Here is a 66,579-nt window from a genome sequence, read left to right as displayed (position 1 = left end):
AACAGGACAAGGATGTGCACTCTCGCCACTATTATTCAATATAGTTTTGGAAGTCCTAGCCACGGCAATCAGAGAAGAAAAAGAAATAAAAGGAATACAAATTGGAAAAGAAGAAGTAAAAGTGTCACTGTTTGCAGATGACATGATACTATACATAGAGAATCCTAAAGATGCCACCAGAAAACTACTAGAGCTAATCAATGAATTTGGTAAAGCTGCAGGATACAAAATTAATGCACAGAAATCTCTTGCATTCCTATACACTAATGATGAAAAATCTGAAAGAGAAATTAAGGAAACACTCCCATTTACCACTGCAACAAAAAGAATAAAATACCTAGGAATAAACCTACCTAGGGAGACAAAAGACCTGTGTGCAGAAAACTATAAGACACTGATGAAAGAAATTAAAGATGATACCAACATGGAGAGATATACCATGTTCTTGGATTGGAAGAATCGATATTGTGAAAATGACTATACTACCCAAAGCAATCTACAGATTCAATGCAATCCCTATCAAATTACCAATGGCATTTTTTACAGAACTGGAACAAAAAATCTTAAAATTTGTATGGAGACACAAAAGACCCCAAATAGCCAAAGCAGTCTTCAGCGAAAAAAACGGAGCTGGAGGAATCAGACTCCCTGACTTAAGACTATACTACAAAGCTATAGTAATCAAGACAATATGGTACTGGCACAAAAACAGAAATATAGATCAATGGAACAGGATAGAAAGCCCAGAGATAAACCCACGCACCTATGGTCAATTAATCGATGACAAAGGAGGCAAGGATATTAAATGGAGAAAAGACAGTCTCTTCAATAAGTGGTGCTGGGAAAACTGGACAGCTGCATGTAAAAGAATGAAATTAGAACACTCCCTAACACCATACCCAAAAATAAACTCAAAATGGATTAGAGACCTAAATGTAAGACCGGACACTATAAAACTCTTAGAGGATAACATAGGAAGAACACTCTTTGACATAAATCACAGCAAGATCTTTTTTGACCCAGCTCCTGAAGTAATGGAAATAAAAACAAAAATAAACAAATGGGACCTAATGAAACTTCAAAGCTTTTGCACAGCCAGGGAAACTATAAACAAAGCAAAAAGACAACCCTCAGAATGGGAGAAAATATTTGCAAACGAATCAATGGACAAAGGATTAATCTCCAAAATGTATAAACAGCTCATGCAGCTCAATATTAAAAAAGCAAACCATCCAATCAAAACATGGGCAGAAGACCTAAATAGACATGTCTCCAAAGAGACATAGAAATGGCCAAGAAGCACATGAAAAGCTGCTCAACATCACTAATTATTAGAGAAATGCAAATCAAAACTACAGTGAGGTATCACCTCACACCAGTTAGTGCGGGCTTCATCAGAAAATCTACAAACAAGAAATGCTGGAGAGGGTGTGGAGAAAAGGGAACCCTCTTACACTGTTGGTGGGAATGTAAATTGATACAGCCACTATGGAGAACAGTATGGAGGTTCCTTAAAAAACTAGAAATAGGGCTTCCCTAGTGGCGCAGTGGCTGAGAGTCCGCCTGCCGATGCAGGGGACACGGGTTCGTGCCCCGGTCCGGGAGGATCCCACATGTTGCGGAGCGGCTGGGCCCGTGGGCCATGGCCGCTGGGCCTGCGCGTCCGGAGCCCGTGCTCCGCAACGGGAGAGGCCACAAAAGTGAGAGCCCCACGTATCGCAAAAAAAAAAAAAAAAAAACTAAAAATAGAATTACCATATGACCCAGCAATCCCACTACTGGGCATATACACAGAAAAAACCATAATTCAAAAAGATGCATCCCCTGCAATGTTCATTGCAGCACTATTTACAATAGCCAGGACATGGAAGCAACCTAAATGCCCATCGACAGATGAATGGATAAAGAAGATGTGGTACATATATACAATGGAGTATTACTCAGCCATAAAAAGGAACGAATTGGGTCATTTGTAAAGATGTGGATGAAACTAGAGACTGTCATACAGAGTGAAGTAAGTCAGAAAGGGAAAAACAAATATCGCATATTAACATATATGTGGAACCTAGAAAAATGGTACAGATGAACCAGTTTGCAGGGCAGAAATTGAGACACAGATGTAGAGAACAAACGTATGGACACCAAGGCAGGAAAGCAGTGAGGGGTTGGGTGTGGGAGGGTGATGAACTGGGAGATTGGGATTGACATGTATACACTCATGTGTATAAAATTGATGACTAATAAGAACCTGCTGTATAAAAACATAAATTAAATAAAATAAAATGAAAAGAATCCTGACTGAGGCACATGTGTGTGTGCTGTGAACCTCTCTCCATAGTGCTCTCAAGAGAGCTTCAGTAAAGACCTAGCAAAGACCTAGACTGTTTTCAAAAGTGAAGCCAGGTTTGTGTTTCTTGTGTACATATCACTGTGCTATGGCAAGAACATGGAGGCCTGGTTTTGTTTTGATGACATACAGCATGTGTATCGGACATTGTAAATGTTAGCAGAGATTCTCCCCAACCTGTTCCCGGTGGCTGCCCTGAGAAATGAAAATGATGTGGGGAGAAAAAGAGAGAGAGGACTCAAATCAATACTTTTCTTCTCCTTTTATATTCTTCTGTACTGTTTGAATCTTTTTTTTAACCATATTCATGTATTATTTTTAAATGTTTTTAACGTTTAAAGTAATTACTTAAGAAAGAAATGTGATACATCTACAGATATTATCAGTGTGTCTACATAAGAGAGATGCTCAAGTAATATATGCATTCTGGCAAGAATCATAGCCTTTTAAAGAAACAGGTGGTGAGGGCTTGGTAGTCTGCTAAAGCCGTTGAGAATCTTATCTGGAGGGCTGTCAAAACTGCACACATTTTTTTTTAGTTTTTTAATTTGGCATCTCTTGATGTTACTTTATATTACTTGTGCAAGAAATGGTTATTTTTTACACAATCTTAAGCATCAGAATAGTTGCTCCGCTCTGCAGCAGACCTAAGGCAAAGAAGGGGGCAGGGATGGGAAGAAAGGGCTCAGATTAGCAGAAAGGAGTAGGAGATAAAAATCCAGTATAGGGACTTCCCTAGTGGTCCAGTGGGTAAGACTCCATACTCCCAATGCAGGGGGCCCAGGTTCGATCCCTGGTCAGGGAACTAGATCCCGCATGCATGCTGCAACTAAGAGTCCACACACCGCAACTAAAGATCCCGCATGCCGCAACTAAGACCCAGCACAGCCAAAATAAATAAATAAATAATTTTTAAAAAAAAATACACTTAAAAAAATCCAGTATATATGTAGAAGTGGCCCAGAGGTTCACCCCCATTAGGAGGGGGCACTGAATAGACCATCTGTCACAGTCAAAAATAAGAGGGAGATTAAAAATGGTGGTATACCCACACAATGAAATATTTCTCAGCAACAAAAGTGAAAATACTACTGATACCCACAGCAATGTACAAAAATCTCACAGACATTATTTTAGTGCAAAAGTCAGGCACAAAAGAATACACACTGCTTGATGAAATTTATCTGAAATTCTAAAAAAGGCAAAACTACAGTGACAGAAAACAGGAGTAGGTGTATACATTTGTCAAAACCCATCCTACTGTCTACTTAAAACGGGTGCATTTTATTGTATGCAAAGTTAGGGCTAGAGTTTGGGTTAGGGTTCGATAAAGTTGATTTTTTAAAAATAGAGGAGGGGGTTTTGAGTGAGAACCTGATATGCTGGGTTACATTTACTCTGGTGTGTGTGTTTGATGCTGTTCATGAATGAATGATCGGAGAGTGTGAGCCCGCTGTTGCAGGCCATGACTAGATGGAGGCCATGTTTTCAAGAGTCAGAGAAGAGCCACTGGGCCTCTAGCCATCCCTCCCCATCCTTGACCCAGCCACCAAGGGATCCCAGGCAAAGGTGAGCAGTTGGAACAACTCCCCTCTCCCTGCCACCCCTGCAGGAAAGGAGGGTGAGACATTCCCTGGATCATCGCTCTGAGCAGGACCAACTGCCTTTGGCCAGCCCCAAGCTCGGGACATCTTCATCAGGAAAGCACCATGTGTGTGAGCTGGCTGAAGCCTCCATTTTATTTTCAAGAATTGGCATTGGGCTTCCCTGGTGGCGCAGTGGTTGAGAGTCCGCCTGCCGATGCAGGGGACATGGGCTCGTGCCCCGGTCCGGGAAGATCCCACATGCCGCGGAGCGGCTGGGCCCGGGAGCCATGGCCGCTGAGCCTGCGCGTCCGGAGCCTGTGCTCCGCAACGGGAGGGGCCACAACAGTGAGAGGCCCGCGTACCGAAAATAAAGAAAAAAAAAAAAAGAATTGGCATTTATCCCTATGGGAAAATAGATGAGCAACATCATGGGAAAAGCAGACTCAAGAAGGTAATGACCATGACGGCCGCAGTCGCTTCACGTCCCACCAGCAGATCAACACGAGATCTGGGATCGCCAGCACCACAGCCACCCACTCCAGAGCACAGCTCTGCCCGTGAGTGGCCCAGCACTAGCCCCAGTCCCCGCTCCCAGGTCCCTGCAGCCAGCAGTCTCATGACTAGGTCCCACCAACCAGTGGCAGGCAGCCTCTGCACGAGGCAGAGACTGGGGTCCTGCCACACCTACCAGACCCCCCCACATAGTCAGCCTGCCACCACAGAAGGACCAACACAGCCCAAATAGGGGGCATCCCTAGAGCACATACCTCTGGTGACCAGAGGGGAGTGCACTGCTGGGACACATAGGATGTCTCGTACAAATGGCCACTTCTCTGAGATCAGGAAATGTAACCAGCCTACCAGATACATACAAATAAAAACAGCAAATTAGGCAAAGTAAGGCAACAGAGGAATATCGTCCAAACAAGGGAATAGGCTAAACCCCAGAAGAAGAACTAAGTGAAGTGGAGATTGACAATCTACCCTATAGAACGTTCACGGTAATGATCATAAAGGTGTTCAAAGAACACAGAAGACTGGATGACCAATGAGAAGTTAGGAGTTTTTAACAGAGTTAGAAAATACAAAGAAGAACCAAACAGAGATGAAGAATACAATAACTGGAATGAAAAATACTCTAGAAGGAATCAACAACAGCTTACATGATACAGAGGAACAGATCAAGGAACTGGAAAGCAAAGTAGTGAAAATCACTGACACTGAACAGGAAAAAAGAAAAAAGAATGAAAAGAACTGAGGACAATTTAGGAGACTTCTGGGACAACATCAAAAGTGCTAATATTCACATTATAGGGGTCCCAGAAGGAGAAGAGAGAGACAAAGGGGCTGAGAACATATTTGAAGACATAATAACTGAAAACTTCCCTAACCTGGGAAGGGAAACAGTCACCCAAGTCCAGGAAGCTCAGAGAGTCCCATACAGGATGAGCCCAAAGAGGAACATGCCAAGACACACTGTAATTAAAATGACAAAAATTAAAGCTAAAGAGAAAATATTAAAAGCAACAAGGGAAAAGCATCTAGTTACATATAAGGGAACTCCCATAAGACTGTCAGCTGACTTTTGAGCAGAAACCCTGCAGGCCAGAAGGGAGTGGCATGATATATGTAATGTGATGAAAGGGGAAAACCTACAATCAGGAATACTCTACCAAGCAAGGCTCTCAGTCAGATTTGATGGAGAGACAAAAAGTTTTACAGACAAGCAAAAGCTAAATGAGTTCAGCACCACCGAACCAGCTTGATAAGAAATGCTAAAGGGACTTCTCTAAGCTAAAAAGGAAAGACCACAACTAGAAACATGAAGATTACAAGAGGAAAACTTTCATTGGTAAAGGCAAATATACAGTAAAGGTAGTAATCAGCCATGTATAAAGCTAGTAGGAAAGTTAAAAGACAAAAGTAGTAAAATCATCTATATCCACAATTAGTGGTTAAGGGATATACAAAACTAAAAGATATCAATTATGATGTCAAAAACAGTAAGTGTAGTGGATAGGAGTAAAAATACAGGGTTGTTAAAATGCATTTGAACTTAAGTGATCAGCAACTTAAAATAATCACACATATACATATAGATTGCTATGTACAGTAAATAGCTGTGTAATATCTTTGTATGGTGACATGACTAGAATTATCCTGGTGATCATTCTGATATGTAGAGAAAAATCAAATCACTATGTTGTGTAACAGGAACTAACATAGTGTTATAGGTCAATTATACTTCAAAAACAAACAAACAAACTCACAGAAAAAGAGACCAGATTTGTTGTTATCAGAGGTTGGGGGTGGGAGGGGGAGGGGATGAAGGTATTCAAAAGGTACAAACTTCCAAGATAAATAAGTACTAGGGATGTAATATACCACAGGATAAATAGAACTAACACTGCTGATTTTATATATGAAAGATGTTAAGAGAGAAAAACAATTTTTTTCTATTTCTTTAATTTTGTATCTATATGAGATGTTGCATGTTCACTAAACTTACTGTGATCATCATTTCATGATATATATAAGTCAGATCATTATGCGGTACACCTTAAGCTCATACAGGGCTGTATGTCAATTATATCTCAATAAAACTGGAAGAAAAAACATTCTCATCCCAAGTGGAAAAAAATGTAACTATGATGATGAATGCTAACTAAACTTACTGTGGTGGTCATTTCTCAATACATATATGTATCAACTCATTATGTTATATACTTTTAATACAATGTTATATATCAATAATACCTCAATACAACTGGAAAAATTGTTTCAATAAAAATAAAGCAAAAAGAAATTGGTGAAAAAAATAATGAGAAGGTGGGCTCTGGGCTGAGGACCAATTCATATATTTATCCAGGGAATTTAAGGCTGAAAGCGCTTTTTTTTTTTTTCCTTTTTTTGTTGTTGTTTTTTTTTTTTGTGGTATGCGGTCCTCTCACTGTTGTGGCCTCTCTCGCTGCGGAGCACAGGCTCTGGACACGCAGGCCTAGCGGCCATGGCTCACGGGCCCAGCCTCTCCGCGGCATGTGGGATCCTCCCGGACCGGGGCACGAACCCTTGTCCCCTGCATCGGTAGGTGGACTCTCAACCACTGCGCCACCAGGGAAGCCCTGAAAGCGCTTTTTGATGAGAAGATTCTCAGAGGCTCCAAAGATTAATATCAGCTGCAGTTAGGTTAAAAGAAAATTAATTGTGATAATTCATCACAAAAACACGCTACATGTATGTGTAGCTGCCTGGCTTACAGGGTGCTTTCGTTTAAATTATTATACTTGGTCTTTTTTTTTTTGGCCACAGAGCGCAGCATGCAGGATCTCCAACCGGGGATGGAACCCGTGCCCCCTGCGTTGGAAGCGCAGAGTCTTAACCACTGGACTGCCAGGGAAGTCCCTGTTACACTTGATCTTCACAGCAGTTTTAAAGACAGGAAATGCATTATTATCCCGGCTCAAGTTCATTCTGTAAAATTTCATATCAATTCAGAAAAGCCCTTTGAAGATTTAATTCATTGACTGTTTGACGTGGTCAGGTAGAACTATGTTATTAAAATCACCTAAAGCATATTCGGATCTCTGCAATGTCCTTGGGACACCTTTGAAGGGCCATATGATGAGTAGCAGGGCCAGGCTGAGACGTGATCTGTTCTCAATCCCGCCCCTCCTGGGCTCGGCTGGACAGTCCCTTCCTGTGTAACCCACACCCTACTCTGTCCCTTTACATTTTTGTCTGTAAAGCCAGGAGTTCGTGTCTGATGGGTAGTTGCTTTTATTATAATTAAGTCTTCAGTAGAAAAATCACCTAAATTCATGGATCACATGAAGTAGTCTCTTGGTTGGCTACTCAGGGAAAGACAGCCCGAGACCCCAGCAGGACAGCAGGACCCTGGCATGGGGGTGGTCCCCCTGAAGGTCAGCACTGGGCCTGGGAACGGTTGGAGAAGGCGTCCAGGACGGGGAACCATGTGTATCCAACCTGCCTCCCAGGGATGCTGGGGAAATACCGCACTACCAGGGACAGAACCACTTCACCCTGGGTGGACGCACACCGCTATCACTATTAGTATTCATATTACCATTGCTGTTTTTATGGATGACGTCTCTTCTTTATTTTTTAATTAATTAATTAATTTATTTATTTATGGCTGCATTGGGTCTTCGTTGCTGTGCGCGGGCTTTCTCCAGTTGCGGCGAGCAGGGGCTACTCTTCCTTGCAGCATGGCTTCTCATTGCGGTGGCTTCCCTTTTTGCAGAGCACGGGCTCTAGGCACATGGGCTTCAGTAGTTGTGGCATGTGGGCTCAGTAGTTGTGGCTTGCGGGCTCTAGAGTGCAGGCTCAGTAGTTGTGGCGCACGGGCCTAGTTGCTCCACGGCATGAGGGATCTTCCCAGACCAGGGCTCAGACCCGTGTCCCCTGCATTGGCAGGTGGATTCTTAACCACTGCACCACAAGGGAAGCCCCTGGATGGCATCTCCTCTTTCTCCTGGGCATGTTAAGCCTCTCTGGAAGGGCCAAGCCTCACCGAAATACTGTGCACAGATGAAACCACAAGTCATGGAAGACTGGCCCATGGTCTGCAGGATGGTCTGCAAGATGGTCTGCAGGAATGTTGACCTCAAGATGGTCTGCAGGAATCTGTTGTCTGGGCAGCTTATCAGGGACACCTACCCGGCCAAGAGCCACAGCCCAGGCTGTGCTGCTGCTGAGAGATAACCTAACCTCTCCTCCTCCAGGCCTCACAGCTCCCCACCTCCTGTGAACCTCATTGCACTCTCTGGTGTGTCACTGCACTAGAAATGAATGGTTCTGTCTCCCCACTTGCCTTTGAGGTCCAAGGAGGCCGGACTGTACCTCGGGCTGTGGAGAAGGGTGGGGTGTAATGGGGGGATCGGCTGAGGGGGAGAGGGAAGGCTTGGGGCCCTGTCTCTGCTCTTCCAGGTGTACTGTAGACCCTCTAAGGCTCTCTTTTCCCATCTGTATAAGGGGAAAAATAAACCCTACCTACCTGGTATGGCTTAAAGCTGCACTGTCCACTATGGTAACCACTAGCCACATATGGCTATCGAGAATTTCAAGTGTGGCTAGTCCGAATGGAGATGCGCTCTAAGTGGAAAATACACACCAGATAGCAAAGACTTAGTACCAAAAAATAAATATAAAATCTCTCAATAATTTTTATAGTCATTACACAATATTTTCGATATATTGGGTTAAATCTATTATTAAAATTAATTTCACCTGTTTCTTTTTACTTTTCAAAATGTGGCTACTAGAAAAATTACACTTACATACAGGCTCGCATTATGCTTCTATTGGACAGTGCTAGTTGAGAAAACCAAGAAGACATGTAGACAGCTATTTGGATGGACAGAGTCGTTACAACTCTCTTTCCTATGTTGCCCTCTTCTCCCTGCACCTCGCAGAATGTAGGTTTGAAAAATCCCCATCAAACATAAAAATCTTGGAATTTTTCAACTGAAAAGTTCAGGGAATCCAAACCTCCCCACCCCACCCAATGTAGATAAAGAAATTGAGACTTGGAGCAAACTATTAGATATCCCCTGATGATCAACCAGGAAGATAATCTTTTCCCCAGGAGTTTGGGGACTTTTCTGTCCCAGAAGCCACTTTCAAATATCTTTTTAAAATTAGCTTTTACGTTAATAAAACGGCTTTCATTTGTGTCACACATAGATTCTTTCTCCCTGTCAGTCTCTGCCTGGTGTTCCTCAGCAACCTAATAATAAAGGAGCTCTGGGAACAGAATTGTGGTTGCCAAGGGTGAGAAGAGGTGGGGGAGGGATTGAGTGGGAGTTTGGGGTTAACAGATGCAAACTAGTATATATAGAATGGATACACAACAAGGTCCTACTGTAGAGCACAGGGAATTATATTTCAATATCCTGTGATAAACCATAATGAAAAAGAATGTATGTATAACTGAATCACTTTGCTGTACAGCAGAAATTAACACAACATTGTAAATCAATTTTGGTTTAATAAAAAAAAAGAAAAAAATGTTAACTTCATTGAAAAAATAATTTATTAATTAGTTAATTAATTAGCTCTGGGTTCCCTGTACATACAAAAGCTCTGGGGTTAACAGAGTCCAGTTCAAATGGCCCTGGACAGGAAAACACCAAACCACGTGATGTCCTTCTCCCTGGACTTCAGCTTGCTGGGCTCTAAAATGGACCCTGACCCCACTTTACCTTGTGTTTACCTTGGAGCAAAGGCCCAGTGAGGGCTGAGACACACATGTAAGTCTTTTGTAAGTAAATTATCTGTCAGAAACTTGTGAGTCCCACATGCTATTAATGGATAAGAAGAATGAGGGAATGTTTTGGCACAAATTCTCACAGGGCTTGTCAGCAGACAGCAGCAGCTACAAACTATAGTCTAAGCTCTTCCAACCCACATTTAGGAGGTGAGAAGACAGAGGTCACAGAGGAGGAGGGGAAGGGGCTGCCCAAAGACCAGAGGCCAAGTTTGTAGACACTTGGAAGAGCACTTACGCCGTCCCTGGTTAGTGTTCTACAACCACTTTGCTTGGAAGTTTTGAAATAACATTCTTTTCTTAACACAAAGCAGATTCTTTTAGAATTTTTTGAAAATACACAGAAAAAAATCCCATCACCCAGTTCCCACCCACCCCCTGCCCCACCAACCAGAGATAATCCCATCAACTGTTTAGCATCTTTTTAAAATATAGTGTTTTTTCTACTCGTGTGAACATATATGTACTTTGTCTTTTACAAAAATGTGATACTACTGCAACAGTTTGTATTTTTTCCCCTCTGAATAAATAGTAAACATTTTTCCAAGTGAAATATCTTTTCACATTATTATTACATTACCATTAATGATGTCATGATATTCCATTGAATGAATGTTTAACCAATTCCTGATTATTGGGCATTGAGGTTTTCTCCAGTTTTTCCCAATTATAACAATGCTACCATGAGCATTCTAGAAGAAAATATATGGAATGAGCTCCCTGACAATGGTCTTGGCAATGATTTTTTTGATGACATCAAAAGCACAGGCAATAAAAGCAAAAATAAACAAGAGATATTATATCAGACAAAAAGCTTCTGCACAGCAAGGAAAAAATTAATAAAATAAAAAGTCAACTTCTAGAATGGGAGAAAATCTTTGCAAAACACATATCAGATTAGGGGTTAATATCCAAAATGTATAAGGAAATTATACAACTCGATTGCAAACAATAATAGTCCAATTTAAAACTGGGCAAAGGAACTGAATAGATGTTTCTCTAAAGAAGATATACAAATGGGCAACATGTATATGAAAAGATGCTCAATATCCCTAATTATCAGGGAAGTGCAAATCAAAACCACAGTGAGATATCATCTCATATCTGTTAGAATGGCTATTATCAAAAAGACAAGAGATAACAAGTGCTGATGAGGTTTTGAAGAAAAGAGAACATTTCTACACTGTTGGTGGGAATATTAATTGGTAAAGCCACTATGGAAAACAGTATGCAAGTTCCTCAAAAACTTAAAAATAGAACTACCATATAATCCAGTAATCTCACTTCTTAGTATATATCCAGAGGAAATGAAATCAGAATCTTTTTTTTGTTTTGTTTTGATTTTTTGGCTGCGTTGGGTCTTCGTTGCTGCACACAGGCTTTCTCTAGTTGCGGCGAGCGGGGCTAGGCTACTCCTCATTGCGGTGCACGGGCTTCTCATGGCAGTGGCTTCTCTCGTTGCGGAGCACGGGCTCTAGGCGTGTGGGCCTCAGTAGTTGCAGCACATGGGCTCAGTAGTTGTGGCTCGCAGGCTCTAGAGCACAGGTTCAGTAGTTGTGGCACACGGGCTTAGTTGCTCCGTGGCATGTGGGATCTTCCCGGACCAGGGATCGAACCTGTGTCCCCTGCATTGGCTGGTGGATTCTTAATCACTGCACCACCAGGGAAGTGCCTGAAATCAGGATCTTAAAGCAATATCTGCACTCCCATGTTCATTGCAATATTATTCACAATAGCCAAGATATGGAAACAACCAAAGTGTCTGTTGATGGATGGATAAAGAAATTGTGAGATATTTTATCAATGCTAATAAAATGGGGAAATAGATATATATATGATGGAATGTTTTTCAGCCTTAAAAAAGAGGAAATCCTTGTCATACTGAGTTAAGTAAGTCAGGCAAAGAAAAACAAATACCATATGATATTGTTTATATGTGGAATCTAAAAAAATGGTAAAAATGAACTTATTTACAACACAGAAATAGAGTCACAGATATAGAAAACAAACTTATGGTTACCGAGGGGGAAAGCAGGGAGGGGGGTTGGGGAGGGATAAATTGGGAGATTGGGATTGACATATACACACTACTATATATAAAATAGATAACTGAGGGCTTCCATGGTGGCGCAGTGGTTGAGAGTCCGCCTGCCGATGCAGGGGACACGGGTTCGTGCCCCGGTCCGGGAGGATCCCACATGCCGCGGAGTGGCTGGGCCCGTGAGCCATGGCCGCTGAGCCTGCGCGTCCGGAGCCTGTGCTCCGCGATGGGAGAGGCCACAGCAGTGAGAGCCCCGCGTACCGCAAAAAAAAAAAAAAAAAAAAAAAAAGATAACTGATAAGAACGTACTGTATAGCACAGGGAACTCTACTCCATGCTGTGTGGTGACCTAAATGGGAAGGAAATCTAAAAAAGAGTGGATATATGTATGTGTATAACTGATTAATTTTGTGTACACCTGAAACTAACACAACATTGTAAATCAAGTATACTCCAATAAAAATTAATTTAAAAAAAAAAGAAGAAAGTCCTGTCATTTGCAATCACATGGATGAACTGGGAGGATATTATGCAAGGTGAAATAAACCAGACACAGAAAGACAAATATTGCATGATATCAGTTATATGTAGAATCTAAAAAAGTTGAACTTAGAGAAACAGAAACTTAAGAAATGGTGTTTCCTGGGACTTCCCTGGTGGTGCAGAGGTTAAGAATCCTCCTGCCAATGCAGGGGACATGGGTTCAAGCCCTGGTCCGGGAAGATCCCACATGCCACGGAGCAACTAAGCCCGTGCGCCACAACTACTGAACCTGTGCTCTAGAGCCTGCGAGCCACAACTACTGAGCCCATGTGCTGCCACTACGGAGGCCCACACACCTAGAGCCCGTGCTCCGCAACAAGAGAAGCCACCAAAATGAGAAGCCCACACACCGCCACGAAGACCCAACGCAGCCACAAATAAATAAAGAAAATAAAATAAAGAAATTGTGTTTTCCAGGGACTGGGGGTTGAAGGAAATGGGAAGATCATAAGGTACATAAGGTACATGGTCATAAGGTACAGACTTTCAGTTATAAGATGAATAAGTTGTAGAGAGCTAATATATAGCATTGTAACTATAAGTTAATAATAGATCGTATACTTGAAATTTGTTAAGAGAATAGACTTTTTTTAATTGGCTGCACTGCACAGCTTGAGGGATCTTAGTTCCCCAACCAGGGGTTGTACCCCTGGCCCTTGGCAGCGAAAGCACAGCGTCCTAACCATTGGACCACCAGGGAATTCCCGAGAGTAGATCTTAAGTGTTCTCCCCTCACCACCACCACGCCCCCCCACCCCCGCCACACACAAACACAAAATGGTAACTCTTAAAGGTGTTGGATATGTTAATTAGCTTGATTGTAGTAATCATTACACAAGGTATACTTATATCAAAACACCACACTGTATGCCTTAAATGTGTACAATTTTTAATTTGTCAATCATACCTCAATAAAGTTGAGGAAAAAGCATTGTAAAATGATGTTTAATTTCTTCCAATGCTAATAAAAGTGTGGGAATAATCAACCAGGACCTACTGTATAGCACAGGGAACTCTACTCAATATCCTGTAATAACCTATATGGGAAAAGAATCTGAAAAAGAATAAGTATATGTGTATAACTGGATCACTTTGCTGTACACCTGAAACTAACACAATATTGTAAATCAACTATACTCCAATATGAATAAAAATTAAATTACAAAAGAACTTTAATGGAAAAGAATCTGAAAAGGAAAAAAAAGTGTAAGAAAAACATATTAATCTTTTGTCTCACACATTGCAACTCTTGTTGCTATTTTCTATAGTGCCTTTATGGTGTTTTTCATGATTATGGTGTGAAGTCTGTCAGTATTTCCTTTATTGTTTCTGATTTGTTTGTGTGGTTTTAAAAAGTCTTTACACATTAAGGATAAAAATTGACCTGTGTTTTCTTCTAAACTTTACTAAAGATTTTGTTTATTAAAAATTTATATTTAAAAAAATTTATATTTTATCTAACTTGAAATTATTTTTGTTGTGATATGATTCAAAATCTAATTTCAGAATCTAATTTCATTTTTCTTTTCCCCCTGAACGGTTCTTCCAAATATATCATTTATCCCAGGGTTTCGCTCCAGTGGCGCTATTGGTATTTGGGGCCAGGTAACTCTTTGCTTTGGGGTTGTCCTGCACATTGTAGGATGTTTAGCAGCATTCCTGACATCTATCAAATTCTAGTAGCATCACCCCAGGTGTGACAACGAAAAATGCCTTTGGATATTGCCCGGTGTCCCCTGGGAAACAAAATCACTCCCAGTTGAGAACCACTGATTTATCCTTCCCTGGAAATGATTTGAAATACCATCTCGACAACGAAGTACATTCTAATATATCATATACACCCGGGTCCATTTCAGGACTTTCTATTCAGTTCCAATTATTTGCTGTCTATTCTTGGACTATACAGAAAATAGTACCAAACTATTTTCCTTATTGTAGTTTTGTATTAACCTTTAATCAGTTTACACTCTTGCTTTCCCAGTCTCTCTTTTTTTTTTTTTTTTTTTTTTTTTTTTTGCGGTACGCGGGCCTCTCACTGTTGTGGTCTCTTCCGTTGCGGAGCACAGGCTCCGGACGCACAGGCTCAGTGGCCATGGCTCACGGGCCCAGCCGCTCCGCGGCGTGTGGGATCTTCCCGGACCGGGGCACGAACCCGTGTCCCCTGCATCAGCAGGCGGACTCTCAACCACTGTGCCACCAGGGAAGCCCTCCCAGTCTCTTTTAATCCTTCACGGAGGATACTTAATCTTATTGATCAGTTGCGGGGGGTGGGGGGAAGGAACAAAAGAGACCGAAATGGAATCTGGGGCATGGGAGGCCCCACCTTCATGTCAAGGAGGCCCACACTGGGTGGAACAGGCACAAGGCTGCCTGAGGCTGATAAGAGAAAAGGCGCCTCATAGGATCTGGAAGCCACATCCCCAGGATCATCTGGTGCGACCCAAAGGGGAGGAGCTACAGAAAATAAAAACAGGAAGAGGAAGCAGTGCTTTGAACTGCTGGTATTACTAAGTGGGTCTGGGGGAAGGAAGCTGGGGAACAGGATGTTTATTTACACGGTATCTATAGACTTCTGTTGTTCCAGAGGAGCTGAATATAGCCCTATAAGGAATTAGTCTGGGCTTCCCTGGTGGCGCCGTGGTTAATAATACACCCGGACATGGGTTCGAACCCTGGTCCGGGAAGATCCCACATGCTGCGGAGCAACTAAGCCCGTGCACCACAACTACCGAAGCCTGCGCGCCTAGAGCCCATGCTCCGCAACAAGAGAAGCCACCGCAATGAGAAGCCCGTGCACCGCAACGAAGAGTAGCCTCACTCGCCGCAACTAGAGAAAAGCCCACGCGCAGCAACGAAGACCCAATGCAGCCAAAAATAAATATTTATTTTTTTAAAAAAGGGAATTAGTCCTTTAAGCCCAGTAGATGAATCATAGTCACATGGACGCTGGTAAATTCCCTCAGGACCAGGACCTTGGATTCCCCTCCCCTCTGGGAAGGAGGGCCCACCTCTGCCAGGACAACTACTGAGATAAATAGGGCAGCGCTGCCTCCTCCATGGAGCCCACAACCCAGGGATTCTAGAATTCTCTCCCCCTCTGCATCAGAGACAACAGCTCAGATCAAAGACTCTAGTGACAGGCATCCCAAGGGTCCCAGTTAGGTTGGCTTCAGCTGCAAGAACCAGGAAACCTGACTCAAACTGGTTTAAGCCATCAAAGAAATTTCTAGGCCCAGAAGACGGAAGTCCACAGGGAGCCTTCCTCCAGTAGCTCAGTGACATTACAAGGACTTGCTTCTTTCCTGAGCTTTGCACCGTCTTCCTCATTGTTAGCAGCATCCTTGGGAAAGGCTTGGGGCTCCCTTTGCATTGTGCTGATAATCACACAGCAGAAAACTCTTTGGCCCAGAATTCCCAGCAAAAGTCCTGACGTTCGCTTTGATTAGACCATACTTGTTCACATGTCCATCTGGGAGAAGGGTAGAATTGGCTTGTCTTGATCACCTTAGAGCTGGGACCACTTAAATCCCCACCAGAAATCTGGGCCTGCGGGGGAAAGGGAAGAGGGAAAACGGAATGGATGCTGAGATACCCCGACGTGTCCACTGCACCAGGCTTCCTGAAGAAGCCGGGAAGGAAGCAGCGTGGAGGCTGAAATCTGAAAAGAAATACTTGTATCACTGGAGAAACTTTGCCCCTTACATCTTAGATAGATTCATAACATCATTTTTCTTTATAACGTCTTTATCATTTCTTCCCAAGCTCAGGATTCAAAAACCCTGTCCGCCAGAAATGAAGACCCAGAAAATGCATGTGACCTAAATCAGGAACGAGACCCCCAATACCAGACAAAGCCAGATTCTCGCTGCCTGATCTGTCCAGCCCCTCCATAAAGGGCACACATAAGCTCTAAGTGACAGGTGCCATGTCACAGTGTTTTGTCTGGAAAACAATTTGCAACCATCAGAGCAAAAAGTGCCCTGGTGGGCTTCCCTGGTGGTCCAGTGGTCAAAATTCTGTGCTTCCACTGCAGGAGGCGCGGGTTCGCTCCCTGGTCGGGAAGTTCCGCCTGCCCGGCAGTGCAGCCAAAAAAGAAAAAAAAGTGCCCTGGTGATGCAGGCTGGTCTGTCACAGCCACTGTTCTTCCTGAGTTGCTCAGCTGTTCCTTGATGCCAGGAGGGCTGCTCGGGAAGAAGCAAGAAAGCAACAAGCCCCCAGCCTGCTGTTAGCGCAGCGACTTTGGGAGAGCAGTGCCTAGAACAACCCCTCTATCTTCTCGAAACATGTTTCTAATCAGCTGCTTCCAGCAGTTTTGCGTCATCAAGTAGATCCGTGGCTCCTACCCACAAACTCTGCTCTGTTTAACAGAAACTCCTGCGAGATGGCAGTGGGTGGGGAGGTGGGGGGCAAATCAAAGCTTAGCCTGTTTTGGCAACATGATGCCTCAAGGTTCCTCCTGCGGTCAGGGTCAACCATGCTGGTACAGACCATGGGGTTGCACTGGGAATGCCAGAGTTGCATGCCAGGCATTCAGAAAATGGCAGCATTGTCAATATCCTTATAGTTATGCCTGCAAATCAGACTATGTTTAGTCCAACACTGCTCCTTTGTTCATTGATAGAGGCGCTCTTCCCAAGAGTATAAGACCCCAGCAATAAAACCCCAGAAACGGGTAACAGAGGCATCTCTACTATGTACAAAGCCAACCATAACCTCCCTGTTCTTTATTTTCCTTCTCCTTCAGTTGCCAGTTATCTTGATTGGCTTTGAAGACCCCAAAAGCACAGGTCACAGATTTGATGGTAAGGACTCTTTTCTCCAAGCACATGAGGAAGTCTCAATGGTGTTGTCTCTGTGGTATCCAGATCTTCTGCTGGCTGCAGATTTTTCTGAAGGAGCTATTGCCAAAGCACACAGCAAATGTTGCTTCAATGCTCCTTAAATAATTTTCCCAGCACTCACTTACTTTAAGAGGAGCAGTCCAATTGGCATCCAGCAATCTCATTTATCTCAGATTTGGAAATGCTCCTGCCTTACCTGTTGAATGTTTGCTCTCTGTATGGGCACCAGATACACTGTCCTCCGTTGCTTTTAACCTTCTCCATTGCAGTAATGACACATTCCTAGTGTGCTGGCTGTGTGACCTTGGATTATTCCCTAACCTCAAGAATCCCTTAGTCTTCTCATCTATAAGATATAACTTCCTGATTGAATTATTATGAATATTAGATGAATTAAAGCAAAGTGAGTGCTAAATTAACGTGAACTATGACTAATTTTGCACCAACCTAATTGCTGATTTCCCTGTGACCAAATCCATCTAAAAATTATGACACAGGGGGCTTCCCTGGTGGCGCAGTGGTTGAGAGTCCGCCTGCCGATGCAGGGGACATGGGCTCGTGCCCCGGTCCGGGAGGATCCCACATGCCGCGGAGCGGCTGGGCCCGTGAGCCATGGCCGCTGAGCCTGCACGTCCGGAGCCTGTGCTCCACTAGGGGAGAGGCCACAGCAGTGAGAGGCCCGTGTACCGCAAAAAAAAAAAAAAAAAAATGACACAGAAGACCTAAACTGTACCTATTTCATAATTACATATTTAACTAGAAATTAAATATGCAGTTAAAGCAAAGACTAGAATAGAACATGGACAAATGAAAATAGTAGATTGGGAGTCATGGTAGGTGATTTTATTTTTTATTAATTTTTATTAGAGTATGGTTGCTTTACAATGTTGTGTTAGCCTCCACTACACAACAAAATGAATCAGCCATACACATACATATTCCCCTCCGTTTTGGACTTCCTTCCCATTCAGGTCACCACAGTGCATTAGGTAGAGTTCCCTGGGCTATACAGTATGTTCCCATCAGTTGTCTATTTTATACATAGTATCAACAATGTATATGTGTCAATCCCAGTCTTCCAATTCCTCCCAGCCCACCACCTTCCCCCTTGGTATCCATACATTTGTTCTCTACGTCTGTGTCTCTATTTCTACTTTGCAGATAAGATCATCTATGCCATTTTTCTAGATTCCGCATATATGTGTCATTATAAGATATTTGCTTTTCTCTTTCTGACTTACTTCACTCTGTATGACACTCTCTAAGTCTAAGTACGTGATTTTATTTTATTTTATTTTTATTATTTTATTTATTTTTGGCTGCGTTGGGTCTTCACTGCGCGCGGGCTTTCTCTAGTTGCCGCGAGCAGGGGCTACTCTTCGTTGCAGTGCACGGGCTTCTCATTGCGGTGGCTCCTCTTGTTGCAGAGCACGGGCTCTAGGCGCACAGCCTTCAGTAGTTGTGGCACGCAGGCTCAGTAGTTGTGACTCACGGGCCCTAGAGCGCAGGCTCAGTAGTTGTGGTGCACAGGCTGAGTTGCTCCGTGGCATGTGGGATCTTCCCGGACCAGGGCTCAAACCCGTGTCCCCTGCATTGGCAGGCGGATTCTTAACCACTGCGCCACCAGGGAAGCCCCAGGTAGGTGATTTTATAATGTACTGTTTGTATAACATGGGAAAAGTCAACCCAAAATAGTCGTATTGGGTGGATTTAAAATTTTGAAATGCATGTAATACATATATTTTGTGACAGCTTCCCTTCAGTTTCTGCCTTCACTATAGCTCTGGTTACTATTGTCACATAACAAGCTATCCCAAAAGTTAGCGGCTCAAAAGAAGCATTTTATTTTGCTCATGATTTGGGGGATCAGGAATTCGGGGAGGGCTCCAAACGGAGCTCTTCTCTGCTCCACACGGCAGCAGGTGAGGCTGGAGAATCAACTTCCAACATGGCTCACTCACATGGCTGGCAAGTTGGGACTGGCTGTCGACCAGGAACCTTGGTTCCTCTCCATGAATCTGCCTGGGCTACATCACAACACTGCTGCCAAGTCTCTTCCCCTGACCAAGTGTTCCAAGAGACAGGAAGTGGAAGCCGCCAGCCTCTCAGGGGCCGGGTCTGGAAATTGGCAGAGTCACTTCTGCCAAAGTCTATGACTCAAAGCAGAGACAGCCCACCCTGAGGTTTCAGGAGAGGGGACACAGACTCCACCTCTATGGGGAGAGGGTCAAAGAATTTGTGGCCATTCTTAAACTGCCACAGTTACCCTTTTCTCATGCCAGCTTGCATGCCAAAGTGACAGACAAGGCACTACCGTTTCATACCTCATACGCTTCCTCTCTCACCTCAGCCTCTCTTATTCCTTCCTAGATCCTGGTCCTTTGCCCATCTGTCATCTCTCACACCTGCAGACGCTCATCTCTAGTTACAGATTCAGAAGCTACACTACATTGCAATGACGTACTGTTAATCAAGAGCTTTGGAATCTGGTAGACCTGGGTTAGAATCAACTCTATCAATGACTTGCTGTGACCCTGAACAAATTACTTAATATCTGACACTCAATTTCCTCACCTGAAATAAGAAGGCTACTCATAAGATTGCTGGGAGGATTAATAAATAACGTATTTGGCAAAAACTAATGTCTGACAATGCCAAGTGTTGACAAAGGCATAGAACTGGAACTTTATACACTGCTCGTGAGAGCATATACTGCTTCAAGTTTTGGAGACCAACTTGGCAATATATGATAAGATTAAAGATGAACATATACTACAATGCAGTGATTCTACACCTAGATTTAGACCCTGAGAAACTCCTGCACAGATGCCCAAGGAAATCCATATAAGAATACTAATGGATGGACTTCCCTGGTGGTCCAGTGGTTAAGACTCTGCACTTCCACTTCCACCTGTTCGATCCCTGGTCAGGGAAGATCCTGCATGCCTGGCAGCGGGGCCAAAAAAAAAAAATGCAAGAATACTAAGGGTAGCACTGTTTTTAATTGCCAAAAATTGGAAACCACCTAAATGTTGACCAGGAAAAGAGATAATCAACTGTGATGTGGTCATGTATGGGCCAGAGCTACTCATACTAACACAGAGGAATCTCACTACTACAATGTATAAAAAGTAATTAGAATGAAAATGCACATGGTGTGAAGCCATTTACATATAGCTTGAAACATATGCAAAACAATGTTATGTCTTATTTAGGGAAAAAAGCATGTGTAGTAAAAGTAAAAAGAAACAGTAAACACTAAATTTGGTCAGTTGTCAGTAGTCCTGAATGGAACAAGAGGAAAACAGTCCAGGCCCTGGAATCTTAAACTACACAGTGGGTACAAGAGTGTTCATTATTTTATTCTTTTTATAACCTTCTCTATGTCTGAAATATTTCACATCAAAGTTTTAAAGACCTATTTATAGGGACTTCCCTGGCGGTCCAGTGGTTAAGACTCCGCGCTTCCACAGGTTCATTCCCTGGTTGGGGAACTAAGATCTCCCATGCCCGTGGAGTGGCCAAAATAAACAAGTGAATAAAGACCTATTTATAGTGAGTATGTGTGCAACGCCGAGGATGAGACAAAGGCTCAACGTTCACTAGGAAATGCCTTCATGTTCACTCCGACATTCCACCCCTTGTTACCTACTCACCCTTGGGACCCTCTCCTTCACTCCACCCTTAAGCTAGAAAAAGGTGTTTCCATTTTTACAGGAGTTCAAATGAGTGTGTGACTAAGGTCACGAGAAGCCACATTTATCTGGTTGCCTGGATCTGGACCAACTGAGTCAGACTGGATTTTGAGAACAGTAACTTTTTTTTTCCCCAAGGGAAAGAAATCAAATTTACAGTTGCACATATATACAATGAAATATTCCTCAGCCATAAAAACGAACAAAATAATGCCATTTGCAGCAACATGGATGGACCTAGAGATTGTCATACTGAGTGAAATCAGACAGAGAAAAAGACACATCATATGATATCCCTTATAAGCGGAATCTAAAAAGAAATGATACAAATGAACTTACTTACAAAACAGACTCACAGACTTAGAGAACAAACTTATGGTTAGCAGGGTGGACGGGTGGGGGGAAGGGATAGCTAGGGAGTTTGGGATTGACATGTACACACGGCTATATTTAAAATGGATAACCAACAAGGACCTGCTGTATAACACAGGGAACTCTGCTCAATATTATGTAGCAACCTAACTGGGAAAAGAATTTGAAAAATAGATACATGTATATGTATAACTGAATCACTTTGCTGTACACCTGAAACTATCACAACATTGTTAATCAAGTATACTCCAATATAGAGTAAAAAGTTAACAAAGAAATCAAATTTATAAATATGCCATGTGGTCAAACACTAACAGTGGGGAAGATTTTTTAAAGTGCTGATTTGAGAACAAGGCATGCCAGTATACCTAGTTCAGTTCCTTCATTCCCATTCAATGGAATGTAACAGACAGCACTCATTTACCCCACGTGACCACTGTCGGCTGCCTGTTTCCAAGTTCTGAACCGTGGAAGCATGTTGGAATCCTCAAGAGAGCTTTTAAAAATCCTGTGCCCAGATCCCACCTATACCAATTAAATCCCAATGCCCCTGGAAAGAACCCAGGCCTCAGGTCTCCCGATGAGTCCAATGGGGCAGGCACAGTAGAGAATCACTCGCCTATTTGGTCCTCTCAAGAGAATAACACCCTGAAACATCAGACACCACCTGTGAATTCAGGCTGTTTTCCCTCATCCTTTCATATGTAAAATACTCATTAATTCCTTCTAAAGCTTTTATAATTCAAGACAATTATGGATACAATGACAGAAATAAGACTGCTTCGGCTTTGGACTGTGTCAAAGTGACGGCTGACTACACCATGTCTGTTCTACCCAGTTCTTAATAATACAACTCCAACTTTTAGCCAAGATGTGGTCACCCAACTGAAAACCGCCATTTCCCAGAGCAAAGTATGAGGGAGATAAGAGAGCTTTCCTTTACCGAACGAAGAATGCCAACTAATAAAGGTTCAAGGTGTAAGAAAAATAGAACATCACCCATTTTACAACCAGTTTGGCAAAAATGGATTCAGGCAAGATTCGTCAATGGATACTGAGGCCACTGAGTGCAAGACGGCTGTGAGGCACAGGACAGTCACACAATCTCAACATCTCACCCCACAGATAAGGTATTAATTCCAAACGTGCTCTGAAGATGAAGAAATCCGGCAGACGCCCCTGTGTTGGCTGCTAAGCTAGACCACATCTCAGCTGCAAACCCAGCCCTCCCGACTTTGTGGTGCCGCTGGGGCTGGAACTCTCCCAACCACATGTGTTCGCCGGCTGTGCTTTGGTCACAGCATGCATGTGGGATCTTAGTTCCCTGACCACGGATGGAACCCGGGTCCCCTGCATTGGGAGCGTGGGGTCTTGTTCCAATTGTTCACATTTGTTCAGTAGGGGAGCTGTGAGGACCTGGCCAGGAAAAGGAACTACTCCTGGTCAGCTTCCTGTTCCTTCCATTTCTTCACATTTCTTCATTCCCACAGCAGCAGTTCCCCCACCCCAACCAGCTGCATCCTGTTGGTAGTTTTTCAGCCCTCACAGAGTCATCCTCTTCACACCTAGCCACCAGCGTGCCCTCCTCAGGCGTTTGGGTCCCAGGCCCATGGGACTCCTTCCAAACTGAGACACCATTTCCAGCCCATCAGTAACTGGCGGAAGAAAAACTTTCTTCTGTGTTCTTGGGATTTTCCATCACTCACAGTTTAACCGAATCCTAATGTATACAGGGTCTGAATACACTTTTCTTCAAAGGCAAGCCACCAAAATTAAATCCTTCATTTCAGATTTAAGAAATACATAAAGGTACAGTTAAGGAAAATTACTTAACAGTCACTCCATAGTCAAGGAAGGGTATCTAGGGGAATCAGTGTTAAGTTAACCATGACCGTGTCAAGAAAAGTTACCTATATTTATTTAGAGGATGAGACCAGTTAGTAAACACTACTTAAGAAGTGCTTAAGAAGGCACACTTTACAGGCATTATTTTAATTAATCCTCATGAAAATCCTGGGACCTAAGTACCATTATTATCACCAATCTTCAGACAGGGACCTGAGGCTCAGAAAGATTAAATGACCTCAAGGATACGCAAGTGGTAGAGCTGGAATTGGAACCTAGACAGGTCTAGCTCCAAAGCTTATGTTCGGAACCACTACACTCCACCACACACAGGAAGTAATCACTGTCTTTAAGATCGCTGATTCTGGGCTTCCCTGGTGGCGCAGTGGTTGAGAGTCTGCCTGCCAATGCAGGGGACACGGGTTCGAGCCCTGGTCTGGGAGGATCCCACATGCCGCGGAGCAACTAGGCCCGTGAGCCACAACTACTGAGCCTGCACATCTGGAGCCTGTGCTCCACAACAAGAGAGGCCGCGATAGTGAGAGGCCCGCGCACTGCGATGAAGAGTGGCCCCTGCTTGCCACAACTAGAGAAAGCCCTTGCACAGAAACGAAGACCGAACACAGCAAAAATAAATAAATTAATAAACTCCTACCCCCAACATCTTCTTCAAAAAAAAAAAAAAATCTCTGATTCTGGGGCTTCCCTGGTGGTGCAGTGGATAAGACTGCACACTCCCAATGCAGGGAACCTGGGTTCCATCCCTGGTCAGGGAACTAGATCCCACATGCATGCTGCAACTAAGAGTTCACATGCCGCAACTAAGGAGCCCGCCTGCTGCAACTGAGACCCGGTTCAACCAAATAAATACATTTTTAAAACTTAAAAAAAAAAAGATCTCCGATTCCAATGGCAACTTTGAATTTAAAGCCCTTTTCTGTGGTAGTGACGACAGAACCACTCTAAGAAAAACCAAAGATCCTAAACAGAAGAGTCACACCAACTCTATACTCACAAGCTGACAGTAATTCCAGAAAGCTGGCAAGGCCAACCACATTTAGACTGAAGGAGAGCTTGCCAGAAGCCAAGACCTTAGCTAAAAGATTACCTCCCTTCCAAATCAATAAGGTACACACAAGGCCCATTGTATGACTATTCAACTAATGGGCAACATTGACTAACATTCCCAGAATGTGGCTCCCTCAAAGTTTTTAATTGAAATTCAATTTAATAAAAGTCTCAGAAAAAGACAGCAAATCAATAGGCTCTTGGTTCTTCCAGGCTGAAATCTGATCTCTAATGGTCCTCGTACACAGCACAGGCTTGCCCTGGGACTTCCAAAACTCCATTGCCCTTAGTGCTAAACTACAAGGTACTATTTCACTTTAGAAACCAAACCGGCAACTCATCTGTCAACGATTATTTTGCAAAGCAGGTCACAGTTAGTTGAAAATTATATTTTTCCAATTAGCACAATGGGAAACACTACGGAGGCATTCAGCCCAAGCCTGCAATTAGAGAACGTTTGCTTGCTTCTGGAAATAGAATGAATGGGAAGTAGAAACCTGCTATCTAGGTCTTCAGCAATAATCCTCTGGGAGGGGAGACCTTGCACTAATGTCAGCAGTCCCCAGAAAAACAAACATCTTGCTCCTTTTCGTGAGTAGCCATCTGCACTGCATCACAGTGTGTTCAGCTGAGATGAAACCCTGCTTCAGCTCTGAATATAACAAAAGGGGTTTCCACAAGAGCCCAGTCATTAGAAAGGCAAGCCAATGAGCAGCTCTCATATTTTAGTATTAAAAAAAGCTATTAATAAAGTCTCGAAAGTCCCCATCTGTCACAAAAGTAACAGTTTGGTAGAAGCACCTCAGCAGTCTCCAGTTAGCTGATTTTTCTCCGACTTCAAAGATCTCACTGTGTCTTGGGTGTAAACAATGGGATGGTTCAAGAATTTAAACCTCTCAAGTAGAGGCAAAGACAAAGAGAACGGAGTTAAAGAGAAAGGGCTTTCACACCATGGGGTATGAGTTCTGTAACCTTACTGAAATTTTGGAGCACTAAACAAGATTTTCCTGTGAAGCAAGAGAAAACCATGGCAATTAAAATATTTGCAAATCGTACACACTGCACAAACACAGTGCAGAAAGTGTTTAATAGACCAGGCATCCCTATACCACTACGTTGTAGAGGGAACACCGCAACCCAGGTTTTAGGAGCAAGTGTTTTTATTTTGTCACCTTGGGTCTCTAGGAAACTTTATGTTGCGGAAAGGTGAAAGGGTGAGGTAGGGTGAGAACAAATCCTTTTATTTCCTGCCAGTCAGGAAATGAACTGTTGGAAGCACTAGTAGCCTAGAGCTTAGCCCAGCTTGCAAGTAAACATGATTGTGTAACATTTATCTAGTTCTCAGTTACCATATTGCAGTTTAACCAGGTGACTCGTCATTGACCCGTTTATCCTGTGAATGATACTGTTCATTTCCTGTTCCGGTTGCTGGTTTCATGGATCTGTCCAGTGTGCAAAAGGTCGGCAAGTTATACAATTATGTGCACTTTTCTGTATACAATATATTTCAATTAAAAAAATCTAAATTTCATCTGCAGGAAACTAATTAATTAATTAAATAAAGTGTTTGAGGCTCAGCTTCCAACATTTTACCTTTTCTTCACTGTTGAGAAATAATAGCTCTGGGAAGTCCCTTCATGTGAAGTTCGGGTGAAGTTCGGGCCAGGCCAGCATCACTTCCTCTGGGACATCTGCATCCTTTTCATCACAACCACCTTCCTCATTTACGCCGACACGCTCACCTTCACTAAAGTGCCTCCGGCTGCCTATCTAGAATCTCTCAAACAGCAGCAGCATCAACCCTCCCGTGTTCAAATACAACTCAATTCACGTCCCCTTTGAATCGTTCAAAGTTCTTTGCAGTGTAGTCAGTTTCTGCCACACTGCAAATTACTGCTGCTTTTTGCCATGACGCTTTCAATTTCTTCCAAGCCTCAGCTGAAGCAATCGTACAATCTCCAGTTATAGTACCAATAGCCTGTCCAAACCTGTTAAAATTTGAAATAACCTCTTTGTTGGCTGGATCAATGAAAGTTGCATTTGATGGTAAAAGGCAAGTTTTCGCACTTTCATTCAAGCCCGCAAGAGAACCTGGAACATAATCCAACTGCGGTGCTAACAGCCTACAGCATCTCTTCTACCGCTGGGAACACTACTAAAAAGCTCTGTTGTCGGTGAGTGAACTGAATAATAGCTGAACGGCAACCAGACACCAAGACGACTTTGAAAGAAGCGAACCGAGAGGTCATTCGTTGGGCCTATGTCCATCTGTTCTTCTGGAAATGGGATTTGTGGACCAAAGAGCTAGCATTAAAGTTTGTACTGTACGCGATTCCTCAGTTAAAATATACCATGGCAACTGAAATCTGAACCGTGTTGCTGGGGGACTGGTGTTAGTTACCTAAAAACTGTGGTAATGAACGCTGCATTTGGAACCAGGCAAAAAAACAAGGTACTGAAAACGGGGAGACTAAAATACACGGTGACCTTTGCCCCAGTGAGCCCCGGAACTCTGAGCAATTAGGCCTTTACCACCCGAGATTCTCTCTCAGGAAGCTGCTACAGTAGGGTGTTCTCCCCCAAAACGGGGGAATAAACCAAGAAAAAACAAAAACATGGGCTATAGGAAACAGGAAATCCAACAAAGGAGGTAAAAGAAATTTCCAGAATGGCATAGGGAAATTTCAGGATGCAGATGTGAAACTTGTCTAGACTGGAACAGGTCAGAAGCTGTGAGTGAAGCTTCCCTAAAATATCAGGAACTTTCCTGTTGCTTCTCACAGTCCTAAAAGGGTGACAAGCACTTAATAAAAAAAAAAAGGGGTGGGGTGGGGCGGTAGAGCTTATTCCAGGGAAAACAAAATGATCACAGTATATACGTACTGTAAGACTCAGCAGGGCTTCCCTGGTGGCCCGTGGGCCATGGCCGCTGAGCCTGCGCGTCCGGAAAAGACTCAGCAGCTCAGTGATATTTTTAAAATACTCTCAATTTTGATCTTACCAAAATTAAAACCGAATTATACAGCAAAGGTGGGAGGGTAGGGTCTGTGTATGATAACAGTGTTAGACTAGAACTAAACATCATTTTTCACTATGGGACATCAAGAGCTAAACACTGAAAGGGCCAAATAGTAATACAAATACCAAAAGAAAAGCAAGTGGTTGCCTCAGCAAAGAGGGAAATGATGGTGGGAGATCCCTGTTCCATAGAAGCCTTGTTGAATCACTTGACTACTTTATTATGCATACATGCAACCTTAATGAAAACAGCTTGGATGGGGGGAGAGTTAAAAAAAAAAAAAAAAAGGGAACATCTAATAACACCCAAGAGAAACAGGCCAGAGTTCTCACCAGCCTGTGTCCCTGGCCCACAGCAGCTATTACCATACATGGAAATACAGATCCCCTCCGGCCTCTTACTAGCTCTAATGGGGTTCCTCTTCCCCAGATCTAGCTGCTCTTCCTAGAGAAACACATCCTTGGATCAAGTACTTCCTCAGCTGTCGTCTCCTGGGCCAAGGGGAGAGTCTTGGGGAGAGTCACTACTCTCCATTTAATCACTGGGCAAAGACAGGATCTGGGTTTGTGTGAGGTCATCCTGGAAGTCAGCGCCAAAACTCAGAGGGTCTCCTGCAGGACCCTCAGTTCTGGGCTTACTGTTAGGTTCCTCTTTACCCCAGGCCCCCTTCTCCTTCCTCAAATAGTCACATGGCCACCTTCAGCTAGCCTGGGGCTGTCCATTCTCTTTATTTTGGCTGCACCGGGTCTTAGTTGCATGGCACACGGGATCTTTAGCTGTGGCATGTGGGATCCAGTTCCCCGACCAGGGATCGAACCCGGGCCCCCTTCATTGGGAGCGCGGTGTCTTACCCACTGGACCACCAGGGAAGTCCCTGTCTGTTCTCTTAAGATTAGGAAAGATACAGTTCAGTATCTTTCATCAGCTACAAAATAACGTTAGCAACTACTGCAAAAGGTCTTGAGAATTAAATGTATATAAAAAGCTTAGTGCAGTGCCTGACACGAAACGGTGAACATTTACTAAGTGAATCCATGGCAGGTACGCAACCAGTGGTCCAATTTCTCAGGCACAGGTCAGGCAAGCATAACCTTATCCTTGTTGCAGTCTGGCTTCTACAAAGCATCTTGCTAAAAGTCTAAGGACAGGATCCATCAATCTAGTTTGCAAAGCCATGCACTTTTGCTTAACTGTCCTGATCAAGCCTAAAAGAGAGAATGGGTCAAGACTGAAGAATCCGACACTGAGAATTTTTAAATGAAGCCGAGCTACACACACGAAACACGAACACTCATTTTAGCATTCTAATAGCAAAGCTACAAATAATCTAAGTAAGGGTCCAGTAAGACAAACTAATCCATTCAAACAGGAAAGCTTTGTGGCTGTTAAAGACAATGAGTAGATACGTGTTAACGTATGTTAACGTATGTCTAGGATGTGCTGGCAAAAAATACTAAACAGTTAGAAATGCCCCATGGAGGACTGTCATGTATATTCTGGGATCACAAGAAACGTACCAGGGAGGAGTGGGCAGCTTTAAGCTAGAGGGCAGTTCTCACTTGTTAAGATACCACATTCTCCTAAGAATTGCATAAGGCTGACTGATCGGGAGCTCAGATGCTTCAAATATATGAACAAAACCAATGAGACATGTTTTCTAAAAACGGTAGGCTTTTTATTCAGTTAAGAGGTAGACAGATGAACATGGAAGGCTGGCCCATTTAACTCACCCGAAGTTCATATTCCACTGCATTCATCCATCCCACACTGCCAGAAATCTTAAAGAAATAACCAAGACTGCCAGAAGGATTTTTCTTCCTACTTCTTCTTAGCAATCATAGTCAGTGAACTGCCTGCAAAGAAGTTACTACTAACTTAAATTTTCACCGTGTCCAAAGAACCTTGTCCTTGTAAGTAAGAAGTTCACGTATGCCAACAGAACCTGCCACTACCGACAGGAGGGCAGGGTACAAATGACGATTTTTCTAAGAGACTACAAGGGAAGCTTCGGTTACGGTGTGTGCTGTTAAGTCCCTGTGCGTGTTGGGGCAGAAGCTGGTGAAACCAACAAAGCAGAGCACACTGTCAAATGGCTCTGAAGGGTCGTTTTAAAACGACACAAAACAAACAAACAAAAAATCACAAGTTATCTTCAGAGACAACATTAAAACATAATGGAATTGAAGCCTGATACAAAAAGTAGAGAAATATATACAGGAATTCACAGCCCAGAAGGAAAAGGAACCTCAACAGGAACCAGTGGAAACCTGGCTACTTTACATAGCTAATCTTGAGACAAGTCATATTTAGCACAAAAGCAATTATAGCACAAGTAGCGCTTCCCTCCCACAGCTCCCAAACTTTAAAGAGACTCCTGTCAGTCTTCTATAACACTGTAATTCATTCTTCAAAGGAACAGGAATGTGTACGGTGGTCCCAAACACTGACCCGAATTTTCATCTCAAACAGCTTCACACTCTGAGGATGACATATTTGAAGACTGCCATGATAGCAGCACTGATAACGCCAGAAATGGGGACTGTGACAAACCAGGCCATAAAAATGTTGCGGAAGAGTCTCCAATCAACAGCCTTTTTGGATCGGAGCCAGCCAACGGACACAACAGAGCCCACCTACGGGAGAAAACAATCAAGGAAACTGGTTACTGAAGTGCCAATGGCATTTTGTTAAACAGACCCGTGATTCTTAGGTAGGTAAGGAGCCCCGGACTGCCGGACCGATCCACTGTTACAAGCTGGCTTGTAACAAGACGAAGGGCAATATAAAATCCAGTCACGGAATCCGTGCTAATTGGGGTAAAAGAGGGAAAGAAAACTCCCTTTTCCCTTCTGAGCTGCTGGAATGTAATGAACTACATTAATAATAATAACTGCTTTAATAATAGATTCCTTTAAGTTTTAGGTTTCCCAAAGATTCTAGAGGGAGGCTGCTATTAGACCTAATAGCCAATCACCCGTAGATCTCTCTGGAAGAAAAAGAATGACTCAAAGGCTCCATGATGAACTAACTTAAAAATTCCCTTAAGGAAGCCAGTTTCTTTCTTTCCCTACAGTTACCCTATGGTTATTAGATGGTCATCAAGCCACCTTAGGAATCAATAAGTTTCTCAGGACTTCAATCCTGAGATGCTCTGAATATATGCTTGCTTCAAATAAACTGCCCTTCAACAAGCCTCACAGACTTGCTACCTCTATAAAAAGGGGCTTTTGCACCGTTTGGGGAGAAAATATACTATCTGCTTAAATAAAAGTAATAGACGCTAGAAATTGCACAGTGTGTGTTTACATCCTTAGAGTCAACCTGTCCTAAACTTGTGAACTCTTCAAGACTCCCACGGTATAACACCAAATTATCAAAGGAAAAAAACCAAAAAACAAAAAGAACAAAAAAATACCTCTCGACGTATCTACTAAAACCACTCAAAAGACACAGTACCTCTACATTACACTTACTTTACAATGTGTTGTACTGATGGGAAGGCCAATATTCGATGCAATTACTACAGTGAGGGCAGATGCCAGTTCAATACTGAAGCCGCTGTGGACACAGACAGATCACTTGTCAAGAATGGAACTTAAATTTTGGTAAGTTAGCACTACCCCAAAGTTCACACAATCTTGCTGTGCTCTATCCAGTGACGAAAACTCCACCAACATCTTTAGTTTGCTCTAACTCCTGAAATCTGCTTTAAATCAGGCCATGAGACTGCTCTTCTCTTTTCCAGCATTTGAGGTTTTCAGGTTTTCTGGAAGCCCATTCTTAAAGCTTGCACTTTTACTTTGAGTTTAGTAAACATCAGTGTTGGCTCCGTAAAGACAGAGATAAAAGCCAAATGTACATAGCTAGTAAGTCTTAGCACACACATCTTTCTCAGAAGTTATTTTGTTAAAAAGAGTCCACCGGAGTTGAATAGATAAATTATGTTTAAGGGCCAGACGATAAGGAAAATCTAAAAAGTTCACACCAAAGAGAGAGGAACATCAGGAACTTATACAAACTTGGTTCCTTTATGTAGTACCACTGCACAGTATTACGTATCTTAAGAAAATGAGCATTAACCTAATAAGACCTGCTTTACCAACTTACCTAGAGGGTGTGATTGGTGTCAGATCTTTCCCCATGGTCTGGATAACTCTCCTTCCCCAAACCCATAGACCAATACAGATACCAACACCACCATAGAGCAGAAGCCATATTGGTGTTGCTACTTTTGAGGAAACATCTCCCGTGTCATAAACCAGATACAAAGCAACCAGAGGACCGATGGCGTTGCTGAAAGAAAAAGAGGGCAGGGATGATTTTTCAGGCAAAACTAAAACTTGGCAAGAAATCTAGTTGTTAACTGATCTACTAAGTTTTCTAAAGCAAAGCTTTCATTAGAAACTGGTCTTTCTTTCAAAGGAAATAAATGGAACCCCAACATACACAACAGAGGAAAATGAGAGCTCTTCTCAGAGGGGAAACGCCACGCATCTGGTGGCCTGTCTTCCTACAGGCCCAACTAAAGCAAATTTTGGGTTCCAATGAACAGGTGACAAACCACAGAACTAGGATTAACCACCTACAAATTCATTCTAGGGGGCAGTGATTCTATCAAAGAACTGGCTCCCATCTTGATAAAAGGCTTCTTTGTGGAAGATACATGTGTTTATCACCTACAGAAACAAACATATTCTTTGTAATCTCTGAAGAAAAAATTTTGCTTCCTGTTTTTTTAAGTCAATTAATTGCTATTACCTCATCCTTTCTGCATTATTCAGTGTCCCACGGGTGGTATAAGTACCAAGGCCACAAGCAGAACCTTATAAAGGGATTAGGCGGCATAAAAATAGCACGAGCAATGCCAAGAATCATAATCGACTGACCTGACGTCATTGCCACCATGGGCGAATGAGCCAAAGCAGGCCGTGAGGATCTGCAGGAACTGGAAGAGGAGAGACACTTCTGGTTTGTCCTGGTCACACCATTCTTCTAGAGAGCTGGTGCTTCCTTTTCTGTCGCCCAGACCCATCTCGGCCTTGACACTCACGTCAATCTCGGATGCCGAGTGAATATCAGACACGGCGTTGCAGTAACTGGTGTAACTGTCCATTCGAATTCGCTTCTTGCTGTCTCCGTTAGGCCACGTCAGCTTCTCCATCTCTTCACCCTTCTGTTCACCTTCTTTGGCACGGAATGAATCCAGGGGCATGCCACAAATTGCCATGGTATAGGAAGTGTAGCTATTGTTGCGCCTCAAGGGTTTGTCGCCAGAGTCTCCCATGCAGTCGCCCACCTTGGCAAGATGTAGCTTGTGGAGCAGCTCTTTGTACAAGCCGGAGTCCTTATGCACCGTGTGATACTGATAGTGGCCGCTGGAGTTTATCTGGTTACTGACAGCTTGATTGAACTGAACTAGGTTCCCATTAGGCAACTGCACTGCACCTAGCCAAGACCGAAAGGTTACACTCAATGCCCAGAGCATCAAGTCCGAACACAGAGCCTCGCAGCAGTGCTGCTGACAAAGGGAAACTCGCCTTTCCCCACCCGAGAAGAGTCCACTCACCGTTCATCGTGCCATCTATGCTGGTTTCCTCTTTCAGGTCCACGCTGGGAAGCCTCTCTCGCTCTGGAGCTTCCTCCAGGTCTCCAAGTTTGAACGAGACCGTTCTCTCCTCCACTGCAGCCCGCAGGGGCCCAGTGGCTGCTGACCCTACCTCTGAGACGGGATTCCTGGTTTCGGTATCACTGAGAGACAACTTTGCTTCTTCACGGTCTTCTTTCAAGCTATTCTTTTTTTCCATTAAGGGGCTTTCAGAAGGACTAGACTTGATTTCTCCTAGAAAAGAAGGATGTTTTTGTTTGGTTTTGACTAAACTGACTTGCTCTACATTTCCCCTTTCCTCACTTCAAAAAAAAAAAAAATCCTTCTCAAAATAAGATCACATGTAAACTTCAGTGAAAATTCAGGATAATTTTCCTGTCTGCTTTATTTGCCGTATCGCTTAATCTCTCACTTGGGAAGAAACCAGCGATACAAATGCAGAACACCCTATTACTAGGGGTTGCAAAGTTTTTTTCAGTGAAGGGCCAGATGGTAAAAATCTTTTAGGCTCTGTGGACTCTGCTATAAATTCTTGTTCTTTATAGAACCCTTCACAAATGTAGAAACCATCCTGAGCTTCCTGCTGACCCCTTCTTGAGGGGAAAGGAGCTCAAGCGTGGGGCTGACAGATAACTAAAAATTCTGACTGCATCTAGTGCATGTCCTTTTTAAAAAGTGGCCCCAAATTTCAGTCTGTGAGTTCAAGCAAAATGACACAGCTCAACGCAGGCAACTGAAGGTGACTTGAATTTCCACCTCTAGAAAACAAAGACATGTGCCTTATGGTTCAAGTTCCATGACCAGGTGGGAACGTTTTCTGCCTCTGCACCAATGCCCAGTCTGTTTCCGTGTTCATTCAGGAATCCCGGTCAAGCTACCAACCAGGGTACAGAACATTAGCAAGACCTGTCTCATCTTCTCCCAGACTGAGGGAGAATCAAGGTCACGAAGTCCTGAAGGCCGCCAGACTAGCGCAGAGCCTCTCGGAGGCTCCGGAACACAGCTGCATGACGCAGCACTCTCCCGGTGCCACTGCAGTCTGTGCAGCCCTGCGCTTCTTCAAAGAACAAACTTATATCACCACCCGAGCATTTGCAGATGAAAAGGGCGGAAAAAGATCGTCTCAGGAGAGTTCAAGTAGTAAGGGAAGGAATACAAGATTTAATTAAGACCTATACTAACCAGAATGTATGCCATATTTGATTATACTGAAATACTACATACAGTAATGGTCTAAATGATCCCTTCATGACACCCTGAAAATGTCTACCTCTGGAATCTGTGCTCCAATTCTGAAAATGAACCAAATCTGAAGTCAGATAATATAGTAGCATAGCTCTGAATATGTGAATCTGAAGGCGCTGGTTTTGGTAAATGTTTCCTGTGAAAGTATTTCATACCTACCTTTTATTTTTCATTAAGGTATCCTCATCCTTCTCAATTAATGTAGACTACAACTTCTCTGTATTTATCTAGCATGTCACTGGCAAGTGATCAAGGTACAGTAAAAAAAGAAAAAACAGATTAAGTGCCTAGCTTGTCTGGCGGCCCAAATAAGGTCAAATACGCCTTATGACTAGGTCTCAGGTCATTTTAAGTTAATAAGAACGTAGTTTGGACAATAAACCTACATCCGCAAATTTCCATGTAAATTTTCTGGCTTTACCAATCTATCCAAGTAGCAGATTTTTACAGACGGCTACACACAAAGAAGCAAGCACAGCATTACTAGTTAAGATTTTCTGCTACAACGTGTTACTTACGTTCAATTTTTCTCTTCATCCTGGGACATACAAAGAACCAGACGATAAGGGCACAGAAAACTGCACATCCCACCGAGATGAGGATGGTACCCCACAGAGGAAGTTTGTCAAAGCCCAGCACTAGGAGATAAAATGGTGCATCTTGAAAACCCCAGGGCAACTGCCCCCCTGTAATAACGTGTCAACCCTCCTCTGGGGACTCTGGGGTTCCCCAAGCCAGCCCATCACCCTTTATAGCTGTTGACAGCCTTAGGTCCACAGGATTACTGTGTTCGTGGCTATACAAATCTGGGAGAAAAATCCCATAGCATGTGAAATCCACCAGTCTGGCCTACTTTAAACACCTGCTAGACTGACATCTCCCAAGCTCCTTCACATACTAGGCTTTTTCCTTTCTTTGCTTTAGAAGACAGATTACTACACTGAGCAACTGCAACTAGCTATGAAAATAAACGGAAGCTTTCCACTGCCCAGCCTCCAGATGGGAGCGGCCACACCTTATGTTTGCACATAAGATTTTAACGTTAAGAAAGGAAAGTGCCCCAGTCGTCACATTTCTCCTACTGATGTAATCAGTTCTCTGTGGAAGTTATCACATCCAAGCAAAATCCTTTAGAGCAAGATTATCTCTTAGGACGCATTATCAAACTAAGATACATTTATCTATCAAGGGATAAGAATAGTTCAAAGGGCTGTCTTTCACAAAAAGAAAACAGTAGAGTGGTAATCACACTAACAAGCGACATCTTAAACAGAGACATGCCTACTTCTCACATGGCTCAGGGATCATTAACTAGTCACCTGGTTATCACTTAAATGCCAACAGCCTCCAAGCCACTCGTCTATATTTAATGACAGAAGCAAAGCACTAGAGAACACTACTTAAACCTAAAGGATGTTATAATGATCTGTGGTTTATCCAAGAACAGCTTAGTTCCTTGTGGTTGTTTTGCATATTAGGAATTACTTATAAAATGGAAATTCTATTGTTCCTCAAAATGATTCGTATTTAAAAATCAGATATAAATCGAGGCCCCTTCAAAACCAAAGTTCTGTGATGACTAAATCTTTCCATTTTAATTCCTGCTATCAATTCTAATCATGCAGTTAGTCACACAAACTAAAATATACATGAAATTTAATCAATCTCTGTATCACAATTTAAATTTGCCTACGTTCCAAGTCAAAAAAGGAAAATGAGACTGGTTCTTTCTTGTAAATGATCGACCAAAGGACAGGACAAAAATACCCACATTCCCCTTTCAAAGACGACTGAAAATGCAAGTTTCTAATTTCACTGAACTATGAGCTTTGCTGCTACCACATAAAACATCAGTGCTTAGAGCCTCACGGAGCCTTTTTTAGTTTAACATGAAGAAGCCAATTTAAAACAGAATGGAAAGGCAGCAGGCAAGCTTTCCTTTGCCTGTAGCATTTGGTAAGGAGGCTGGTATCCCCTAAATAAGATCAATATCCTCATAAAGTTGTCTGATTTCTTTCCTGATTATTCTAACAAAGACATGGTTAAAAATACTTAGCTAACTCCAATTTTGGTCAGTGACTTATTACTTCAGTGAGGTTTCCAAAGCAAGTTACAATCCATCAGTCAGAAATGGAATCAATTTGGTGGGCCACAATGAGCATTTTAAAAAGCTAAAAAGAATACTTGCAAATATGACTGCATAGCACATAGTAAGGTTAAGTAGCTTCAACATACTATTCCAGTTCTCTTTCCCTCTCTCCCCCTCCCTCTCTAAGTATGTGTGTGCTGGGCAGCAATGTACAATGTCTTTCTTCCAGTGTGTCACAACAGTCAAAAGATTGAAAGCCACTGACTTGACGGATCAAAGGCCATCAGGCCAAATGAACCTAGACAGGAAAACTGACTGATCAAGACATGTACTGTCCTGTCTGACAAGTTACAGGTTATCAATCTTTTTCAATTGCTAAATGAAACACGTATCACAATTTAATCCATGCTTTGCCTGTGTTCCAACATAAAAGTAATCAACATTTCAATCTTTATATTCTCACAAATATTTTTCCTCTTAGCTGCATGAATTCTTCTTCCAAGTGCACTTAGGGCAGGTGTTAAACATCCCAACTCTTCTCATTCAAGCAGATTCAGGGGAGTAAATTTAGAAACAAAAAGGAGCTCCACTTGGGAGAGAAAAATGAGAATATCCAGCTAACCAGTCCTAAATGACTGATTATCGAAGACCAAGTATAACTAATGACTCTTCAGTAGTCGAGGTAACATCAATTCCGGTATTTTTAGCATAGATAGGAAAGAGGGAGGGAGAAGATCAAATTATCGGTGGATCCTGTGAAGACTAAAGAGTAAAGGTCTGTAGTGATTTAGAATCTGAGCAGGTCTCTTTGGTTGAAAAACTATCTACGTTAACTCAGCATACACTAGCCTGCAGCCTTCTGAAATGGGCGCAGGCCAGCCACCTTCTAGGAGATTTCAGCCCTGTAAACAAAAAGGGGTAAATTGGGCATTTAATGCAAGTTTTAGAAACAACTTTCAATTCACATTTAAATATTCTGATATGTACTTACAAGGTGCTCCAGTGTACATGATGGAAAAGAGGTTGATTCCAACTGTGCAGGCATAGAACACTGGCAAAGCTCGCAACCCGTTAGGAACCGGATCTGCCTGTAAAATACCATCATCATTAAGCTCAAGATCTTAAAAGCTGTCAAAACTTAACCCATTTCCATAGAACCTTATCAAAGGGCAGCTTCAGGAATTAGTTCCAATAACTATCTCCCCATAGTAGTTTCCAAGGCCAGATGGTCTTTTCCTACATTTGCTCCTGGAAGTTCCCCTACCAAGGCTGATCTCATCTTCTACATCCATCTGAATTTAAGTTTGTGTTTGCTTTAATGTTTGGGGGTTGGTTAGGTTTTTGTTGCCGTTATTGTTTTTTTTTTTTTGGCTTCGTTGCATCTTTGTTGCTGCGCTTGGGTTTTCTCCAGTTGTGTCGAGCAGGGGCTACTCTTTGTTGCGGTGTGCGGGCTTCTCATTGCGTTGGCTCCTCTTGTTGCACAGCATGGGCTCTAGACATGAGGGCTTCAGGAGTTGTGGCACGCAGGCTCAGTAGTTGTGGCTCGCAGGCTCTAGAGCACAGGCTCAGTAGTTGTGGCGCACGGGCTTAGCTGCTCTTAGCTGCTCCGTGGCATATGGGATCTTCCCGGACCAGGGCTCAAACCCGTGTCTCCTGCATTGGCAGGCGGATTCTTAACCACTGAGCCACCAGGGAAGTCCCTGTTGCTGTTATTCTTAACAAGGCTACCTATTACTAGTGACTGGTGATGTCCTGAATGATCAGTTTCAACCCCCAGTGCTCTAAGGTACCTCATGTCCAGATAAAATCTGAGCACACACCTGAAAATGTACTATATAAGAGAGATCAAGAAACAGACTATGAGATATTACATTTCTTACCTGACTTTATACCTGCAATGACTTCTTAAAAACAAAACATGTAGGAGAATATACCAGCAACAACCATCTTATCTAGACATTTGATAAATATGCCACAACTAGTGATTTACCAAAGTGCTAAGATAAAAATCAATCGTACACTAGGTCACCTCCTCATTTAACAGACTGTGCCAAGCACTAAAATATGGGAGTGAATGAGACAAAGTTCCTGCTCTCACAGAACTGACACTTACATTCTAGTACAGAATCATGCTATGAAGAAAAAAGAAGGGGAAGGAGGCCGTGATGGAAGGAGGCGCACACTTTAATTCTTGGAGGTGGCGCGGGAGATACTCCAAAGACCATCAGTGGAACAAAGACACAAATGTGTTAGGTCAACAAGCCATAAGCCAGGTACACACGCAGGGGTAGAAAAAGAGCAGCCAGAGAGCAGGCTACCTGGAGGGCAGACTATCCCAGAGACATCAGAAAGTACAAAGACCCTGAGGCAAACACCTGAATTGTCTGAGGAACAGCAAGGAGGCCAGTGTGACTGGAAACAAGAGTTAAAAACAAGAGCACAGATCTGAATACATGAGAAGGCTAAACTTCAAAGATGTGGTTAGCCCAAAGGTTTAATGCTATCTTGAATCACAATCCAATGGAAAATCTTGGGGAGGAACAGACAAGGAGAAGAATCAAATACATCAGAAGAGTGAGGTAATGGCTTAAGATCAAGGAAACGGAAAGTAGAGGTGCCATTCCAAATCAGCAGAGATGGGCACTTGACAAAAACCACTCTGAATATTACCTTCCCTATCCGTAGTTTAAGAGAATGCTACAGGTAGGGAATTGGTCAAAACAAAAATAGCCAATAAAACCTAAGCATCAGGGCTTCCCTGTTGGCGCAGTGGTTAAGAATCCACCTGCCAATGCAGGGGACACAGGTTCAAGCCCTGGTCCGGGAAGATCCCACATGCCGCAGAGCAACTAAGTCTATGCGCCACAACTACTGAGCCTGCGCTCTAGAGCCCGCACGCCACAACTACTGAAGCCTGCGCGCCTAGAGTCTGTGCTCCGCAACAAGAGAAGCCACTGCAATGAGAAGCCCGCACACGACAACGAAGAGTAGCCCCCGCTCGCTACAAGTAGAGAAAGCCCACGTGCAGCAACAAAGACCCAACGCAGCCAAACATTAATTAATTTAAAAAAAAAAAAAAACTCATCATCTCTGAGTAACTCAACCATGCGTGTCCCACCCCAAGGGTAGTGGGTAAGGTTATGAACCTGAGGTGTATATACATTTTTCTTCTAAGAACTCTCTGTGCTTTTAAGAAATTCTCCAAGAAACCAAAGACCACCCCCCAAAATCAAAATCCATAAGGGTTCTAGACATTTGTGGGGGCTTCTCTTTCTCCCTTTTGCTACCTCCAAACTCCTCTTAGCCACTCCCCCAGGAGGTAACCAGGGCTAACATTTTATTGAATGTTGACCACCATATGACTCACCTAACACTTAAAACTTTACCTATAAGTAAATATCTCATCATCCAGTTATATGGGATGGGAAAGGGGGTCTTCATAACCCATTTTCAACCATAATATTCATTTTTTATACATCGGACATTCCAGTAAACTAAAGAAAAAAGTTCCTGAGTTTGAAAAGATACCCTAGATATATTTAATGAGATTCCTGACAGAAGGGAGAATGCTGAAAGGCCCACTTTCTTTGACTAGAATTTAAACACTCAACAGGAAAACTCCCTTTTCCCCTTATTCCTTGTTTATTGTCCCAATCCTTAACCTCCACTCTGCTTTTTCCTACTAGACTACCCAACACCCTTGGAACATTCAGAAAATTGAAAATTTCTAAAAGCATTTTTAATGTTAATTTCTAAAACAGAATCTTTAGTTGGAAAGTATCTTAATGGTCAAATATTTAGATTTTAACAGCCAAGACCACCAAAGGTTACTAGTGTAAAGATGTTTTCTTGAGACTTAAAATCTAACAGTAACCAGAAATATTCAGCCTCATCACCTAAAAATTCATCTGTTATTGGTAGATTAAACACAAGAGTACGTGCCTGCCTCTGTGTGTGTGTGCGGGTAGATTCTCAAAGTCCATATTGAATAGTTTTAAACACTATTCCAATCATTCTTTTTTTTTTTTTAATATTTATTTATTTTGGCTGTGCCGGATCTTAGTTGCAGCACACAGGATCTCTTAGTTGTGGCATGTGGACTTCTTAGTTGTGACATGCGAACTCTTTAGTTGCAGCATGCGTGCGTGATCTAGTCCCCTTGACCAGGGATTGAACCCGGGCCCCCTGCATTGGGAGCACAGAGTCTTACCCACTGGACCACCAGGGAAGACCTATTCCAATCATTCTTGATCATGTCCATCCTCATACCCCATGAGGAATATATAATTAAGAAGTTCATATATCTAACTTAAGGTCTCTAACTGAGGATAAAGACGCCTGGCATGCATTCCCCAAATGAGAGTTCTGGGGACCTGAAAATCCCACTTTGTACCTGAAAGCATGACCATTCCTCCTCCAGAAAAGAAGTCTGTTTGGGCTTGAGACACACAAAGCCTCTGGAACAATCTGTCTCTCAATAATCCACAAAGACCCGGTGTAAACCTTTATGAGCACAAATCCACAACAGGGGATCCCAGCAATCCTCCTGCTTCTCTGGTAAGGAGCAAGCTATACAGCTCTCAAAGTACGAAGAGTTCTGATCCCTGACTACTACTAAGCCTCAAAGGGAAGCCTCACGTTATCACATTCCACAGCTGCGGGGAGTAGGAGGGTAGGTGCTATTCACTAACCGCTTGCTGAACAAGACAATGCCAAACTCTGAGTCTGTTGATATCAACCAACTGTTTACTCTCAAATTATACCAAGCTATAGAGGTTTCAAGTTTTCAAAGTATTACGCTGCTATCTTTTGCCAGACTCAGGCCATGGTAAATAGTGATTAGTGAGTCACTTTACCAGTTACTGAATTTCTATAGAAAAGTACCTATCCTTCCCCAGAGAAGCTCAGAACTAGACCAAACAAACGGTTCTGAATACATTCTTACCCCTTGGGATTAAGCTACCTATCTCCCTTCACTCAGATTTCTTCAGTTCAGAAGAATTTTTAAGAACTTACAATGGACCGTTAAGAGCCATTCACCTCAGGAAAAGGACAACTTTGTTTCCTGAGAAAAAAGCATTTATTCTTACTGTAACTCAGTCCAACGACAACATCCCTTGTTGTCTACATTTATTTTGGAGCCAGCATCAGACTTCTTGACTAAAAAAAAATGCTATCAGGTCCCTCAAAAGGGATTTTCAAATGGACAGGAAATTAAATGGCTGTCTGGAATTTTTTTTTTTTTTTTGCCAAGAAAAACAAAACGAGAATTACCTTTACTGGTTCCTTTTTACCTATTCTGAGCTATTAGAGTCAAGTCACTGTGAGAGGTAGCGTGTCCACCATGAAGCTTACAAGCTGGTTTCGATAATCAACACTCTACAAATAACTATGTGGGGACCCAAACGACTCCACTTTAACTGGCAGCTAAGAAAAAGTCACTCAGGACACTGTGATCTGTTGAACCCTAAGCTTACAATGCAGACTGGCCTGCATATGACGGTGATTTGAGGGAGTAATCTGCATACAGGTCAACAAAGCCACTCCAAATACATTTCCTTAATTTTTTCTTTCAGTCTCGGCACACTATAGTGTTCAATTTTTCCTTCCCAAATGACTTCTTGGGTATTGAAAACCTGCTTCTTTCAGAAAATTCAACATACGAGAGGCATACAAAACAAAGAATTTTTCTAACTTTCCAAGGCCACACTCCTACACACCGATCACATTTGCAATAATGCTATCGGTTTGAACACCACTGAGTGTGACTTAGTACAGGTCATGGGAGGAGAGAAAGATTACCTTACGGAGGATGAATGCACGAACAAGGAAGAATAAAATTCCAGACATAATACCAGAAAGCAGCGGTGAGACGAACCAAGACATCACTGGAATAGAACACATTAAGAAAAAAATGTCAGCTAATGGAAATCAGGAACCAAAACACACTTTAAATTTTAGTCCTCTCTTTTCAAAACTTTAGCCCGTCCCTCCAATTTTACATCATTTTCTCCCATACACAACGCCATGGTAACACGACAAGAAGAATAAAAAGCCTTTTAGAATTAAACATACCAATTTTTATCAGTTCTGACCACTTGACCCCCTCCTGCCCCTTCGCCACCAGGGAGAAACCAATGGTTGCACCAACGATACAATGGGTTCCAGAAATGGGAAGCTTCAAAAACGAAGCCACTAGTTGCCACACAGCAGAACCTGAAACACATGAAGTTTTATGAAGTACGTGACAAAAGTGACAAATTCCATTATGTACGAAGTGCATATTACTGAATGTAATAATCTGAATCGAGGCAGAGCACAAGAATGGAACTACCCATGATAAGAATTTCCTCACCCGCCACTATCAGGACAACACGAATAAAAAACTTACCAAACATCGCACTGACAGAGCCGGCCATCAGCAGCTCTTGTGTCGAGTTGTACATCTCCACGTCAATCAAGCCCTTCCTGATGGTCTCGCTCACTTTGGCCCCCAGCAGGACGGAGCCCACTGTCTCAAAGATACTAGCTAGGATGCAGGCTTGCTTCAGGGTCACTACACCTGATCCCACGGCTGTACCAAACGAATTTGCTACATCATTGGCTCCCACGGAGAATGCCAGGACAAATGCAATAACGAAGCCCAGGACGAGCATCCATAGGTAGTCCACCAATGGACCAGAAGCGGCAGTAGCAGCAATAGTAGTGGCAATCAGCGTTGCCATGGTAGATGCCATTCTCTAGAGTAGTGGTTCTTTAATTAATCAGAGAATTACTGAGCGGTTTTCGAGATGTGTAAACAGAATATGAGGTATCAAAAATGCTATAATAAATAATATATATTATATAAAATTAAATACTGTAAACTACGGCACAGAAACCGAGCTGGGGAGTTACTGCTATACGCTGCGTATGGGCATCTGTTGTCTGGGGTTTCTTTGGCTCTGGAGGGCTAGAAGCACGGAGCAGAATTCCATGGCGGAGAAGAGAAAGGACGCAAGTTCATCCTGGAAGGGGGGATGGATAACAATAGCAGCGCGCCCTTGCGGTCCCGCACCCCGCGACGGCCCACCGCGACTGGGGGCCCCGGCCGTGCCCGCCGCCCGCGATCCGGTGTCCCGCACCCCAAGCAGAACGCGCCGGGCGGCGGGCACGTGGCGCAGGGGACCACCTCGGCCCGCGCGCGCCCAGCCCGGCCCCCGCGCCGCCGGCCCGCGCGCGCCCTCCCCGCGAAAAGCGGAAAAGAGCCGTTCCCGCGCGCGCCTCCCGGGGACCGCCAAAAAGGCCCGCGGGCGGGCGGACGGGGTGGCATGGGGTAGGGTGGGGGAGGGAGGCGGGTAGCGCCGAAAGCAGAACCCTACCGCGCCGCCGGCCCCGGCCCAGCCGGCCAGCCCCCGCGCCGCCGCGTCCGCTCCGGGCCCCGGGGAGAATAAAGAGCCTTTCCAAGGTGGCGCCACCACTCACCAAAGGAAACGAAGGGCCGAGCGGGAGACGAGGTCCAGGCTGCGGCGGCGGGCTAGGGCCACGGACGCACGCACCTGCTGTCGGCGAGCACACGGCCTGGTCTGGGGCGGAGGCTCTGGGGATGGCTCGGCGGGGCTGGCAACCCACCCAGGAAGCAGCCGCGGACGCCTCAGCAGCCGAGAAGGAAAAGCACTCAGCACGCGACGGCAGCCATCACTCCAGCAGCGCACTCCGCCGGCCTCTACTTATAGCCGTCGCCGCGCACCGCGTGACCAGCCGCGCCTCGCGCCGCCCAGGAGCCCCCGCCCCCGGGATGACGCAGCCCCAGCCAACCCGGCGGCCCGGCCGGATGAGCCCGACCGCGGCGATCATTGGCCCGCCCCGCGCTGGCGGCCACGCCCCCAGAGGGGAGCCTGTCCACGTGGGGAGGGCCGGCCACCTCCCTGCGGCCTTGCCCTGGTGTCCTGGCACCTTCTGGCCGCGCCTGCTGGTTAGCGGCGGAGGCCGCGGGGCACCCTCACCCTGCCGCTGGAGGTCGTCAAGCGGGGATTGTAGAGGCCGCGACCAAGGTCATAGTTCCTCCCGCGCGAGCCCAGTTTTACGGAGCTGGCCGCGCCTCAAGCCGCACTTTGAGCGCACTTGCGATCTGCCGCATCCGGAGGCCACACCTGGCCGAGTTCCCTCCCTCCCGTCCTCCCGGTGACGCTGCAGGAGAGCTCGCGCCCCGGGGCTCCGAATCCATTCCCGGCACGTTGTCGCACCTGTGACTTACTTGCCATTGGCCGGACAGGCACTGTCCCTCGCCGCGGGAGGGAAAGGGCTCACGTGGTCGCTTTACTCCAGCAGTCATGCACTTGGGTGAAAACAGACTGAGCAGTCACGAGAACCAGGTCGTCTCCCAGTCATGGCGCAGAGCCCCAGGGCGGCTGCGAGTCGTCAGTTTCCCCGTGGCAGAGCTGCGTTTTCTGCGCCGCAGCTGTGGCGCGTGGGGAAGGACACTGCTCCGGATTCAAATCCTGACTCCTGCTCGCTGCAGCGTGGCACCTTGAGCGACTTCCAGATCTCTCTGACTGCGCTCTCAGGAATGTAAATTGTTAACAATCCCTACCTACCTGGTAGCGGGGATTAAGTGAGTTAACGTGTGTGAATGTGACTAGAACTCAGTAGGAGTTCAGTGAATGCTAATTTCGTCTTGCTCTTTCCGTGAATATTCCTGTTTTAGAATGTAGAAAAGGTTGTAAGGGTGTTCTCTTTGCATCCCGGAAGCTTTCCTATTTTGAGACATTGATTTCTGGTCCCCCTCCGTGGTATATAATGTAGTTTTGACATTAGTGAGATTTACTCTGCACATTTAGGGGCATTTCACTATTTGGCTTAAGTTCAAGACGAACCATTCATGCCAAGGGAGATTAAGGTCATGGTCTCTTGTCAGGGCTGTAGTGAGATGAAAGAATTCCCAACAGAAATATTTACCAGGCTTAGAATGTTCTGGCGCCCTCCCCACCTTTTGCCATCTCTAGCAGCTGGGCACTGATTAGCAGGAACGAAGACGTTGTAAATCGTTGCTATGTCCGGGTCATCTATGGAGGCGTAAACTCCACCGGAGTATCCTCTGACCTGCCTAGAAAATCTGGTGGAGTTATATGAGTAACTTAAAAAGCTCTAAGTCCGAAGGTCATGTCCAAAAAGAAGAAAGCGCGTGTCCAGGAGCACTGACCCTGGGGTGCAAATCTGATGTAATTCTGACACCTTAAATTGTACTCCTCCTTCCACCTTTACTTCATTTCAAGGTTATGAAAAAAAAAATAAAGGACTGGTCTGTTAAAGGTCCTTAGTGTTCTGCCATTGAAAATGATAATTTTCAAAGCAGTTATTAAGGCAATTGCCTGGAACTTTTCCCAGTATGTGTTTTTTGCATTCTGTCCATTCTGTCTACTTTTGCTGGTCTGTGGTACTAGCTCTTTAAGTGGGCAAACACTTGCTGGACAATGTCTATTGAAGGCCGTGGGGCAGCCGTGGGGCATAGCTATCAAGGCAAGAGCACATTCCAGGCCTCCTGGGGTGGGTTGAGGAGAGTGCCAGGGCAGAGATTCAGGAGATGCCCCTTGTGACACAAATGAATTCTGTGAACATCTTCAGGCTCTAGAAGGGTTCTACCCTTCCTCCTTAGGACGACACTCAGAGTGAACCAGGCTGTAAAGGGACGTGAGGGGTTGAAGGCCGTGTGGGGTGGGGTGGGGTCCTGGCTGCCTCACCTGGGGAGAGAGGATCTGTGGGATACAGCCCTTAGAGACCTAGACTTACCATGGTTGGGACGCCTTATCCTCCCATTAGGGAGAAGAGCTAGGGCTCTGCCTATGGAGAGAAGTTACAGTGTCTTGGAAATGGAAAACGATGGAAAAAATGAGGACCACCAATTCACACACAAATGGCGCTGGTTCTGACCTTACGGCTGAACACAGGAAAGAGGGCAGAGATCCCAATGATAATGTTTCTCTCTTAGAATCAAGGCGTTTTCTGTTAGAATCTTGGACCCTAGCGAAGCCAGTTGGTCTAGTGGTTTAACGTATGGACAATAAAGCCGAACTGCCTGCTCTGCTACTCACTAGTCACATGACCATGGGCAAGTACCTTCTATGCCTCAGTTTCCTCATCTGTAAAGGGGAGAGGTTAAGAGTTGCTACTTCCTAGGGCTGTTGTGAGGACTCAATCAATGTACGTAAAGTCCTTTGAGAGGATGTCTACTCCGTGGCTGGTGTGATCTCGGCACTCTTACTGAGTTCAGTATCTAGCTGAAGGCCTACTGTGCAGAGCTCATGTTTAAAAGGAACTGTGTGTCACATGGCAGAGTTGCCATCCAGGCCAAGCTCTTTCAGACTTCTCCCATTGCTGATAAAGAATGGGGGGCCACGAGAAACTGGGGCCCTCTGCCGGGGCCCTGGCGTGGTGGGATGGGGTATAGTGTGTGCTTCAGGGCACATGAGTGGGCTTGCTGGCCTAGGAGTGAGAGGCCTGGCCTGGCTCAGACCCTAACTGCCCCCAGGATCTTTGGTGAGTCCCTGCCACAGAGCCCAGGAGCTTAAGGGTCCCTTACCCACCCTCACCTCAAAGAGAATTGAACAGGGAATTCCCTGGCAGTCCAGTAGTTAGGATTCTGTGCTCTCACTGCCGAGGGCCCAGGTTCGATCCCTGGTCGGGGAGCTAAGTAAGATCCCACAAGCCATGCAGTGCAGCCAAAAAAATAAAAAAGAATTGAACAAGACAGCCTGCCATGGGCCGCTGAACAGCAACCTGGGCACTATGGGTTTGGAGTTTTCTTGGAGATGCGTCCATCTCTCACTGACTCCATGGGTGGAGTTAAATTGTAGAGAGCTGGGAAGGCTGACCCACCCGCCCCTCCAGACCTGCAGAAGCATGGACAAAAGGAAGAGGCAGTACCACTTCCGCACTTTCTGAGCTCAGAGACGCTTGCAGTCAGAGAAATGCATCTGAGGTCACCATTCACTGAGCAGGAAGGAAGCCTCCTGGAAAGGGTCTGCTTGGAGGAGGGGGGACTGCAGTGGGGAATGGGAACACTGTGGAGCCAGACTGGGATCCAAGGAAGTTTCAGAGGCCATCCATTAGGACTTGGATGGGAGAGGGGAGAGGAACATTCAGGGAGAAGAAGGTGGGAGCCTTTGAGTAAAGGAAAACCACCTCTTCTCTACCCACCACTCCCCTCCGCTCGACTGCAGTCACAAATGAATGAAGTAGTGGTAATATCTACCATGTTTACTCTGCGCCAGGCAGTTTCAGATGCTCTACATGCTAATGCTCACGTGATGCTCTAATAAACCTCTCTTAACGTACTTTTACCTCATTTTACAGACGAAGAAACTGAGGCACAGAGAATGAAGCAACAGTTAAACCAGTGAAGAACCCCACAAACTTCGAGTCTGTAAGTGCTTTTTCCCTGACTGTCAGTAAGGGCAGAGGCAAATAGGACGCCCTTAGGTGGTAACTCTTCTTTGCACTTAACCCGTTTACTTCCCCCTTCTTTCCTCTTTATTTTTGTTAACTCTGTTGCTTTTACAGCCTGTACTTTAAGCCTCTTCCAACCCTGTCAGAATAGAAAAGGGCATTTCTAGGAGACCTGACTTCAAGATTGCCCTCCCGGGCTTCCCTGGTGGCACAGTGGTTGAGAGTCCGCCTGCCGATGCAGGGGACACGGGTTCGTGCCCCGGTCTGGGAAGATCCCACATGCCGCAGAATGGCTGGGCCCGTGAGCCATGGCCGCTAAGCCTGCGCATCCGGAGCCTGTGCTCTGCAATGCGAGAGGCCACAACAGTGAGAGGCCTGCGTACCACAAAAAAAAAAAAAAAAAAAAAAAAGATTGCCCTCCCTTTCTGCAGAGTAAGAAGAGGCAGGAAGTCAAAGCACATATTCTTCCTAAAAAGTAAGTTGATGCAATGGCCTGACCATGCCTTAGAGTTGCTGAAAACTCTGTTCTCTTTCAGACTTCTCAAGAAAGGAAACGTGGGGGAGTTTCCTTTCTTGAGAAGTCAAGAGTTCTAGGCCACCAACTGGTGGCCTAGTTGCTCAGATTCTGGGCTTTCGCTGCTGTGGCCTGGGTGCAATCCCTGATCAGGAAACTGAGATCTCATGCAAGCTGCTTGGTGCAGCCAAAAAAAAAGAGAAAAGAAAGAAAGGGAACCTGTCTTGTACCCGGCTGTAGTCAATGCCTACAGAAACAGGTTCAAAATAATGATTCAAGTAAGGACCACACATCACCATCCCACCACCACACTCCCACCTGCTGTGGATGTGGCTGGCTTCCATCGTCAAATATTTCCTCACTCCCCGTCAAACAGGACTGGCCACCCAGTATCCGTGGCTCTGCCCCCACGAGGTCCAGGGACTGTTCCGGAGAGAGAGGGAAGGTAGGGGAGGGGCGCTTTCAAGCACCCACACAGACAAGCTCTGATGTGGAGAGCTGCCTCAGGCCAGCATCCCACAGCCATAAAGAGCTGGATTTTGTTTGGCCCAGACAAACGGGTCAGTCTGTTCCTCTGCCAACACAAGGGGTGGGGGACTAGTCCACCAACTCCAGACTTTATGTGCCTCCTTCCGACTGCTCATCCCTGGTCTCTTCCCTTTGGTTTTGAGTTCACACGCTTGGGCGTGTTGTGGCATAGGACCCAGACAGAGGGGGCAGCACCGAAGACCCAACGCAGCCAAAAAAGAACCAAAACGAAACAACAAAAAAAAGAATTCATATTTAGCAGTCATTCTATTTAGTTCACAAACTGTGGTCACTAAAAAAACGATCAAGCCCTTTTTTCCTGGACACTTCTTAAGAAAGGCCTCTCTGGAGACCTCACCCAGGACTCCATTTTCCCCAAGGCCCAACTTTCTCAGCTCTTACCAGGAAAGCACGGAAGAAAGGCAACTTGCTGGAAACTCAGGAACTGTGTGTAATGACACTCCTGTGGCAGAAGGGACAAGGGGTCAGCTGGTTGTCACCGTGCCCCTGGACACATGGCTTTAGGCTGAGAAAGTGAGTGGGTGGCAGGATGTGAGTCATCCTCACAGCCCTCCCACAGACTGGGTAGAGGGTAATGGCCTCAGACGCTCCATTGCTTCCGTAGCTCTTCATTCTTTTGCTCGTTGAACAGAAGTCTAGCATGGATCCGGCAGAGCAACAAGATTGACCAGCCCTCGCCCTCACAAAACACAAACTCCTCACACCCAGAATTTCACACCGAGGACCAGCCCTGAGCACAACAGCCGAGAAGGCAAAGTCAACCTTCCACCCGCCTCAGACCTCCCACTCCTGTTCCAGCCCACACAGCTCATCATCCAGGCCACTCTGATTCATCGTTCTTCTCTCAGCAGACATCTCCAGAGCACAGGAGGCTGCCCCCTGCTCTCCATGGGCGTCCCCCAGCTGGCTCAGGGTCCCTCACTCATCATCTGATCCCCTCAGCAAGAGAAAGCTGTCTGTTAGGGGAGCGACCGGCCCCGCAGGCCCAGAAATTCAGATGTTTGGGGGCTCAGAGGGGCTTCAGCTGTTGGGAACCTTCTCACGGGAGACTGAGGTTCTAACAAAGCCCAGTTTCTTCATTTTCAGTGGGGAGATCCATTTCCAATTTCCCTCTACCTAGAGCCTTGCTTCTCCAAGTGTGGTCTGCAGACCAGCAACAAAGGAGCTGGCAGAACCTCAGGCCCACCCCAGACCTGCAGAATCAGAATCTGCATTTAAAAAAATTTGTTATTGAAGTATAGTGGATTTACAACGTTGTGTTGATTTCTGCTGACCAGCAAAGTGATTCATTTATACATACACATACATTTTTCATATTCTTTTCCATTATGGTTTATCACAAGTTATTGAATATAGTTCCTTGTGCTATACAGAAGGACCCTGTTGTTTATCCATCCTATATATAATAGTTTGCATCTATTAATCCCAAACTCCCAACCCTCCTCCCACCCCGCTTGGCACCCACAAGTCTGTTCTCTATGTAGAATCTGCATTTTTAACAAAGTCCACACGGGACTCAGAGGCACGTTACAGTTTGAGAAGCAATTACAAGAAGAAGAATGATTCTTGTTATCTGGACAGTTTAGAAACAATATGTTAATACCTTCTTTTTCCTTCGGATGTTGAAAAGCCGCCACTCTTTTCTATCTTAAATCTGATCTTCCTGAGCAAGCACTCCGAGCATTTTAGCTACGGGGTAGTTCAGCACCTAGGCTGACTGTCTGAAATGAGAATCCTGCTCTACCATTTCCCTGCTCTGACCTTGGGCAAGTTACCGCGCTTCCCTGTGGCCCACATTCCTCCTCTGTAAAGTGGAGATAATAGGGTTGTTATAAGGATCAAATAAGTAAAGCGCTTGGCGCATACCTGGCATTTAGCGAGCACTCGATACACTTGGATACTAATTGGATTTGGGTGTCCCCCAATTTTCTATATACTGCACTTACCATCTGTTAAGATGAAATGCTTCTGGAGTTGGTGGTCTCATCCACTATGCACAGATGCTTCCTAGTTTTCTTTCTTTTTTTTAAAAAATATTTATTTATTTATTTATTAGGGCTGCACTGGGTCTTTGTCGCGGCTCGCAGGATCTTCATTGCAGCCTGCAGGATCTTTTAGTTGCAGCATGTGCACTCAGTTGCGGCATGCATGCGGAATCTAGTTCCCCGACCAGGGATCAAACCCGGGACCCCTGCATCAGGAGCACGGAGTCTTACCCATTGGACCGCCAGGAAAGTCCCTGCTTCCCAGTTTTCTTTTCTAAAAGTGACTTTATTCCTATGGGCAACCTACTGTTACCCCCGAATATATTCATTTCAGGACTGTCCATTTAATTTATTCCATACCCGCCATCTGCAGGGAATTGAACTTTTTCACCGTGACCTTGGGTAATGCCTCTGACGATGATTTCTGAAAACCTTGAATATTTGTGTAGGGCTCTTACCCTCCAGGTACCTTCAAAAGCATTGTTTCATCTTCACAACTGTGTAATGTAGGCAGAACAAGTCTTATTACCCTACTGTACCGGGAAATGAGAATCTGAAGAGCCCATGCACATGGTAAGTGGTGGAGCAGGGCCTGGAATGCTGGCTGGTACAGGATGCCCTGGTAGGCCCTGGATGAATGACTCAAAACCCAGCGTTCTTCCCACCACCCAGGGTTGCCTCCAATGTAAACCACAGGAGCAACTTTCAGGGGTGAGGCTTTCAGGCCAGATAAGGGAGAGAGAGCAAAAGGAGAGACCTCTGTTCCATTGTCCCCATAAGAATTCATATTTGGATTTCCCTGGTGGCGTAGTGGTTAAGAATCCACCTGCCAATGCAGGGGACACGGTTTTGATCCCTGGTCCAGGAAGATCCCACACGCCGCGGAGCAAGTAACCCCGTGCACCACAACTACTGAAGCCTGCGCGCCACAACTACTGAAGCCCGCGTGCCCAGAGCCCGTGCTCCACAAGAGAAGCCACTGCAATGAGCAGCCTGCGCACCACAACGAAGAGTAGCCCCCGCTCACCACAACTAGAGAAAGCCCCCCGCGGAGCAACGAAGACCCAACGCAGCCAAAAAAAAAGAATTCATATTCATATTTATCAAATTTGCATTCTGACTCTTTAGTTCACAAACTGTGGTCACTAAAAAAACAATCAAGCTAAATAATACGTTCAGATGTTAAAAACTACACCATACATGGTGGGAGTGTAAATTGGTGCAGCCACTATGGAGAACAGTATCGAGGTTCCTTATAAAACTAAAAATAGAGCTACTATATGATCCAGCAGTCCTACTCCTGGGCATATATCCAGAGAAAACCATGGTTCGAAAGGATACATGCACCCCAATGTTCATTGCAGCACTGTTTACAACAGCCAAGACATGGAAGCAGCTTAAATGTCCATGACAGATGAATAGATAAAGAAGATGTGGTACATGTATACAATAGGATATTACTCAGCCACTAAAAAGAATGAAATAATGCCATTTACAGCAACATGGATACCTGAGATTATCATACTAAGAGAAGTAAGACAGAGAGAGACATATCATATGATTTCACTTATATGCGGAATCTAAAAAGAAAAAACTGGTACAAATAAACTTATTTACAAAACAGAAACAGACTCACAGACTTAGAGATTGAACTTATGGTTACCAAGGGGGGAAGGATGGGGGAAGGGATAGCTTGGGAGGTTGGGATTGACATATACACACTGCTATATTTAAAATAGATAACCAACAAGGACCTACTGTATAGCACGGGGAACTCTACTCAATATTCTGTAACAACCTAAATGGGAAAAGAACTTGAAAAAGAATAGATACACATATATGTATAACTGAATCACTTTGCTGTACCAATACAACATTGTTAATCAACTATATTCCAATATAAAATAAATTTTTTTAATTTTAAAAAATTAAATTAAAAAAAATACACCATACAGAAGAGTTTCAAGTTAAAAGTGCCCCTACTTAGAACCCCAATTTTCTAATCTAACCCCCAAAATAACTGCTATTAACAGTTCCTTGTGAACTCATGACATCATTTAATATAATTAAATTTGTACAGATTTTTGTATGTCTATCGTACCTCAACAAAGTGGTTTCTTAAAAAATTCCTGTGATAGACACATAAAAAGTATTTGTTTTTCTATAATATAAAATACATACCATGTTTCTTTTTTTAATCAAGTGAAATCCTACCACACAGTTATACAACTGGTTGTTTTCACTTAACATTTTTAGATACTTTGCATATAGAGCTCCCTGATTCTTTTCTCTTAACATTTTTAGATACCTTTGCATGTAGAGCTCCCCGATTCTTTTCCCTTAAAATCTGCATAATTGTCCATCATAAGGTGTATGTGTCCGTGGGTGTGTGTCCTAGCACGGGTGGAGTAGCTGGGTTATAGGCTACGTGAATGTCCTCATTTATAGGGTATTGCCAAACTACGAGTTAGGTGCCCACCTGTAAGCCTATAAGAGAAAATGCCAGTTTCAAGGCTCAGGATGTTTTAGATCTCCTTCGGGTCACACGTGGTCAGTGGCCTAATGGCCCACCTACGTCTCCTTCATCAATATCAATCTCCCTCTTTAGCATCTCTGAACTCTCTGTCAGAATGAGACCTTTTTGGGGGGGAGGGGGTTCCCAGTGCACATAGAAGTCATGTTTACGCTATACTGTAATCCGTCAAGTGTGCAATAGCACTGTGTCTAAAAAACAATGTACATACTTTAATTTAAAAAATACTTTAGGGCTTCCCTGGTGGCGCAGTGGTTGAGAGTCCGCCTGCTAATGCAGGGGACACGGGTTCGTGCCCCGGTCCAGGAAGATCCCACATGCCGCGGAGCGGCTGGGCCCGTGAGCCATGGCCGCTGAGCCTGCGCGTCCGGAGCCTGTGCTCCGCAACGGGAGAGGCCACAACAGTGAGAGGCCCGCGTACCGCAAAAAAAACCTTTATTGCTAAAAAATGCTAACCATCATCGGAGCCTTCAGCAAGTCATAAGCCTTTTGCTGGTGGAGGGTCTTGCCTCGATGCTGTGGCCGCTGACTGATCAGGGCGGTGGCTGCTGAAGGCTGGGGAGGCTGCGGCAGTTTCTTAAAATAAGAGGATAATGGAGTTGGCCGCATCAATCGACTCTTCTGTTCAAGAACACTTTCTCTGCAGCGTGCAGTACCATTAGATAACATTTTACCCACAGTCAGAACTTCTTTCAGAATGAGACCTTTGGACCCTCGTCCCCAGCAGTAGGCTTTTTTTTTTCTCCTTCCAGCTCTTTACTTGTCATTTCTGCACAAATCTGTCTTCCCCTTCACACTGTGCCTCGCAGTGTAGACCAAGACCACTCTCCTTCATCCATCCGTCTTCCCTTCCTGCCCTGTCGTCTCTAGAGCAGCCTCCCCAGCCCAGCTGTGAACACGCACCTCCTTCCCCGCCCCGGGGGTGTATGTTTGCTTTTCCAGTGAGGTCATCCTCGAAGGCACCTCCTTGCTTGTTGATGTTCCTATATCCACAGGGCCTGTTGGCCTGGTGCTCGTTGTGGGGTCAGCGTGGGTAACCAGATCGTGAAGAGACAGACTCTGCCACCGAGAGAACTTTAAATCTGTCGTCACTCGCCACCTCAGCAAAGGCTGGCTGAGAACTTGCCGCCAAGAACTGTGATGATTAACCCAGGCCTCGCCCCGCCCCCCTTCCTCGGGGTTACCCACTTTTACTTCCTGTCTGTCTGCTTGTGCCTGGGGAGCCTAAAACCGGGGCCAATCAGAGGGCTTCACGGACGTTTCCAGCCCTCTGGACAATCACTACCAGTTCTAATGGGGGCCCCTGAGAGAGAAAGGAGAGTGGAATCCAGGGCCAGAGGGAAAAGGAATGGATGCTGGTGCTCTGGGTCCCAATGCTGAGCTAAGAACACCCCCGCCTTTCCCCCAAGGTGCCTCACCTGGCCAGCTGCCGACTTCCCTCTGCTGCCCAAGTCCAAGAGTGAGGGGCACAGACAGTGGGGGGACCCAGAGCCGGGCCCGAGATGAGGGGTGAGGGCATGCAGCCCGTTGTGAAATCCAAGCTTGGCGTCTCCATCCACCCCCTCCACCGCGCCTGAGCCGTTTCTTCATTTTATCATCTCTCCGTAGCAGATTCAGTACTTTTCTCACCATTGTCTCCTTCTGCCTTCAAACTTCCAGGACTCTCCTTTTGTTCTTACTGTCACAACCGAGCAGGACCCTACGGCGCTCTCCCAGATACAAAAGCCCCTCCGTGTCCCCCATTTCTTGTTTGTAGAAAAAGGCTTTAGACTCCTAGAACTTCCCTGAGTTCCAGAGCAGGAACAAGGAAGTTACTTAGCAGAGAAGTGAGGGAATGCAAAAACAAAGGAAAAGCAGTTAAGAAAAGTAATGACAATAGTTCAGCGAAAAAACAGAGTCCACGTTCTATATCCCAGTCCTAGCCCTATATCCCAGAGTCCTCAAGGGATATACATCACAATGTGACACTACCTTCTGCCAAAACTAAGACCTCCACCGCCACCCCCGCTCCCCCTGCCACCCAGGTGGAGGACAGTGACTACATGCTGAGCCCAGGCAGTAGACCCCAGACTGGTTGGAACCTGAAGGTTGATGATTAAGATTCCCGAAACATCACCCTGTTACCTCACCACCAGCCAATCAGAAGAAAGGCATGCCCCTGGCAGTTCTCACCCCAAATGTTGCCTTTCAAAATCCTTCCGTGAAATCCAAGGGGTGGGGGGAGTTTAGGTCTTTTGAGCACAGGTCGCCAGTACTCCGCTTGGCGCCCCGCAGATGAATGCTGTACCTTCCTTCACCACAAGCCGGTGTCGGTATCGGTGACATCACTTGTATCTACCACGAGCTCCTTGAGATAAGGAGCCTCTTCTCCACCGGTGCTGTCTCTCTGATTGTGACATATGTGGCCGTCTTCTCCACACCTGCCAAAACGTCTGCCACTCCCTGGCTCCAGACCCCAGCCTTTGCTCTGCTCCGCTTTTCCTGAATCCTCTGAACTTGATGATGTCAGTGGACCTCTTTCTTAAGGTTGTCCTCTCTGCTCTCCCTCTCCGATTCCATGCCCGTCTTCTTCCCCAATGCCTCTCCCTCTCTCTTCTTTTTTTCTCCCCCCCCTCCACATCTCCCTTGGGATTCTTGCTCTAATCCACTGCCGCCCTAAATCACCACCTCCATCTCTGGGTCCACGGTTCTAAATGCCTGCTACCTTTTTCATCCATCCAATGTAACACACTTCAATCAAAATTTCTCAACTTCTCACCCCACCCCAGGCAGCTGCCTTCTCACGACTTCCCCATCTCCATGATTCAAGAGCTTTGTCTCTGTGATGCTCTGAAGCTTCAAGCTTAGTGTCCTTGGATCCTTCAGCTTGCACACTGCCCGGTCTTTACATCCTTCAAACTTCCTCCCAGATTGGTACCTCTTTTCAGCTCCCACCCCTGTCCCCGCCCCTGCTACCTTCCTTGAACTGTTCTGTGCCACCGTCATTGCTCCCTTATGCAAACACCTCAGAGGTGCCCCCTGCTGCGTGTGGAATGAAGCCCAGCCAGGTGAAACTTCTCCAGGCGGTCCCCTCCGGTCCTTCCCCTTCCTGGAACATTCCTCCCTAGTCTCCATCCCAACATTCCTCTTCCAGCGAGGCTCAGTGTGCAACTCACCTCTGTACATTCCTCTATCATGACCTCCATGGGAGATCTCTCGTCTAAACTCCAAAAGTAGGATGGCTGTCCCGCACACTGGGTCTGGCATGCTCAGTCCTCTTGGCCTGTATGTTGGTCTTATTTTCCCAGCCATGTCAGAAGCTCCTGGAGCACCTTTGTGTTTCTTAGGGTGGGGTTGCTAAATTCATAAGCTCAGTGGCAAGACAAGGCAGGCAAATACAGGAGGCAGAGAGGGGACAAGGGAGATGTGTAACAGAGTGAGAGGGCCTGTGTGGGCCAAACAAAAGCCATCTGCAGGGGGGATGGCCCTGTGGGCCACCAGTTTGAGACCCTCACCCAGGTACCTTGCCCTGGCGGGCTAGTCCATGAATATTTCTTCGATGCCCCAGAGGCAGCAGTCGGTGCCTCAGCATCTAGCAGAAGGAAGAGGGGCAGGGTGACCTGATTTCCTTGGCCCTGGGTAGAAGGAGCCACCGGCCTCAGCAGCCCAGAGGCATCACCTCCCCTTCTCACCCAGCCGGCTGTGCCGCACCTGATGTCAGGTGCTACCCTTTGGCTTGAGCTTCCTGTGAGGTGTAGCCAGCAGGCGCTTTTCTCTCTCACAGACTAAAGAAAGGGTGGCATGCCCCTCCCGCTCATGACCCAGTCAGAGCCAGCCCGGCCCCCGGCACCCAGGGAGCACCCACTGGGCAGCAGCTGCGTCGTCTGAAGCACTGGCTGAGCCTCACGTACGCACTGACCTGGGTGGTAGAAGGACACACAGGGTGGATGTGGGGAGTAGGGGTGGCATGGAGACAGAAGGACCCGGACGGGGACTTCCCTGGTGGTCCAGTGGTTAAGACTCTGCGCTCGCAATACAGGGGTCTGGGTTCGATCCCTGGTCAGGGAACTAGATCCCGCATGCCACAACTAAAATATCCTGCATGCCGCAACTAAAGATCCTGCATGCCACAACTAAGACCCGGTGCAGCCCAATAAATAAATAAATGAATAGTTAAAAAAAAAAGAAGGACCCTGAGGAGAAAGGCAAAGACACGGACTTGGGGGCGGGAGGGGGGGGAGGGGGAGGGGGAGGGGGAGGGGGAGGGGGAGGGGGGAGGGGGAGGGGGAGGGGGGAGGGGGAGGGGAGGGGGGAGGGGGAGGGGGCTGACAGAGCACAGGGAAACCCAGTTTTGAGTCCTCCCGTGGCCACTCTCTCACACCTGCCCCTCCCCTCACTCTCTCCTCCCTCAGTGCAGCCACTCGCCCCTACTCCCCAGCCCCCAGCCTCACCCGGCTTCCAGCCGAGCTACACAGGTGCCCAGACTAATCTGTTAGGCCATGACTTTCACGAAGGCTCCCCGCACAACCAATGCCAGGACACACTCCAGACGGTTCTGGCTGGCTGGGGCCCTTCTCTGTCCATGCAGCTCTCTTTTCCACGGATTCACCACGGGAAAAATCCAGTCGGCCCAGTCTGGCTCTTCACTACCACCTTCCTTCCGCACTCAGAAGGCAACAGGCTCCAACGTCACCTGAGAAAGTTACCGACTTCTCCCAAACCTAGCTGCTGCCACCTATGTCCCCTCATTTCCCTCCTCCCAGCAGGCCTGGGTGCAGTACAGTCATCCTAATTCCAAGGCCGAGAAGAAACTGGGGCTCAGAAGGTGTCAGTCGCTTCCCGAAACCACAGGGCTGAGACCCCTCTGTGCTCCTCGCCTGGAGGCCTTCCCACGTTACCTGTCTTGAACACCATGAGCTCCTGAGGAACAAGGGCCAGGTTCTCTTTTTTGTGACAAACAAGGCAACAACGAGAGGACGGAGCTAGGTAAACAGTTAAGAGGAACAGTCATTGGTTCTGTGTCTGTTTTTAATCTATCCTGTTGCTGAAATTCATTAAAAAAAAAAAACTGAACTTTGTACCCCTTGGCAGACGGCACGATGCTGTCCTCTTAAAAGGCACTGAAAGAGCAAAGACGCAAAGCAAGTGAGGCCCAGACACAGGCGGCAGCTGGAATGTTCTGGGATGTTCTCACCCCGGTTCCTTCCTGAGGTGGCGAGCTCTCTATGGAGTGGAGCTCTGTGTTTGTTGTTTCTTTCTGCGTGGAAGATGTGTGATTACCGCCAGCACAGGACCAGCAGAACCGTGACTTACATTTTCCGACGTAATGCGATTTATGTACTATTTATGTTTCACGATCTATGTCATTCCTGACCGTCCCCAAAACACTTTCTACCCGGAATATTGGTACATTGGCACGGAAGGTGGAGACACAGCACTGACTGCCCTCCCACGCAGTTTTATACACATCATCTGCTCAGAGCGAGGCACGGCAAAAGGGAAGAGGAAGCTCCAAGGCCCCGGGGTTGGCTTTACCCGCGGCGAGTGACCTGGGTCACATTCAGACCCTCAGTGCCAGGCCCCGAGTTGGCGGTCATCCGCCACTGTAATCAGGGCTCCAGGAACCCCAGTCCTCAGAGACTGCCTCAGCGCCAAGGTTCACCCTAAGCCCAGATCTATCGTCTTGATTTCTTAAGTTGTGAGGTTTCTGGACAAAGTGAAGAGATAACCGAGTTTTGGAAATTCACTGTTGAACTCCAGTCACTGCCCCTGGGCAGCTCCTGCCACGGCCTGCCCTTCCTGCAGGAGCTCGGAGCCTTCGGCCACTCCCGACCCAGCAGCCGTGAGGAAGAGGTGACACCCGCGGACCCCCTGAGAGCAGTCCTTCATCTCTCCTCATTCACACAAGGCAGTCCTGCTGGGTGGCTTTCCCAGGCCAGGGGCCCTCCAGGCACTCAGGTGAGCAGCCAGCCATGTGAAAAGAATTGCATCACAGGCCAGTGTGATAAGATCAGTCACAGAGGTATGCATGAAATATAAGTGACGCCCCAAGCCAAGTGAGAGGAAGTCTTTGTGAGGCGGAGGTGGCCCTGTTAAAGGAATGAAGGAAAGATAGAAAAGACAGAACGAGAACGCTGCAAAGGGCACGCCCAGGCCCAGGTACTGCCCGGAGTGTGACGTCCAGCGTGTATCCACTAACCCTACCTGGGCCTCTGCTTGATAATGAGGCCAAGACCTTTGTCTGCACATCAGAGCTGGCTGAGGCCCTCATTTGTTTACACTTTAATCCTAATCTGATCCTGGCTGGAAGGGAAGCTCTTCTCCTTTCATGCTTTCGAACAGTGGCTTTCCACCTACCAAGTCCCAACAAAGCATTTAGGAATAAAATGAAATAAAAGAGAAAATCTCAAAGTGCATCTAACATAGTAAGTATTATTTCTTGAAACTCTTATTTCAATTATATACATGTGTGGATGAGTGTGTAAATTGGATCATAATGTAAAAAATATTTCTTACTGAGGTTGTGGTTTTAAGTTTAAGAAACGTTGCTTTAAGGGAAAACATCCATCAACTATTAAACAAATGCTCTCCAGAACTGTATCTTGTTCTAGGGGAGAGAAAAAAGCAAGACTTGGTTCCTGCGCTTAAGCTCCGGATCCAGGGGTGAAAAGATAAACACACCACTAGGACAGGATGTGAAAAACCACACTGACAGAGGGGCGTGCCCAGCGCCTGCCAAGCCACCGCCTTGCCCAGGGTCCCAGTGCTTCCAACTGGGCGTTGGGGTGTGAATACAGAGCTGCAGGGGTTGGTGTGGCCACCCGGGGCCAGGGGCTTCTCAGCAGGTGCTGGGGAAGGACACAGGGGCAACGGTGCCAGGCAGGAATGGAAAGATTCTGAGAAGCGGCCAGCTGAGGATGTTCCCCTGTGGGAGATGTGGGATTATTCCTATTGTTTCAAAAAAGGGGATGACATGGGGCAGGGGCCGAGGCGGGGTTGGGGGAGGGCAGGCAGCAGCTTGAGGACCAGATGTTGCGTTTGTCCCTGGTTCAAGGATTCTTCAGGTGTTTTTTTTGTTTGTTTGTTTGTTTGTTTTTGCGGTACACGGGCCTGTCACTGTTGTGGCCTCTCCCGTTGCGGAGCATAGGCTCCGGACGCGCAGGCTCAGTGGCCATGGCTCACGGGCCCAGCCGCTCCGCGGCATGTGGGCTCTTCCCGGACCGGGGCACGAACCCGCGTCCCCTGAATCGGCAGGCGGACTCTCAACCACGGCGCCACCAGGGAAGCCCCTATTTTTATTTATTTTTGAAATTTGAAATGTTACAATGGTTCCAAAGGCAAGTCAGAACAAAAAGCTGTTTCAGGGCTTCCCTGGTGGCGCAGTGGTTGAGAGTCTGCCTGCCGATGCGGGGGACGCGGGTTCGTGCCCCGGTCCGGGAAGAGCCCACATGCTGCGGAGCAGCTGGGCCCGTGAGCCATGGTCGCTGAGCCTGCGCGTCCAGAGCCTGTGCTCCGCAACGGGAGAGGCCACAACAGTGAGAGGCCCGTGTACCGCCAAAAAAAAAAAAAAAAAAAAGCAGTTTCAGAGAAGTGTCATTCCCCTCATTTCCTTTATTCTTTCAATCCTGTTCTCACTATGCTGTGCAGGTAACTAATCTCATTAGGGTTTTTTTGTTTGTTCCTTTTTCTGGTCCTTTTTCCTTGAATAAATAGGTTATTGAAAGTTATCTGAGTGGAGGTTATTTCCTCCACTCAAATGATATTCTTAAGACCATGTTCTTTTGAGACCAGATTCTCAGGACCCTAGTCATCTTTGCACTTCAGTTTGGGAGGTATTGCAAGCAGGAGCTCCATGACAATGGGGTTAGTTGGTGCTAATTCTCAAGGGATTAGTCATGGTGAGAATGAGCTGGCGTAAATCCTTGCCCAGGTCCCAAAGGTATCTCTATGACTGATAATGGAGCCACAGCCCCCATTCCTGCTACTTGGGAGCTCCTGCTACTCGGAGGCTGAAGCGAAAGTTTTGTGCCCTAATGAAGCATCCCCACCGAGCCCACCGCGGCCTCCTGAGAGGGTAGCAATGCCAGGCTGCCTGAATAAAAAAATATAAGATTGGATTTTTAGAAAACCACCCTCAGTGGTTTGCTTGAAAAACCACACCAAGCAAGTGCAGCATCCCTGGGACCTTAGCTCTTGATGGGAAAACAGCACTTTATGCTTCTTATCCTTATTTCTCGGTAAGATCTGAGGAATCAAGGTTGAAAGGTCCCTGGCTACTTCTCCGTAGGACCTCACGTCAAGGAGTAAATCCGGAGTAAATAAAAGTGCACAGCCAGAGGGAGATGGCCAGAGGAAGCGAACGCCACAGCTGGCGGTATTCATTGGAAAAAGCAGTAGGAGGAGAGGATCCTTACTCGGAGTCAGGCTGTCTGCAAGTCAGCTCCGAGGCTGTGACTCACCGCGAGGAAAAGGAGTGCCCTGTATTCCGGGCGAGGCTGCTTGCTCCAAACGGGATCGGTGGCCAGGGAAGGAAATGAAGCAATCCAAGAGTAATCAGCAGCTGCGGGGCAGGGCGAGCTGGAAGCCCAAGTCATCCCCAACTACTGTAGCTTGATATTGACCCTGTGCCTCCAAGGGACAAACAACACGAAAGAGACGGGATTGGGGTGAGAAAGGGAGTCGGGCCCTATCCTGGGCAAGTAGTTCCCCCCCCTTCTGCACCCCTTAGTTTCTCACTGTGAGATGAAGGGGCAGACCTGGCAGTCAGGACCCCAGCTCAGCCCAAGGCCATGTTTTATTTTTTCCCAATTAGAAAAACAAGTGAACGGAGGTGCTTTTGCACAAGGCTAGGCTTCCGGTTCACCATCGCCGCTGTAATTCCCCACCGTCTCGCCCTAAATCGGCATCACAAATTGAGGCTCACCGCCTGCCTCTGAAGTTATTTGAAATGGCAACTCCTGGACAAAGCAGCCCCCCGAGTTTTTTTTTCCAGCTCTGGGGCTCTAGGATTCTATGCCCTGGAAAAAACAGATTTTTGAATAGTGAGTAGAAACGGGGCAAGCAGGCTGCCCTGGGATGAGACGGAAATGATCCTTCGCCCCAGTATGCTAGAGAGGGGGATCGTGGCAGGGCGCCAGGGCTGAGCATACGCCATGCAGAAGCGACACAGCTTAGAGAGAATTCAAAACAGCATTTTTTTTACAGCCTCCTGGTGCATCCTGTTTCTCTAGGGCTGCCACCGCCGTCAGCAAGTGGGCATCACGCCCAAACTGCAGTGGGCAGTGAGGGATAGGTACCCATCTGTCCGGTTTCCTGAGCAGGTGGCTGGGATCCTGGTGCCCAGGCTCCGGCTGCCCTCTGCTGGGCAAGCACAGAAGCTGCTTCCCAAGGGAAGGAGGCGCCCCTCTCCTGGAGTCCCCGCATCTGGGAGGTGGGAAACGTCTTCCGCTTTTCTGCCACCTTCCAAGGAAGGCTGGGGAGAGTATCAGTGCCTCCTACAAAGTCTCCAGTAAGACAGTCTCAGGTCACTTAAGTCTTCTGCATTTAATGAGAATGATTTTTCTGACATAGGGTCTGACCCAATGATGTGCCCAATAAATATTAATGGAATAAATAACTAGCTCAGCAGTTACCCGAGGTAGAAACCGCTCCTGGCTTTGTTCGGGAGAACATTTCCAGTTTATTGTCCCTCTTTGTGAAATTCCTGTCTCTAGTAGGTCCTTCTACCTGGCTCTCCCAGTTCCAAGCTGCTTCTACTGGAGATCCAACCTGGCCTCCTTCCTTCGGGATCCTGGAGGCTTCTCTCTTCTAATCCCTCAACCCAGCTCCCGGTTCCCAGCGGAGATGCTTACAAATCACGTCGGATCTCGTTCACAGCTTCTCCCCTTTCTCTCTCTCTTTAAATGTTTCCTTCTGTGTCCCTTTTGGACACGGGGATTCTCATCTGGCCTATAGTTCCTTGGACTTAGAGATTTTCTCTTTTTCCCGAAGCAGCCCCAGGCTGGCTTCTCTTTCCCTCATTAATTATTAACTGTTGTTATTTGACACTTGCAAATAACATGGGCCTGGAGAAAGGGCTGGAAAGGACCTGTGGGACCCCCTGGAGTGAGCCTGGGAGAGGGCCTGGGGTAGGGCCTCAGGTCCAGGCCACTTAAGAGTATGATCGGTGAACACTGAACTTTTCTTCAAGCCTGTCTCAGGTGTTAACTAACCAAACCATACTTAAGTGTGTGTGTGTGTGTATGTGTGTGTGTGTGTGTGTGTGTGTGTGTGTGTTCCTTAAGTTTTTTCCTATTATGCCTATTTCTCTTACAACTTGTTCTTCCTAATCAATAATAGGGATCTAACTGTTTTTTAAGCTAGGTGACATATGAGGTATTAAAAAGTAAACTGAGGCATATTACAATTTTTAAGAATTTATTTGAGCAAAAATCGATTCTAATCAGGCCGCACCCAATCTGGCAGATAGAAAGGAGCCCCAAGTAGCTGTACAAAATGAAAAACTTGTATAGGCACAGAGGAGCAGGAACAAGAAGTTATATCGGGCAAAAAAGCAGATTGGTTATTGCAATGTTACTTCCCTTTAGGGGTCGGCAGGCAGAGGTTGGCCAGGCAGGTGACCTCCCTAGTGCTGGTCAGGCAATTCCTGATTGGCTGGGCTAAGATTCCATTTCAGGGAGAGCCAAAAGTATATATAAGTTTCAATTTGGTGACGTGGGGTTTAGCATGAGCAACTCCATCTTGGGCATGTCATCTTGTTTTTAACAGTTGGTAGGAAAAATTCAAAGGACTGAACAGAGTCAGGAGAAAGTTGTGCTCACTCCCAGTCCTTTCCCAATGTCCCTTGCCCACAGAAAGCCTGCTGCCATTTTCTTGTGCATCCTTATAGAAATAGTACTATGAACATACAGACATATGGGTATAGTCAGTCAATATTTACTGAGTACCTGCTATGATCCAAACACTGTTGTTGCCCAAAATATACAAAAATTCTTGCTCTAGGGAACTTGCATTCTGATGAGAGGTGAGGGGATCGGGCAACAAATGCAATAAACCAGTCAAATCTATGATATATGTTGATAAGTGCAATAGAAAAAACGTAAGCAGGGTCAGAGAGCTGGGATGTGGTCCTGACTGCCCTTCCCCTCTGCTGCCCCGGCCACACCCTGAGAACCTGGGGCTGCCCTGGGTGGGTCATGCCTTCACCACACTCCTCAGTGCTGGGGGGTGTGCCCTGCATGACCAGGTGGGGTTGTAGCAGGTCCTGGGGGGTCAGCTGGAGAGCCTCCAAAGCAGGTGATGGGCTGGGGGCTACTCATCTTCATTTATCCTGGGTCACAGTTTATGAATATTTTTCTGGCTTTAAGTAAATGTTACCAGAATTCTCTACATCAGTAGTTCCCAAAGTGTGGTCTACGGACCAGCAGCTTCAGGACCAGCATCGTCTGGGAACTTGTCAGAAATGCAAATTCTTCAGCCCCCTCCCCCGGTCCCACTGGATCATGTACTCTAAGGTTGCAGTCCCGAAATCTGTGGCGTTTTTGTTGTTGTTGTTTCGTTTTGTTTTTTGGCCGCATCACACGGCTTGTGGGATCTTATTACCCGACCAGGGACTGAACCTAGTTCCTCAGCAGTGAGAGCTCGGAATCCTAACCACTGGACCACCAGGGAATTCCCACTGCAATCTGTTTTAAATAGCCATAACATCTGCTCTACAGAAATGCTTTACCAATTCACATTCCTAACAGCTATGGTCAGAAGCACACATATTCTAGAGTTATGCAGTTAAAAAAAAAATCTTTTCCAAATTAAATCCTAGGCTAGGGATAGAGATTATATATTAGCAAGTAAAAGATGAATCGACTTTAAATGGAGTATAATCTATAAAAATTTTGAATCATAAACATAGAAGTAAAAGATAAAGCTTATAGCTCAATTATTTGAAAAAAGGATCAATTCATTTGATTCTTGAGGACTTAATCTAACCAATCTGTCATGTAAGAATATTTCTTCAACTTGATGGGTGACCTAGTCCTGAATTCCTATCCCTAAATTCTATGTTATTAAAAAACAACAAAAGTTGGAAATAAATGAGGAATAATTAAAAACTGACAATGTGGGTTGTTAAAATACAAATAAACGTAATATGCATTTCTGTTCCTCTTTACACTTTCCAGAAGAAGAAGCGAGTGGTATTGACGGTCGTTAGGCTATATTCTAGGCAGTGTGGAAAGCACTTGGTACATAATTTTATCACAGCAGCACAAACAAGAAACTATCAGAAGAATATTTTTGGCTTTCATTTACCGATGAGCAAACAGGCTCAGGAAGCTTAAGGATCTTGCCTGGTATACACCTAGCAAATGAGAGGATCTGGAATTGGATTCTTTCATCTCAGTCTGTGCTCATTTTACTGAAAGCCACATTTGTAGATAATGGTGCTTATCTGAGCCTAATCCCTGGAGTACTAGGATTCTTTGGACAGAGAGGCTTAGGGAGGTCAGGAGGAAGATAAGTCTTGGCCAGAGTCCATCTCACAGAGGGTCAAGTGGGATCCCAGACACACCTTGCGGCTATTTGGCCAGTCTTGCTTCCCTTACCAGAGGAATAATGTCTATTATGGTAGGAATGGCCAGTCAGAGTCCTGGAAAGGGCCTCCTACAGCCAAGATAATAACCTAAAAACAATTCCATGCCCCGGAGGACATTGCAGAAATTAGTTCCATAAAGATCTGAAAGATGCAGGGCTAGTGATTTCTACAGCAACTGTATTTACCTTACCTGTCTGGTCAGTGCCACAGGCCAGCGGTGGTGGGGAATAAAGGTCAGTCAACACAGACATCCTCTGGGTGTGGAATTGCCTACCTCCGCCCATAGCACTTCCGCCAGGAGAGAGGGCACCCACACTCAAGGGGAGGGAGTTACACAGGGAAGGCATGTACAACAGGGGGTGGACTCTTGGGGGGCCACCTCGGAATTCGGCCTGCCACCCCTCCTCCCACTTAGAGCGCG

At 45.6% G+C, this 66,579-nt stretch overlaps 1 protein-coding gene across 3 annotated transcripts; it reads right to left on the bottom strand.

The window, feature by feature from the left end:
• Positions 1-29,299: 29,299 nt before the first annotated feature.
• On the bottom strand, positions 29,300-44,266 carry SLC20A1 (solute carrier family 20 member 1). Of its 3 annotated transcripts, none has more exons than XM_060168999.1 (11): positions 44,050-44,266; positions 42,977-43,592; positions 42,661-42,801; positions 42,388-42,473; positions 37,577-37,673; positions 35,015-35,155; positions 33,213-33,485; positions 32,533-33,085; positions 31,754-31,939; positions 31,120-31,204; positions 29,300-30,279 (listed from the first exon to the last, which is right to left on the bottom strand). In XM_060168999.1, the coding sequence occupies exons 2-11, from the start codon at positions 43,320-43,322 to the stop codon at positions 30,118-30,120; spliced, it is 2,070 nt and encodes a 689-aa protein (XP_060024982.1). In that variant the 5' UTR covers positions 43,323-43,592; positions 44,050-44,266; the 3' UTR covers positions 29,300-30,117. The 3 variants fall into 3 exon arrangements, with proteins under 3 accessions (XP_060024982.1, XP_060024981.1, XP_060024983.1); XM_060168998.1 differs by having other exon boundaries at positions 32,533-33,091; positions 44,050-44,264; XM_060169000.1 differs by having other exon boundaries at positions 32,533-33,091; positions 35,015-35,134; positions 44,050-44,264.
• Between the last annotated feature and the right edge of the window lie 22,313 nt (positions 44,267-66,579).

This window comes from Lagenorhynchus albirostris, chromosome 13 (genome assembly GCF_949774975.1).
Source record: "Lagenorhynchus albirostris chromosome 13, mLagAlb1.1, whole genome shotgun sequence".
In the NCBI taxonomy this organism is placed as follows: Eukaryota; Metazoa; Chordata; class Mammalia; order Artiodactyla; family Delphinidae; genus Lagenorhynchus; species Lagenorhynchus albirostris.
The sequence above is the reverse complement of the archived record's forward strand: the minus strand, read 5'-3'. Positions and strand labels throughout refer to the sequence as shown.

Bases quoted from the DNA above. Each gene is read 5' to 3' on its own strand.
- SLC20A1 (XM_060168998.1), bottom strand. From the start codon at position 43,322: ATGGCATCTACCATGGCAACGCTGATTGCCACTACTATTGCTGCTACT. The intron at 42,802-42,976 runs GTAAGTTTTTTA...CATGTGTTTCAG, and splicing joins CTCTGTCAGTGCGATGTTTG to GTTCTGCTGTGTGGCAACTA. The intron at 37,674-42,387 runs GTAATCTTTCTC...GGTATTTTACAG, and splicing joins GTGCATTCATCCTCCGTAAG to GCAGATCCGGTTCCTAACGG.